The sequence below is a fragment of the Durio zibethinus genome, chromosome 19 (assembly GCF_047325235.1).
Source record: "Durio zibethinus cultivar Kanyao isolate XHJ-2024 chromosome 19, ASM4732523v1, whole genome shotgun sequence".
Classification (NCBI taxonomy): domain Eukaryota; kingdom Viridiplantae; phylum Streptophyta; class Magnoliopsida; order Malvales; family Malvaceae; genus Durio; species Durio zibethinus.
The window spans coordinates 8850840-8922928 of record NC_143180.1 but is presented as its reverse complement, the minus strand read 5'-3'; the positions used below and the strand labels follow the sequence as shown (position 1 = coordinate 8922928).

The 72089-nt window shown below is 29.5% G+C and overlaps 2 pseudogenes; both read right to left on the bottom strand.

Annotated features, from left to right (window-relative positions):
* Nucleotides 1-26975: 26975 nt before the first annotated feature.
* LOC111309574 (cytochrome P450 714B2-like) lies at nt 26976-34993 on the bottom strand (annotated as a pseudogene).
* An 890-nt stretch (nt 34994-35883) lies between these two features.
* Nucleotides 35884-37571, bottom strand: LOC111309891 (putative O-methyltransferase 3; annotated as a pseudogene).
* Nucleotides 37572-72089: the final 34518 nt, after the last annotated feature.

Below are 72089 nucleotides of genomic sequence, written 5' to 3'. Positions count from 1 at the left end.
CTATCGTAAAGGTTTTGTGTCCGTTCAATGGATTTCGAAACAAAAAGAAAGAAAAAGAAAAACAGAGTTGCCACCAATCTTTTTTGGCTAGATACGATTGGCCACCGATTAAAACATATCATTTTAATAAAATCTTAAAATTAATTAAAAAGATAATTTTAAAGTTTGCGAACCAATCTGAGTTTGGAAGTTGCCTACGCATAAGGAAGGATTAGCACCCCTACAGTGCTTGTTTAAAACGATACCAATTAATTACGTGTTATCCTTTGATTTTGATAAAAACAATCTTACTTTTGGTGTTTGAAAAATAACTTCCCTGACTTCCTTTGTTTATTGAAATTTTAGTGTTTTTCTTTTTTTAATATCTTTTATTATTTATTGTTTCATTTTTATTCAAGAAAAATAAATTAGAAACTTTTTTATTGAAATAATTCTTAAAATGTTCCAATACTTTAGTAACATTAGAAGAATTTTTTCTCACCTAGAGATTTCTTAAGTATTGTTTCTCGGAATACCTTAGAATCTTATTCTAGGAGGCTCGGATTTACTTTTCATAAAAACTATGTTGTGCATATAATGCTAAATGCTAATATGTTAATGCACACATTTTATTTTACTCTTTTAGAAATTTTATTGACTTTATTTATTGAATTATTATTTTTATTATTTTATTGAAGAAAAGAGAAAATTTTATCATATTGAAGATTTTTATAAATATTTCAATACAATGGTAATATTTTAAAAATCTTTTCACCTAGGGATTTCATAAAGCATCACTACTAAAAAAATTTTAAGAATCCCATCCTCGGATAATATTTTCTTTTTCCTATTTCTTATTTTTTTATTATTCTATTTTTAACAAATTAGTTAATTTTTATTTACTACTTTACAGTAAAAAAAGAAAAAAAATTATTGTATTGAAAACTTTTTATAAATACTCTAATACATTGGTAGCATTTAAAAAAAAAAAATCTTCTCACCTAAAGATTTCTTAGATATCATTACTCGGAGTACCTTTGAATCTCATTGTCAGATAAAAATTTTTTTTCTTACATTTTTACTAATTTTTACTATTTATATTAATTTATTATTGTTATTCTTTATTTTATTTTTTTTATTCTTGTTCATTAAAATTTTAATAAGTTTATATTAGCAATTATTTTAAATTAATTAAAATAAACTATTTTATACCTTCTACCATTTATTTTATTTTAATTTATATGAAAAGTTTATACAAAAATAAAATAAAAATAAGAGAAAAATCATAAATTAAATAATAGAAATATATAAAAAAATTTAATAGAAAAAATAAAAAGTTATAGTAAAAATACCTAAAATTCCCTTGGTCAACATTGGTCAAAGGTTCAAAGGCAGCTCAAATGGCTTGATCAACCAGCTCAAATGGCTTGATCAACCAGCTTAGACCTATAGTCAAATGTTTGATCAGCTTAGCTTGGATAGATGGCTTAGCTCTATTCCTGGCTCCACTTGGTGGCTTGGCCACCATTTTAATCAAAACGATGTCGTTTTGATTTCACTATAAATAGCCCTCAAAACACTTTACTCTTTTATTTTTCCTTATTTTCCTTCTTTCTTCTTTCTCTCTCCTTCCCAGTTTTTGATGATTCCTGATGCCCTCGACCACCACCGCTGATCCCCAATGTCGTCGTTGATCACTATCGAATGTGCCTAAAAAATTGTTTTCAACCCTTTGGACTCAACTCTAGCCTTTGTTTTATAAGAAACGGCCTCAGATAGCGTAGATCGAGGACCAAAGTTTTGATCAAAATGAAAAAAAAAATTTCTTTTGTGTTTTGGGCGCTATAGTCCCTGCTACCAGGGGTTGTGTTTTTTTTTTTTGTTGGGTTTGTGTTGTTTTTTGTTTTGGTTTTGGTTTTCTTGGCTTTTAACAGAGTTTTTTTTTATTTGGTAGCTTTTTTGTTTTTTAGCAAGTTTTTTTTATTTGTTTTGCAAGGGTTTTCTTTTTTTTTTTATTTTTTTTTGTAAGGTTGATCCCCTTTTTTTATTGGATTTTCAGAGCTCTATTTATAGAGTAAAAAGAAGATTAAAATAAAAAAAAATCAAAGATTTTGTGGGATTATGGCTACCAATTGTCGGTGGTTGTCAAGCTATAACTGACTATCAGGTGACTGGCAAAAAAGTTGCTAGAAAAGAAAAAAGAAAAAAAAAGAAAAAAAGAGAAAAAAAAATAAATACAAAATAGGTGTCTTTAGCTGCCCCTCTTTACTTATTTTTGAGAATCAGGAGTAAGGCAAAGACCAAAAGACAGCCATTTTATTCAAGCAAACACATACAAAAGACAAAACATTAAACACAGTTTTTCTCTCTTTTTTTTTTTTTAAATTTAAAAGATTCCTCTAAGTAGAGGCTCAACGAAAATAAATTAAATGATTGAAAAATAACTTCGAATATCACCACCAAAGAATAAATGATCTCAGATATCACGATCGAGAAAATGCGAATGACTTCGGATATTACCGCCAAAGAAAACTTGAATATCACCATTGAGAAAATGCAATTCAAGCTTTAACACTCCAGTATCACCATTGAAAATATGCAAATGATTTCGGATATCGTCATCGAAGGAAACTCGAATATCACAATCAAGAAAATGCAATTCAAGTTTTAACACTCGGATATCACCACTAAGAAGAGGCAAATAATTTCAGATATTGCCATCGAAAGAGACTCGAATATCATTATCAAGAAAATACAAATGATTTTTTTAACATTCGGATATCACCACTGAGAAAATGCAAATGATTTTTTTTTAACATTTGGATGTCACCACTAAGAAAATGCAAATATAGAGAAAGAATGTAAATTCAAACTTTAAACTCATATATCACCACTGAGTGATTTTGAAAATGTCTTGAATATCACCATCAAGAAAATGAAATTCATACTTTAATACTCAGATATCACTACCAAGAAAATGAAATTCATACTTCAATACTTGGATATCACCACCGAGAAATGCAAATGTAGAGAAGAATGCAAATTCAAACTTTAGACTCAAATATCACCAATGAGTGATTTTGAAAATGTTTTGAATATTTCCACCAAGAAAATGAAATTCATACTTTAATACCTGGATATCATCACCGAGAAAATGCAAATATAGAGAAAGAATACAAATTCAAACTTTAAGCTCGGATATCACCACAGAATACTTTGAATATAATTTATCATAATATTTTTCATGAGTGATGCCGATTTCACTGGGTTAACAACTTTTTTGCCAGTTAGATTAGGCTTACAGCTCTTATCTTATGCCATCTCATTGAAATTACTAAAAATTCTTGATCTTTTAAATATGTTTTTACTATTTTCTTTTCCTTTTTCTTCTTTGCAAAATTGACTAACACCACTATAATGCAAATGTCTTCTCTTAAAATGATGATGTGAATGTCTTTTCTTAAAATAATACACATAAAATGCAAATGTCTTTTCCAAAAATACCAATGCATACATTCCTATCAATGATGGACAAGCTAACGATGTAAATGCGAAGTCAAAAGATTTAAATGCTCAAAATTTTCTTTTCTTAAAAAAAACCAAGTTAAGATGTGCAACTACCCAAAAGTCTTCTTTTCTTAAGTTTTTAAAGTTTTTTTTCTTTCAATCCTAAATCTTTCATCTTATTTCAATTTCATATCCTTTTTTTGCTATTTATTTTTCATCAATTTGCTTTCTTTCTTCACAATTTGGATTTCTCAACTTTTCTTTCCATTTTTTCATCTTCAAATCAAACATGCATATGATTAACTCAAACTTAATGAAAGTGAAATGAAGAAAATAAGCTATTGAACTGTGGTGAAACTCAATTGATTAAACATACTTTTGTATTAAAAAGTGTTTCCCATAGTGCCATTTAGTTACTTTAAAGTTTTTTTTTTCAAAATTTTATTTTCCTTCCCTAAAAACATTTGATTTTAATTCTCACAAAAATTTGCCGTAGTCAACCTTTATTTGACTCTTAAGTCTCTATAAAAAATGGTGATCATTATTATTAACAAATATGTATAAACAAAATGGCAATTCCATCTTTTCAAATGGCTTGGATGATTAATTGTTATATTAAAGTTTGAATTATTAAAAAGGACCTCACAACTTGATATGAAAAATTGATTTTTTATCCAAGCTCAACAACAAATTCTTTTTGAAGGTTCTTTTGTGGTTAAATCAGATTTGACACCTTTTTTACTATCATAATGTGGTATTTTAATAAATGTCAAGATCAGCTATGGTAAATTCAAGATCATATAGGGAAATGCCAAGATTTTATATGATAACCCTTGCATATATCTCAATCATTGGTTGCAATGAGGTTTCATGTTGCAATCTCATTTTTGCTTTAGATTGCCCATTTTCGGGTTTTCACCTAGAGCTTCATTCTTTCATTTTTTCTACCATTTCATCATGCACTCAAGTAATCTTGTGAAAGAGAAAATTTTGCAAAGAAAATAGACATAAGTGAAGTTGATCATGAGGCTTCTACCAGGAACAAATTCTTCAGTTCAAGTATCCATGTTTAATCGAAATAGACTTTTCAAGGTATGTAACATAGGCCAGGATTTGAGGTTATAAAAAAATGGATAAATAGGACCAAAACATGTATTTGAAGGTGATTAGACAAAGGATCCTTTCACATCATGTGAAGGACTTTCTTTTGAGGCATTCATCCTTTTTATTTTTTCAGTCATAACATTCAATCCTCTCATTTTTCTTCCCTCTTTTTTATTTTTTTATTGCTTTCACTTTTGTTCTTCCCTGCAATTCCAACATTTACTGAAATATGTTCAAAACTTCAAAAACTCAATTTGTTTGACATTTGCTGCTACAACTTATGAAATTCTTCTTTTGTTGTTGAAGCATGACTTCATCAAATAGATCTTTCTTTCTATTTTTGCCCTAATGTAGAAGGTGATCTTTAATCAAGGTTCATTTAGAAAGAATTCACTAGGCTCAAAGGGGTAGCAAATGGATAATTTTTTTTATTTATGAAAGGATGAAGAAAGATGGCCATTTGTCATCTCAAGTCTGGTCACTTGTGTTGAAGAGTGATTCCTTAAAAAACTAAAATTTTGTTTTTATCACCTATTTTGTTATCATTTTTTATTTTTTTTCATTTTCTTTTTAGGATCGTTTGAATATCCAGAGTACATGATGTAACCATCAATATTTTTTCTTTTTATTTTTATTTTTTGTTTTCACAACTCATATGACAACCAATTTTTGTCCTACTCGGTAAGTCAACATGGTTTATGTGACAAGGAAAATCATGTTGAAAAGGGTTTATTTAGGTTTCGATTGTGCACATCATCACCAAATTGGATAGTGGTATGAAGTAGATAATTTTTGGGCAATCGTAAATCATTCTCTTCTGTTAATATGCCATTAGATAAAAAAAAAAGTGCATTTGTGTATTTATGGCTATCTAAATGACTTTTTGTTTGAAGCATAGTCCTGACACCTATCAACTCACCAACATCTAGATAAAACAAGCATCATATTTTTCTTATTTTCAAGGAACTCAGAAGGTTTTTCCCAATTGATCATTTTAGTGTTTGTTGCCTTGACAAGAGGCATTACAAAGTTCAAACTTGTATCTTATGGAGCATTAAGGTTTTTCAAGTATTTTGGGACATGAAAAGGACACAAGAATATTTTATTCAGATAGATACATAATAACGATCACCAAATTTTTTAAAACTTTTTATTATGAAAAGAAAAAAAATTTTGTTATTATTTTTTTAAAAAAAATTTGAGATAAAAAAAAAACACTATCTCAATAAGCATTCAGATGCAACTTTCATACAACTCATAAAGTTTGTATGCATATCTAATATAAAAGTGAAAAAGGAAACAAAAGGGGCACACTTTTTATTTTGAATCAATCCATCTCTTTGCAACACCAAACGAATCATCATTTTCCTAAAAAAGCCATAAAACTATTCTTTAACTCCCCATCTATCCATTGCATCCAAATCATTTGTATCAATGCTTTTAGCACCCTTGGTTCATTTCTTTTCCAATATATCAAGATAAAGAGTTTTCAGCGACATGATGATCGTTATTAGTTTCAAATTTTATTTTTTCAGCTTTAATAAGATCTTTAACCTTGTATTTATGTGTGGGATAGTTCTCTGTCGAGTGACCCTAATTTTCATAATGGTAATCAGATTTTACATTAGGTTTATACCATTTTAGGTAAGGGGGTTTGAAGGGGTTCAAGACGCATAGGTTACAAAAGTTAATTCTAGATAAATTGGGATAACAATTCCTTGTAAGATATGATAATAGGATCAAAAATGGTTTTTTCTTAGGTATTTCTTAAGGCCTTCAAACCATTGCTTAGATTGGGTCTCCATTCCGGTCTGATAGGTGTAGTATGATGGTTGTATGAACAAGTGGGTGTCCGAAAGGATGGTTGAAAATGAGGTGGATAAGCTAGCTGTTGTAGTGGCTGATATGACTGATATGGATGAGCAATAGATGTAACATTGTTTATGAAAAGGTAATAGGTATGGTACACTGGTGCGGGGTATAGCGTGAAACCTCTGAACTATTGCTCTATATAGTTCACTATTTGGGCTTTATTTTCTTTCCTTTTAGGAGCTCCACCTTTTTTTGCTTTGCTTATCTCTCATGCATCAAGCTTGCCATTTTTTATGGTATTTTTAACAATCTCACCTGATATCACCATAGTAAAATTGTTAGTTGCAATGCCTATAAATCTTTCATAATAAGGCACTTTTAGGGTGTTCACAAATAGGATAGTTATCCCTTTTTCAGTGAAGGGAGATTGTACTTATGTGACTTTATCTCTCTATCTCTATGCATACTCTTTAAAGCTTTTCGTTGCTTTCTTTTTTATGTTTTGTAGAGATAGACAATTTGGAGCTAATCCATGACATGTCGGTATTGTGTAAGGAATGCCTTTGTTATGAGCTTTTACCAAAAATGAATATGACTCTTGTCTAGTTAAACATACCATCCGGCTACAGAACCCATAAGGTTATCCTTAAATATGTGCATCAACAACTTCTCATCGCAAGTATGTGCTGCCATCTTACGACAATACATGGTGACATGGGTCATTGGATATTTTGTGCCATCATATTTTTCAAATTCTAAGACCTTAAATTTAGGTGGAATAACCACATTTGGGACCAAACAAAGCTCAACTACATCCATTGAACCATAAAAATCCATTCTTTCTATGGCCCTAAGTCTTTCTTTCAATAATTTTATCTTTTGCTGAGCACTGGTATCTTTTACTTTCTTAGGTGTCTTTATTCTTAGCTTTTCTCTCTTTTTGGGATAATCTAAGTTAGGAACCAAGATTGGCTCGAGTGGTTTTTTCATCATAATATGATAAACAAAATTTTGAAACTATCCTTGAACAGGTGTGGATGTCATTCTTGGCTAAAAATTGGAATATCCTCTAAGAATATTTGCACTCTAGTTTCTTGAGAAGGCTAGTTCAGTCGTGGCTTAAATCCTGTAGGGTATATAGGATCCATCATATCTGGCGATTGTTATTGAAAGCTGGGATTTTCTTCCTCCACTTTTGCTTTATCAAATTTTTGAACATGTCCATTATCTTATTAATATCCATTTTTAGTTCTTTTTTAGCCTTCTCTATCCTCTCAAATCGACTAGCCTATTCTTGTTCCATGATTCTTGTTTGAGCTCTGGTGTTGTATGAATGATGAGTAGGTTAAGTCAAAATTTTTGGTGGGCAAGCTATTCTTAAACCTTTATTACCATAAATTTTTAAAAATTACAATGTTATGTGTCGAAAAATTTTATTTTTCATTTTTTATGATTTTTTGAAAGAAAACAAAAATGGTGCACATGATGCATGAATGCAAGTGGGAGATATTTGCTCTTGGACAAATTTCAGCAATAGAAATTTCATTAATTTCATACAACTTTTGTTACATGAAATTTGTCATGCTATAAGAGGATGAGCAAATCTATAGTTCTATGGGATCCATGAGGAACTTATCGGAATAAAGATGTCCTCGAGCAAATACCTTGATGCAAGACTGTATGATATGATTTATGTAAAAAAAAAAAAAAAAGAGAACAAAATTGAGTTAGTGTGAGATGTGGTTTGAGATAAAAAAAAGTTTTTTTTTTGTTTTGAGATTTTTGTTTTTTGTTTTGTTGGTTTGTTTTGCTTTGTTTTGTATTCTTACATGTTTTGGACTTAAGTACTTTCTACACAAGGGTCGACAAAGCTCTACCTAAGGTTGGCTTCCTATAGCCTATTGCAAACTTGGTTTAGATTGACATATATCTAAAGGTTCCCAAATTATTCCTCACTGTCATCCATGTTGGACTGGTAAGGCACCCCATTGTCACCCATTACAGGCTACGAATGAAAGAAGTTTTAATTTGAGTGGAAGTATTTCACTTACCATTGCGAAGGTTATCACCTTACGATGGCAAAAGTACTTTACTTCATCCAATAAGGGATGAAGCTCAGGTATAGAGCTAATGCATGAAGTGCAACATGTCATCAGGTGTGCAAATGTTTCTTAATTTATTAAGAATAATATATATAGCAAAATAAAGAACAATAATAAAAAATACATGTGAAATTTTTTTTATTTTCAATTTATTTTTATTTTTTTATTTTTTTAAAAAGGAATCAAAATGTAGGAATTTAAAATTAAATACTGATTAATACTGTTTAAAGCAAAATTAAGGATAACACATAGTTAATTTTAGCTTGACTCTTGAAGAAATGGCATCCGCAGTAGAGTCTCCAAGTTGTCGTAACAGTTTTGTATCTGCTCGATGGATTTGGAAACAAAAGGAAAAAAAACGAAGTCGTCACTAATCTTTTTTGGTTTGGTGCCATTAGCCACCTATTAAAACATATCCTTTTAATAAAATCTTAAAATTAATTAAAATTTATTAAATAGATAATTTTAGGGTTTGCGAACCAATCGAGTCCAGGAGTCGATTATGCATGGGGAAGCATTAGCACTCCCACAGCACCCATTTAAAATGGTATCCATTAATTATGTGTTATCTATTGATTTTGATAAAAACAATCTTATTTTCGGTGTTTGAAAAATAACTTCCTTGACTTCCTTTGTTTATTGAAATTTTGGTTTTTTCTTTTTTTAATATCTTTTATTATTTATTGTTCCATTTTTATTCAAGAAAAGTAAATTAGAACCTTTTTATTGTAATAATTCTTAAAATGTTCAAATACATTGGTAACATTAGAATAACTCTTTCTTACCTAGAATTTCCTAAGCATCGCTACTCAGAATATCTTAGAATCTCATCTTGAGAGGCTCGAATTTATTTTTCGTAAAAATTATGTTGTGCATATAATGCAAAATGCTAATATGTTAATGCACACATTTTATTTTACTCCTTTAGAAATTTTATTGACTTTATTTATTGAATTATTGTTTTTATTGTTTTATTGAAGAAAAGAGAAAATTTTATCATGTTGAAGATTTTTATAAATATTCCAATATACTGATAATATTTAAAAGATCTCTTCACCTAGGGATTTCGTAAAGCATGACTACTCAGAAAATTTTAAGAATCCCATCCTTGGATAATATTTTCTTTTTTCCTATTTCTTTTTTTTTATTCTATTTTTAACAAATTAGTTAATTTTTATTTACTACTTTATAGCAAAGAAATAAAAAAATTTTATTGTATTAAAAACCTTTTATAAATACTCTAATACATTGGTAGCATTTGAAAAAAAACTTCTCATTTAAAGATTTCTTAAGTATCACTACTCACAATACCTTTAAATCTCATTGTCGGATAAAAATTCTTTTTTTTACATTTTTACTATTTATATTAATTTATTATTATTTTTCTTTATTTTATATATTTCTTTATTCTTGTTCATTAAAATTTTAATAAGTTTATGCTTAGCGATTATTTCAAAATTAATTAAAATAAACTATTTTATACCTTCTACCATTTATTTTATTTTATTTTATATGAAAATTTTATACAAAAATAAAATAAAAATAAGAAAAAAAATCGTAAATTAAATAATAAAAATATATAAAAATTTTTAAAAAAATTTTAAAAAAAGTTATAGTGAAAATACCTAAAATGCCCCCGATCAACATTAGTCAAAGGTGGCTTAAATGGCTCGATCAACCGGCTTAGACCTATAGTTAAAGGCTTGATCAGCTTGGCTTGGATATACAGCTTGACTTTGTTCCTAGCTCAACTTGGTGGCTTGACCACTATTTTAATTAAAACGACGTCATTTTGATTTCACTATAAATAGCCCCTAAAACACTTTACTCTTTCATTTTTCCTTTCTTTTCCTTCTCTCTTCCTTCTCTCTCCCTTCTCTTAGAATTCTTCTTCTCTCTGCTTCCTTAATTTTTGGCTGTTCTTATTACAACTAGCCGTTACCATCAGTCACCAATGCCGTCGTTGGTCGCTGTCGAGTGTGCCTGAAACATTTTAAAAAAATTTCTCAAAAATTGTTTTCAACCTTCTGAACTCAAAGCTAGCCTCCATTTTATAAGAAATGGCCTTGAATGGCATAAATCAAGGCCCAAAGTTTCGGTCATAATGAAAAAAAATTTCTTTTGTGTTTTTAACGCTAAGGTCCTTGCTACCAATTTTTTTTTTTTTGGGTTTGTGTTGTTTTTTGTTTTGGTTTTGGTTTTCTTGGCTTTTAATAGGGTTTTTTTTATTTGGCAGTTTTTTGTTTTAAAATGGTTTTTTTATTTTTCAACAAGTTTTTTTTTTGGTTTTTTTTTTGCAAGGGTTTTTTTTTGTAAGGTTGTTCCCCTTTCTGACTGGATTTTCATAGCTCTATTTATAGAGCAAAAAAAATATTAAAATATAAAAAAATCTATGATTTTGTGGGATTATGGTTGCCAGCTGCTGGTGGCTGTCAAGCGGTAGTCGTGATAGTCAAAAGGCTGGCAGAAAAGTTGCTAGAAAAGAAAGAAAAAAAAAGAAAAAAAAAGAGAAAAAATTAAATAATAATAATAAAAATAAATATAAAATGGGTGTTCAAAGTAAACTACCATTTCTTATCATAATAGATGATATTTGAAAAAGCAAACGTTATATATTATCATAATTTTAGACACCCATTTTAGTTCGAGATATTTTAATTTTTAAAATTCAGATTTGGATTTTCAAATGGATTATAATCTGACCCATTTGAGAGTTAATCATGATTGGACCTTTGTCTAAAAAATGTAGGGCCATGTTATTGATTCTTTAATTGGGTTTGGTTTAAAGCCCAATTTTTGTTTTATTTATTTTATATTCTCTTTTTCATTTTTATCTTTATTTTATTTTTTATTTTGTTAAAAATCTAAATAAGATAAGATAACACCAAAAAATCAAATAATCAAAATGTTAAAGAAGAAACGTGATTGAAAGAAAGTGCTTTTGAAATTTGGAGGAATTCAGATCAAGCCCTTTTCTTTTTGAAATCCCCTCTTCTTTTTAGGATGAAATTTAGGATTAAACATGATAGAGTTTTTATTTTTAAATTTTGAAATGTTGATTAGTTTTAATCTCTACTAATACCAATCTCTATATAGACCCATCACAATAATATAGCAAGATCGACAAATGAGGAAAACTGAGAGGTAATCAATAGTGATAAGAATAGGTGTGTTTGACAATTCTTAGTTTGCAATTTGAGAGATAAATCTTTGTTTTTGTTGGTTTGATTTTCAAAAGTCTAGTGTGTTATAGGAATCCAGAAAATTTAAAAGGTTCAATTTCATTTTAGGTGTTCTTAATGTGTTCTAGAGATTTTCCAGAAAAAATTAGAGATTTTCGATTTTTTTTTGCTAGTTTTATAATTTTCTACGAGCATTTTAGCAAAATTTAAAGATTTTGGCAAGCATTTGAATTTTTTGGTGACAAAAAATTCTAAAGAGAGAGATAAAGAGAAAATATGGGTGGAAAAAACAGAAAGAAAAAGGAAAAATGATGGAAAGAAAAAAAATCAACCTTTTTTTACCTATAAACACTTAATTTTTTCTAGGTTGATACAAATTTATTCAAATTTTCAGCTTAGTCTTCACATTTCGATTTAGGTGAAATTCAGCATTTTAATTGGATTTATTCGATTGAGCTCAATTGGGCTTTGTTTTGGGTTGACCATTTTCGCATGGGCTTTAGTCTAATTCAATTTCATTATTGGATCAATTTTGAATTAAAATTTGAATGGCTCAATTAAAAGGCCCAAAGTCTAATTATGAGTCCAAATTCAATTTTAAGGACTTATTTTATTTTATGAGGATTAACTAATTAAAATTAAAATTAAAAAAAGAAAGTTTGGCTACCATGGCTTAGCTTTCTTTTCTCCCAACTCCATAACCACCACTTTTAGCTTTGTATTTTTCCCCATGTATTACCCCTCTAACTTTAACACAAATGGTGAAAGACTTGACACCAAAACAACTCAACATTGTAGCATCCAAAAAGTTAGCACACTCTTCCCCAAAAATCATCCCTTAATCATCTTCACAGAGGTAACATTGGACATTTTAACTATGCAGCACCATGGCTACAACAAGGTGCTAAAAAATAATTTCCTAAACTCTAACTCTACCAAAATGTAATAGGTAAACTGACAGTCATTACCAATTCATCGTGATCATCACATTTACCACCATTAACAACACACCTTCATCCACTAAAAAAAACCAAAGCCAGGACCTCCACTTGAAAGCCACCCATTATTGACCCAACCCTATTTGCATTACTAAAACCACCATCGGTAAGCACCATTCTCCCCAAACAACCCTATTGTGAACTTCCTATGACAACAACCCATCACCAGCAATGCCACACAACTCGGCTTCAAGCCTAACCGAATTCTCACTGTTTTAACCACCATCGATAGCCCTTTATCGAACCCCTCGTTGCCTTCATCACCATCATAGACCTCCACCAAAAAACAACTAAACCCAACCTAAAAAAATCACATACACATCCATGTGGCCTCCCCAAGAACCAACTGTTAACACCACCCAAAAAAAAAAGAAAACCAACACATCCCATGGATGCAGGGAACATAACGCCAACACCAAATATATATATATATATATATATAAGAAAAACCAAATAGTAAAGGAACTCAAAATCCTAAAAGAAAGAGGTCAAGGTTCAGGGAGATTTTGTAGGATGTCTTTTGGGTTTGGTTTCATCTCAATTTAAGAAAGTGAAAAAAGTAAAGAACAGCTTCAATGTTTGGTGGCAGAATTGGCATTGATGGCAAGAAGGATATTTCAAGTTTTGTGATTTTTGTTAGGGTTTGAGGCTTGAAATTTAGAGGAAGAGAAAGCCAAAAAAAAATGAAAGGCATAGTAAAAAAACTAAATGCCAGTGGAATGACAAAAGTGGATGGTTTATCGCTTTGAAACCAAAACTTTAGTGTAGATCTAGGATGTCCCAAAAAGTTTTGAAGAAAACTAAGTTCCAAATGAAAAAAAAGAGAAGAACTTTGTGTGGCGAAAATTTAGAAAGAAGGAGGTGCTGGAATCTAGGGGTGTAATTGATCAAGTTCGAGCATGAGCTCAACTAAAAAATTGAGGCTCGAACTTGATTAAGTTTTATTTTTTTAGCTCGAGCTTGATTTGAGATGAAAATTGAACTGCTTGAGCTCACTTGATTAAGCTTGATTAACATGTAAAAATAAGCTCGATTCTTATATTCAAGAAAAGCTTGATTATTTATGCTCAAGTTCAAGCTCAAATTCAAGATATTTTATTAATTAAAATATATTAAAATATAAAAACTTGATTAGGCTCGTAAGTTACTTGAACCAGGTATAAGAATGCTTAAACTCAACTCGATCGATAAGTCGAGCTACTTGAGCTTGAGCTTGATTTGATAATAATTGAGCCAAATTCAAATTTTATTTTAATCGAAACAAAATAGCTTGCGAGTACTAATGTATCATTTATACCCTACTAGAATCTAGGTTTGATTTTTTAGAAGGGTGACGTTTATCTTGTTTAAGAAGAAGAAGAATTTTTTTTTTTAGGAAAGTTGTAGGAAGTGAATAAGAAAAAAAGGTTGGGATTTTATAGTTATTAACAAAAAAGATAGAATCAATTCGCGTCACTAAACTGACCTACCTAGGTTTAGTATGATCTGGTGTACTTCTGCCTTGACCCATCACAAACTTGGCCCATATTGCAACCTAATTCTTTGAATCATGCCATTTTGTCTTGGCTTTTTATCCAACTTGTGGTAAATTTTATTTTAGTTTTTTTTCTTCATTTATCCATTTATTTTTATGCATTTTAGTATTAAATAGATAAATTGTTTATGAATGATTGACGTTGTGGTTAAAAAAATAAGGGTTTTTATAAATGAATTACAATAATTTGGAATTAAAAATTTGTTTAAAAAAGAAAAAGGGATTTAAAAAAAAATTTGATAGTAAATACGAATTCTTGATGATGGAATTTCGGGAAGTTTAGGTAGTGATTTCTAGAATTGCCTAAATAAAAAATGTTTTTTAAAAATTAACAAAGTATTGAAATATTTAGAACTCTTTCAACATGAAAATTCTCTCTTTTTTTTCCTTTAATTTGAATAATTTTCTTATTCTTGTCATTAGTTATTAAATACCATTACAAACATAAGCCAATTTTATGCAATACATATATATGATTGTTTAAAAAGTATTTATTAGATGTTGAATAAGTTTCCTAAACATTTTTTGGTACAAAATTGTTGTTTACCTTTGTTGAAAACTCAGAACAAAATGTTTTGATAGGAATATAGCATTAAAATGTATTTGATGAAGAATGAGCAGTCTCACTAATACAACTATCATTTGTCCAAACATTTGATTTCTTTTTTTTTATTTGTTCTGAATCTATCCTAGGCTTTACTTAATTAATATCTTAGTCATTTTTGTTTTCAATCTTAACCTAGAAAGAAAGAGTTTATGATGTAGGGTGCATCCAAACTCTATTATTTTTGTTCCAGCTATTGGTATTTGACATGCCATTAGTAAACTTGATATATATACTTGTCACCTAATGGATTTTACTTAATAAAACTTAAAAGAGATTTTAATGTTGGTCTTGTTTTCTATAAGTTTTTACTTAGTTGGAAGGATGGAAAAAGAGGTGATACTTGTGGATTTTCACAAAGCTAGTCCCTTTAAACCTCCAAAACCCATGAAAACCCTAAACTCTAAAAACCAAGGTTGTAAACCTAAGAAGAAACCCAACAATACCCTAATCCCAAAAACTAATAAAAAGAAAAGTAATCAAAAACCAAAGCCCAAGTGTCTAGTTTTGTTATTTAAAGACACCAATAAGAATAATAGTTTTTTTAAAGGACCTATTAAGTTTAAAATTTTGCCAGCTGTGCCTTTGGTGAAAGCGAGTGGTTTGAATGTAAGGTACGGGGATGAATTGGAGTTGGAGAACAAAGTGACTGGAAAAGAAGGGAAGGGGAACAAGGATTTCGAAGTTAAAAATATGGAGGAGTGGAAGAGATTGGTGTAGAAAAAAAGGGAACTTTGGGAGAGATTGATGTAGCAATATACGAAAGATTATAAATTATCGAAAGAAAAGTCTGGGAATATGAAAATGCAAGCAAAAGTTGATTAAAAACCCTTTTTTGGCATGTATAGGGTTTACCTGTGCTTGTAAAGAATTGAATATGTAAGAAAAAACTTAGTGCTATTTAATGTATGATTTCTCTTAGTAAGGGCTAAATATGATTTTTGGAATAGTGATGCTGTATATGTCTTATTTGTTGCTTTTGCTTTTTTTTATCAAGTAAAAATTACATCTTTGGTATCATTAACTATATATTTCTCCGATTAAAGAATTTTGATGATAAAATTAAAGACTACAACTGCAATATATTTAAATTAGTTTAGGCTTTTATTTACGATTACTATAAAATCATTTTTTTGGCTATTGTGAGAATAAGGTATTGTGTGGTTGATGAGAGTAAAGGATTGCATCCTTTTAAAGCAGATGATACTAGCTTTAATTTTAAAGGAGAAGATTGGCAAAGAGCTTTACTACAATTGCAGCGAAAGGTGATGGGTAATAAACCAAAAAAGGAACAAAAGGTGAATTCAAAAAAGGTTGGCTTATTTCTTTGATAAATTGCTCATTCTCTCTTTCTCTCTTCTTATGTATTCATGTAAATAATGGAACATACCTTTAACTGTCACACAAACAATTTCATGTTGTCCAAATGTGTAGATACTGAAACCTCCGTTGTTCAATGTGTTATAATAAGGCTTGGCAATGATCATTTTTATCAAAATATTTCATTTAATCATGTTTGTACTTTTGAAGACAGTTTTTAAGTTTTGGCATTTATTAGATTTAATTTTCATTGTGTATTGAGCATAGCTGGATTTGTTTCTCCATATGATTGACATGATCTGTGCTTTTAGAAAGGGAAGTGCAAGTGGATAAGGAGTAATGAAGAATGGTAAAGTTAAAGGTCTTGTATGTCATTATAAACAAAATTTTGAATAATAAATTTTGATATATTTGATTTTGTTAATTTTAATTTTTTATTAAAATTGTCATTATAAACAAAATGTAATTATAATGACAATAACACATGAAATTATAATGTCAATAGCTATGTATGGAAAAAATAAATACTTTTAAAAGTTAAAACAAAATTTATCCCGGAACGACCGGTAAAATTCTAGTCATTTTATCAAAATACAAAATAAGATTATATCAAATTAGCTTGAGTTAAATTAGACTATTAAAAATTATAAAATTATCTTAATAATAATTTTTTAAATAAATAAATTTAATTATATGTGTAGCATGTGTGTTTGAAAACTAATATGCAACAATAACCGATAGTCATGCGATTTATTAGTAAAATATTAAATTTTTAATGCAAGAATTAAAATCTTGATGACTTACGAAAAAAACAAAATACCTCAAACCCTTCTACTAAGAGATCCACACCAAATTCAAGCTTAATAATTAAATTCATGATGAACTTATAAGATCTACATGATGGATTACATAAATGTTTCTAATATATGTGACATGGCTTTATACAATGTACAAAAGTTCCAATAGTGATATAATTCTATGTCATATAAAGTATTTATCAGACTGCCCCTACACTAGATTACATAATTTGGGCATAGCAACAATTTGAACTGTATTTATATAATTAAATTACACTATAATATCATAAAATAATCCTAAACTAAGCATACCATCTTGCATATCTAATGTTTGCAAGCAATTTGTAAGTGCGCTTCACACTTTAATTCATGCTTAAAGCGATTAAGAATTACCTTGATTTGATAAAGTTTTACCCTGACTGAGAGTCTCTGGATCTTGATCAATCATCGGATAGAGCTTCAATTGAACTGGAACTTTTAGAGGCAGACTTTTGATCAAATAAGGACTTTTCGGATGAATTTGGACCCATGGATCTTGGTCTCCTTGGTTCAGGCTTCCACAAGCTTGGGTCCATAATATTTCTTGGCTGAAATTCAAACTCTTTAGGATTCTTGAGGCTGGTGTAAAGACGAAATTTTGGACCTTAGTAACCTAGGAATTGCAATTGCTTTTGAAGGCCTAAAATCATTTTTGGGCTTTTGGAACTTTAGGCAAGTTGGAATTGATGGGATAACGATGCAATTAATGTATTTAGGAAAGCATTTAGGTTGCGTTTGGATTATGGAATCTAAAACTTTCCTTTTGTATTTGAAATATAATATTTCTATAGTGTTGAAAAGGAAAAGAAAAGTTGTCCAAAATTAGAAACTTTCCTCTTTTTGAGGTTTTTTAAAATTCTTGATGGAATGTATGTTGCCGTCAATAATTGATATTTATGATCAATTATACCCTTTTAAATCATATAAATTGTATCATAAATTAAGGCTTCATTTGACATGCACCAAAGCATTCGAAACCCAATGTTTGAAACCTGGCATTAGACATGGGAAATTTTCCATTTTTTACAAAATAGAAATTAAATCAATTATTTTAGTTTATTTTTAATTGACTTTTTTTTACAATAAATTAGTTTATTTTTATTTGATTTTTTTTACAATCAATATGATTTTATTTCATTAATAGTTAATATTTGAAATACTTTCGGTGTAAAATTTTAATTACACAAATAAGATTAAAAAGATGACACATGTCTTTAGGTTTATTTAAAAATATAAAAAAATCTAATTAAAAATGAAAAAGTAAAATGTGTCACTTTCTTAATTCTATTTCTATAATTAAAATTTTACACTAATAGTGTATCAAATACCAATCCATTAATAAAGTGATGAGAAACTTTGTAGGAGGGGACTTTGACAAGTAGAAAAGAAAGGTTATGGATCTTAATTTAATGACAATAATATCAAATCTTCTTTTTTTTAAAAAAAAGGTGAGTTCATTATTTGCACAATATTTAAATTCACAAAAATAACTTTTTTTGATGAATCTTTTGAATTGAAAAAAATAAATCAAATATTTGGATGCAAAATTTAGAGAAAGTTAATTTTTGTGTTTTTTTGTTATTTTTATAGATACAAATTTAATTACACAATCTGAAAGATATTTTTGTAAATAAAACAAAATTTAAAGGAATTCAAGAAATAATTAAACTTTCCAAATATAGAAATAAAGAAGTGCTTTAACCGAATTGACCCATTGCTTAAAATAATTATTATACTTACATTGATTTATAATAAATTTTAAGATGTTATTATTTGATAAATTAGTTTTAAATTTTATATAAGCAAAATACATTAACTGAAAGTGAGGGAAAGTGGGTATTGTTGGCTCTTCATCAACATAATGTAGCTAATACATGTTAAACTTATAATATAATAGATGGCTTTTGAGAAAGTAAATGTCGTCTATTATCATAATAGATGATATTTGAAAAATTAAACATCATCTATTATCATAATAAAAAGTATAAAATTTACATCTTATATTTATATAGGTTTAATCTCATGTATAGTTCCTAAACTATAGTAAAATATTTAGTATGATACTTGAACTTTAAAAATCTCAAATGTGTCATCTGAACTATGAATCTATTAACTGATTTGGTACTTAGACGATTGTTAGTTCATCACATGTCTTCATTTGAAGTTAGCTATGTTAGTGATAAGTATCAAATTAGTTAACAAATTCATAGTTCAAGTATTACATTAGAAATTTTTAAAATTCAAGTTTCACACTAACATTTTATTATAGTTTAAGGGTCATTCATGACATTAACCCAATTATATATATACTAGATTACGTTTGAGAAAATAAATGTCATCTATTATCATAATAAAAGACATTTAAAAAAGTAAATATTATCTTTTATCATAATAAATAACGTTTGAAAATGTAAACATCATCTATTATTATAATAGAAAGTATAAAATTTACTTGTTAAATCTATATATAATAGATGATGCTTGAGAAAGTAAACTATCATTTATTATCATAATATATGATATTTGAAAAAGTAAACGTTATATATTATTATAGTTTTAGACACCCATTTTAGTCCGAGATATTCTAATTTTTAAAATTCGGATTTGGATTTTCAAATGGATTATAATCTAACCCATTTGAGAGTTAAATCACAACTAGACCTTTGTCTAAACAATGTAGGGCTATGTTATTGATTCTTTAATTGGATTTGGTTTAAAGTCCAATTCTTGTTTTATTTCTTTTGTCTTCTCCTTTTCATTTTTATCTTTATTTTATTTTTTATTTTTTTATTTTTTTAAAAATCTAAATAAGATAAGATAACACCAAAAAATCAAATAATCAAAATGTTAAAGCAGAAACATGATCGAAAAAAAGTGCTTTTGAAATTTAGATGGATTCAGATCAAACCCTTTTTTTTCTTGAAATCCCCTCTTCTTTTTAAAATAAAATTTAGGATTAAACATGATAGAGTTTTTATTTTTAAATTTTGAAATGTAGATTAGTTTTAATCTCGACTGATACCAATCTCTATATAGACCCATCACAATCCATCACAATAATATAACAAGATAGACAAAGGTGGAAAACTGAGAGGTAATTAATAGTGATAAGAATATGTGTGTTTGGCAATACTTAGTTTGCAATTGGAGAGATAAGTTTTTATTTTTGTTGGTTTCATTTTCAAAAGTCTAGTGTGTTAAAAGAATCCAAAAAATTTAAAGGGTTCAATTTTATTTTAGGTGTTCTCAATGTGTTCTAGAGATTTGCTAGAAAAAATTGGAGGTTTTTGGTATTATTTTGGCTAGTTTTGTAGTTTTAGACAAACATTTCAGCAAATTTTGAAGATTTTGGTAGGCATTTGAATTTTTTAGTGGCAAAAAATTCTAAAGAGAGAGACAGAGAGAAAATATGGATGGAAGAGAGAGAAAGAAAAAGGAAAAATGATGGAAAGAAAAAATCAAGCTTTTATACTTGTAAACGCTTAATTTTTTTTTGGGTTGATTCGAATCTATTCAATTTTTATGCTTAGTCTTAACATTTCGATTTGGGCTAACTTTAGCATTTTAATTGGATTTATTCAATTGAGTTCGATTGAGCTTTGTTTCAGGTTGACCATTTTTGCATGGGCTTTAGTCTAATTCAATTTCATTATTGGATCAAATTTGAATTAAAATTTGAATGGCTCTAATTGTGAGTCCAAATTCAATTTTAAGGACCTATTTTATTTTATTAGGATTAATTAATTAAAATAAAAAATAAAAAAAGTTTGGCTACCATGGCTCAGTTTTCTCTTCTCCCAACTCCATAACCACCACTTTTAGCTTTGTATTTTTCCCCATATATTACCCCCTCTTATTTTAACACAATTGGTGAAAGACTTGACTCCAAAACAACTCAACATTGCAACATCTAAAAGTTGGCATACTCTTCCCTAAAAATCATCACTTTTTCTTCTTCCCAGAGGTAGCATTAGACATCTCAACTATGCAGCACCATGGCTACAACAAGGTGCTAAAAAACAATTTCCTAAACTATAACTCAACTAGAATGTAATGAGTGAACTAACAGTCATTACCAATTCACCATGATCATCAAATTTACCACCATTAACAACATACCTTCATCCATTAAAAAAAACCCTAGCCAGGACCCCCACTCGAAGGCCTTTTATTGCTGACCCAACCTTATTGGCATTAACAACCAAAAGCCTCCAATTAATCACATTTTTAGCCACTACACAAACCATCTTACCCAGTACTAAAACCACCATCAGCAAGCTCCATTCTCTTCAAACAAACCTATTATGAACTACCTATGACAACAACCAATCACCAACAATGCCACACAACTATGCCTTAAGTCTAACTGAACCCTCACTGCCTTAACCACCATCGATAGCCCCTCAACGAATCCCTCATTGCCTTTATCACCATCACAGACCTCCATAAAAAAACACCTAAACCTAGCCCCCAAAAAAAAAAAAACACATCCATTTGGCCTCTTCAAGAACCACCTATTGTCACCACAAAAAAAAAAAAAAAAACCAAGAAAACCAATATATCCACTAAATGTGGGGAACACAGCACCAACACCAAATATATATATAAGCAAATAGTAAAGGAACTAAAAAACCTAAAAATAAGAGGTTAAGGTTCAAGGAGATTTGTCTGATGTCTTTTGGGGTTTGGTTTCATCTCAATTCAAGAAAGTTAAAAGAGTAAATAATAGCTCTGGTGTTTGATGGCAGAAACAACGCAGGTGGCAGGAAGGATATTTCAAGTTTTGTGATTTTTGTTAGGGTTTGAGACTTGAAATTTAGAGAAAAAAGAAAGCCAAAAGAAAAGAAAGGGAATAACAAAAAACCTCAAAGCCAATGGAGCGACAGAAGTGGATGGTTTATAGCTTTGAAACAAAAAATTTTAGTGCAGATCTAAGATGTTCCAAAACGTTTTAAAGAAAACTAAGTTCAAAAATAGAAAAAAGAGTATAGCTTTTCTCGATGAAAATTTAGGGAAGAGAAGGTGCTGGAATCCAAAGGTATAATTAATCGGGTTCGAGTTGATACAGCATTAAGCTTGAGCTCGAGCTCAACTTGAAATTTGAGGCTTGAACTCGATCGAGTTTTATTTTTTTAGCTTAAGCTCGATTCGAGATAGAAATTAAGCTACTTGAGCTCACTTGATTAGACTCAATTAACATATAAAAATAAGCTCGATTCTTATATTAAAAAAAGCTCGATTATTTATGCTCGAGTTCAAGCTCGAATTTAAGAATTTTATTAATTAAAATAATTAAAATATGTTAAAATATAAAAACTTGATTAGACTCATAAGTTACTTGAACCAGGTATAAGAATGCTCAAACTTAGCTCGATCGATTAGTCGAGCTACTTGAGCTTGAGCTCGACTTGATAATAATCTAGCCAAATTCAAATTTTATTTGAATCAAAACGGAATACCTTACGAATACTAATTTATCATTTACACCTTACTGGAATTTGGGTTTGATTTTTTTAGAAAAGCGATGTTTAGCTTGTTTAAGAAGAGGAAGAATTATTTTTAAGGAGAGGTGTAGGAAATGAATGAAAAAATAAGGATGGGATTTTATAGTTATAAAAAAAAAGAAAAGAAGATAAAATCAAGTCGAGTCTTCGAACTGACCTACCCATGTTCAGTCTGACTCGGTCTACTTTTGCCTCAGCCTATCACAAACTTGGCCCATATTATAGCCAAACTGTTTGAATCATGCCATTTTGTCTTGGCATTTTAACCCAATTTGTGGTAAATTTTGTATTAGTTTATTTTCTTCATTTATCTATTTATTTTTATGCATTTTAGTATTAAATAGATGAAATTATTTATGAATGATTGAGGTTCTGATTAAAAAAAGTTGGGTTTTTATAAATGAATTACAATAATTTGGAATTAAAAAATTTTGTTTTAAAAAAAGGGACTTTTTAAAAAAATTGAAAGTAAATATGAATTCTTGATGATGGGATTTTGAGAAGTTCAGGTAGTGATTTTTAGAATTTCCTAAAAGAAAAATGGTTTTTAAAAATTAACTAAGTATTGAAATATTTAGAACTCTTTCAACATGAAAATTTTATTTTTCTTTCCCTTTAATTTGAATAATTTTCTTATTCTTGTCATTAGTTGTTAAACACCATCACAAACATAAGCCAATTTTATGCAATACATTTATATGATTGTTTGAAAATTATTTATTTGATGTTGAATAAATTTCCTAAACATTTTTTTATACAAAATTGTTGTTTTTCCTCTGCTAAAAACTCAGAATAAAATGTTTTGATAGAAATATAGCATTAAACTGTATTTTATTAAGAATGAACAGTCTCACTAATACAATCATCATGTCTCCAAACATTTGATTTTTTTTTTTTATCTTATTTGCTCTGAATCTCTCTTAAGCTATACTCAATTAATTTCTTAGTCATTTTTGTTTTTAATTTTAACTAAGAAAGAATGAGTTTATGATGTAGGGTGAGTCTAGACTCTATTATTTTTGTTCCAGCTACTGGTATTTGACATGCCTTTGGTAAACTTAATATATATACATGTCACCTTATGGATTTTACTTAATAAAACTTGAAACTGATTTTATTATTGGTCTAGCTTTCTCTAAGGATTTGCTTGGTTGGAAGGATGGAAGGAGGTGATACTTGTGGATTTTCACAAAACTAGTCCCCTTAAACCTCTAAAACCCACGAAAACCCTAAAATCTAAAAACTAAGGTTCTAAACCTGAGAAAAAACCCAACAATACCTTAATCCCCAAAACTTATAAAAAGAAAAACAATAAAAAACCAAAGCCGAAGCCTCTAGTTTCGTCACTTAAAGACACCAATAAGAATAATAGTATTTTTAGAGGACCTATTAAGTTTAAAATTTTGCCAGCTTTGCCTTTGGTGAAAGCAAGTGGTTTGAATGTATGGTATGATGATGAATTAGAGTTGGAGAACAAAATGATTGAAGAAGAAAGGAAGAGGAAGAAGGCTATAAAAGTTAGAAATGTGGAGGAGTGGAAGAGATTGGTGTAGGAAAAAAAAGAACTTTAAGAGAGATTGATGTGGCAATATAATAAAGATTATGAATTATCGAAACGAAAGTCTATGAATATGAAAATGCAAGCGAAAGTTGATTAAGAACCCTTTTTTCGGCATGTGTATGGTTTACTTATACTTGGAAAGAATTGAATTTGTAAGAAAAAACTTAGTGCTATTTAATGTATGATCTCTCTTAGTAAGGGCTAAATATGATATTTTTGGAATAGTGATGCTGTATACGTCTTATCTGTTGCTTTTGATTTTTTTATCAAGTAAAAGATACATCTTTGATATCATTAATTATATATTTCTATTATTAAAGAATCTTGATGATAAAATGAAAGACTGCAACTACAATATAGTGTTTTAAATTAGTTTAGGCTTCTATTTGCTGTTACTATAAAATCATTTTTTTGGCTATTATGAGAATAAAGTATTGTGTGGTTGATGAGAGTAAACGATTGCATCCTTTTAAAGCAAATGATACTAGCTTTTATTTTAAAGGAGAAGACTGGCAGAAAGCTCTATTGCAATTGTAGTGGAAGGTGATGGGTAACAAACCACAAAAGGAACAAGAGGTGAATTCAAAAAAGGTTGGCTTGTTTCTTTGATAAATTGCTCACTCTCTCTCTTTCTCTTTTCCTGTGTATGCATGTAAAAAATGGAACATACCTTTAACTGTCACACAAATAATTTCATGTTGTCCAAATGTGTAGATACTAAAACCTCATTTGTTCAATGTGTTATAATTAGGCTTGGCAACGACATTTTTACTAAAATATTTCATTCAATCATGTTTGTACTTTTGAAGATAGTTTTTAAGTTTTGGCATTTACTGGATTTAATTTTCATTATATATTAAGCATGGCTGGATCTGTTTTTCTACATGATTGACTTGATCTGTGCTTTTGGAAAAGGAAGCACAAGTGGATGAAAAGTAATGAAAAATGGTAGAGTCAAAGGTCTTGTATGTCACCAAATACCACTATGGCAACCAAGATCATAGCTTAGAGTTTATGCTAAGATTTTCTACTTCTACACAGGCAAAATACACCAAAAAACACATATACATAAAGGCAAGCATGCATACTAGGTAAACATGAATAATTCAAATTCACCTGCTTTTTATTAGCTATAAATACATGCCAATGTTGACTTGATGATTCTTGTTAGTGGGAACATGCCTAACATGAGCCGTATGGTGGTCTTGGAATAGGATTTGGTCACGAAAGCTTTGGATAGGTGAAAAATATTGCTCGATTTTTGCATTAGGCAATTGTTTTCAAAAGTACTCAATTGTTTTCATTTGTCATTTCTTTCTACATTAAGTAATTGTCATTTTTGCGTTAGGCAATTGTTTTCATTTGTATACTCAATTACAATTTGTTTTTGTATAGTCATCTTGGTTTAAAAAATTGTAATTATTGTTTGTGTTTTAAGAAAAATGAATTGTAATAAGTCTCAACAGTCCTAGTCAATTACAAATTCCAAATGTTTGACATGGGTTTGACCAAAGGGTATTTTGGTCATTTTAATTAAAAATTCTATTCTTTCAGGGATTTTATTTCTAAATGTAAGACTTTGACAGAACTTCAATAGATAAATAATTTAACCAATTTTGATGAATTTTGACAAGATTTACTTTAAAATCTTTATGGATCGAATGACTTAGTTCTGTTATCCCAAAAATGACCTGATTTTAACCAAATTTAATAAGTTTGATTAAGCTAATTTTTAGGTCGACCTTTGACTTTTTTCTTGAACTTTACTACTTTTCTTGTATCAACCTAAAAATCAATTTATTCAAAAATCATGGAATTTTCATAAAGCTTGAAAATCTTAAAAAAGATTCAGGTCACAATTTTCAAAGCATCATAATTGTTTATAATTTTTTTGAACAAAATTAGGTGTTTATAATAATTGGAATGCAATTTCTTGACAATTAAAATAAAAAAATTACAATCCCAACACAACTCTTTATTGTTTATTTTATTTAAAAAAAGAAAAAAAGATATTTTAAAAAAAAAGTGATGAAAATAGAAAATTTTTTTAATACTTGAATACCCGTAAATTTTGAACTTATTAGATTAGGTTATATAAAATAAAATATTTAATAAATATTAATCACTAATATAGGAATGTTGTGAATGATTTTAAGACTATAGGATCTATGTTATATTGCAAATATAATATAAGCTTATATATATATATCTATTTAAATAAAATTATTTAGTGTGATATAAATTATGTAATTTATTATAAATTTTTAATTGATGCTTGAATTAATTTTTTTTATGAAATAATTTTATTTTTAATATTATAATTTGAATGACAATTTCAATTTATTATTATGTTATTATGATTGAAAATATACGAGAACACAAACATTAATATATTTTAAGATTACCTGAAAATTAATATATGTTAAAATATAAATATTTAAAAGAAAACGAAAAATATATCAATTACACTTACAAGTAAGGATAGCGATTATATAGTTTTATGAATAATAAATTTTGATATATTTGATTTTGTTAATTTTAATTTTTTATTAAAATTATAATTATAAACAAATTGTAATTATAATGACAGTAACACATGTAATTATAATGACAGTAACTATGTATGGAAAAAATAAGTACTTTTAAAAGTTAAAACAAAATTTATCCCGTAATGACTGGTAAAATTCTAGTCATTTTATTAAAATACAAAATAAGATTATATCAAATTAGCTTGAATATAATTAGACTATTAAAAATTATAAAATTATCTTAATATAAAATTTTAAAATAAATATATTTAATTATATGTGTAGCATGCGTGTTTGAAAACTAATATGCAACAATTACCAATAGTCATGCGATTTATTAGTAAAATATTATAATTTTAATGCAAGAATTAAAATCTTGATGACTTACGAAAAAGACAAATGCCTCAAAACCTTCTAACTAAGAGATCCACACCAAATTCAGGCTCAATAATTAAATGCATAATTGGAGAATGTCTATATTTTGGTGAGAGCGAGAAGGTGAAGTTGGAGAGTATAAGAGCAAGAAGTATCTTGAGTTTCGCCATGGCAAAGTGCTGCGCCAAACATGAACGAGGTCCGGTGCCAAATGGAATGTACACATGAGGAAGCTGACATGCTCCGTCGATTCCTTTGATAAACCTTTCGGGATTGACATCACCCAAATACTAACTCCTTTTGGCACATGTATGCCCCCAAATTTCGTGTCTTGAACTGCCTACCGAGTCAGCCTGCATCCAAGAGGGTAAAGGCACAATGACTCATAGATCACCATTGTTAGCTGCCATATTTTTAAGTGATTATGAAAGTGTCAAACCAATTATAAAAGATAAAGCAGGATTACGCACATTTTGTCCATCAAAATAATCTTTTATTTAGGTGATACAAATAATAAAAAAAATCCCAGGATCATGGTCCTAAAACTGATATTTTTCACTATGTATATGTCCAAGAGTTTCGCTTACTGTTTTCATCTTGTGCAGCATATCGGAGCTTGGCAATTGGCCTCCAAAAATTTCAAGAACCTCAGCACGAACTTTGTCTTGCCACTCTGGATATTAGGCCAACAACATCAAGGTCCGACCTGCCGTCACGGTACCATTTTCATAGGCCGGAAAGCATATGTTCTTGCGGTTGTCAACAATAAAGTTGTCTATTGCATCTTGGCTTAAATTGCTGCTCTTAGCTCCTTCAACGATCATTTGTAATATGCTCTTCTCTGATACTGATTTTTCTTTCACTTCATTCAAGATTAATGCGTGGACTTCTTTCTCTAATCTCCACACTTCTCTGTTGCTCTTGGCTGAGAGTGATCTAAATTTTACAAATTCAATCATCTCAATCAGTTTACCTAGACTTTCAGTGGCTAGGAGAAAACAAAGAAAAGGGGTTGAACCTCAGTCCAGGTATCCCTTGCCAGATAACTTTCTGACATGCAATTTCTTGAAGTTCTCTGAGCTTTGAGATAATCTCTTTATAATTGCTTCCAAAACATGCTACCAAGATAACTTCTCCAGAGAAGTTTCTCAAATATTCATCAATCTTTATGTCAGCTACTCCACCTTCAGAGTCGATCTTATTATTCCATTCGTTTATTAGCGCGATTGCAGACTCTACCATTAGTTTCATCATAACCTACACACCATGGATTATTATATTTCAATGATAGGTTCAAGAACTACCAAGAAAACTGATATAAAACAGACGAAAGACGATAAAAATTTTTAATTATAGAATTTAAAATTGATTCCATGATGAACTCGGAGCTTAGTTCAGTAGGTTTATTTACCACTCTTAAAAGATGACATCTAATGGGTCTAGGGTTTAAATTTCATCACCTGCAACCCTTTCTTATTTCTAGACTGTGGCTTCTTTGTACCAAAAACAAATTGATTCCACGGTGTTTATTGGGGAAGATAAGCATTTAGGTTAAGAGATATGCAAAAACGGTTTCGACATTTGGAGCATTGCTCGACCTTGTCCATGTAGAATTCAGAAGCCAGGACTTTCCTTTGATGTGCCCAAACTGCACCATTTGCATGTAGAATTCCCTCGCCATACAGCGGATCAAGCCCCTTTTTTCCTGATAGGAAGGCCTTCCCAAGTCAAAAGAAGTGTATACAGTCATTTCTTTCACAACATCGGGGTGCTCATATGCAAAACCTGTATATTCCCCATGGAGAACATAAATGTTGGACCTGAAAAAATTGACATAAACATTTCAGAACCTTTAAAACTTTTTAAGCAGTCAGATTGAAATTGAAGGCTAAAATATAAAACTCATGCCATACTGTTCTTTCCATTTATCAAGGAATGGTAAAACAATAGCAGAACAATTATGGGTTATCGCTTGTTTACCTTCTTTTGCCAAATTTGAGTCGTTGGATCCTGTCTTCCCCATTTCCAACATATTTCCAATCAAGAATGATGAAGGAGGACCTCAAATCCATTGCTTTTGCAGCTTAGAACAGATCCTTTCAGGTCAATGATTTAAATAGCAGTCACGGTTATGTTTTCGGTTGTATCACATTTTCGGATATAACGAAGATAATTGCGGTCATCGAAGTCATAGTGGTGGTGAATGTTTTTTAATTTTGCACAATTTGTTATAAAATGTAATAATTATAATTGTAATCATAAAAAACTCTTATTTAATGATTTTTAAAATATTTATGATACTATATTTTTATTTTTTAAAAAAAATTATTCACAATTTTAGTTAGATTATAATAAAACATTCATATTTGGTTTAGCAACAAAATTTTTGCTTGAGCCAAGTTCATATTCAATATTAATTCTAGACAAATTAAGATATTAACAAAACATAATATGTTAAATACCAAGCATCTATATTTAATAACAAACATAAAAATATAATAATTTCAAATTCTATCAACTATAACTATTGATATATATTTCAAATTTTACCACATTGTAGAATGACAAGGAGGATCAAATTCTCTACTTTTACTTTGAGAGTCAAGTTAACTCCATCCCCATCCTTGTGGCCTTCATTCTTGATGCATTTGAGGTGGATGATATATTTGAGGATGATACATTTGTGGTGGGGGATACATCTAAGGTGGAGGATACATTTGTGGTGGATAATAACCATAAAAAGGTGGATAACTATGAGGAGGTTGAAAATTAGGTTGTTTCGGTGGATAGTAACATCCTTGAGTACTAGCAAATGATTCGCTATACTCAAAGTTACTAAAATTTAGTCTCCTACATGAAGATGAAGAACATGTAGAAATATCATAGTGATGCTTCTTGGTGTTCCCTTTTGATCGAGTTGTATGTGCACTTTGACCGCCACTAGATTCATAGATGGATTTACTTTGTATTCCACTATGTTAATGAAAAGTCCACCAATAGCAGCAAGCCCAAGTTCTTCAAGTGGGTTGTAAGGTCGATTTGCATCTATATTACCACCAAAATTTGCACCATCACCATCATCTGGACTTAAACTTCCACCATCATCACTTTAACTTGGTGTTGGACTTGAACATGAATGGGACACATGTCTTTCTTGAGATTGGCATGATTGTTAAACGTTAATTTCATTATCAGAATTATCTACAGGTAATCAATTAGAGTTTTGAACATCTAATAAAGGATTTTCTTTTTCTTCCAGCCATTCTGTTATTGGATCATCATCTTCAAAAATATGGTCAAGGCTAATAGGATTAAAACTATTATTTATCTCATCAACACTCATTCATTTTTGATGTCTCATCCTCAGCCTCATGTTGTAATAGATATATGCAAGTTTCTAAAGTTTTTCAAACTTTAATTTGTTCTTGCTTTGGTGTGAATATAGCTAAATGTGCTCCAGTTACATTCATAATTTGTTGTTGATGTTGTTTGACTAAGCACTTTGATTGCTAAGTTTTGTAATTCAAGAACGCAAGTGCCATATATCATCCATCACTTAGCTATATAAAATTATTTAAATTAAATTTGCATATGCTATTCAATTAAATAATATAAATAAATTATTATTATTTAATTTACTAATTACCTGAATTTATTTGTTTCAAGCTCTTTGTGCCTGTGGGTACCAAATGTTTCATGTTTGTCTCAAAATAATAGCAACTACATCAATTGAAAATGCAATAATAAATGACTAAATAAAAAATAATCCTATTTTTAATACATAAAATAAATGTCAAAGTTATAAAACAATATTAAATACTAACTTGATTCATCATTCTGATTTGAGTATTTATATAAGGTTCTAATCTTTCAATAACTGCTTTTGTACCATCTAATGTTTCTTTAAGTATATTTGTAGAATGCTCTACTCCAAATTGAAATTGAGGATTTAGATAGTAACCTAAACATAATTCATAATAATATTATATTAAAGTAATAAAAAATAAATATATAAGCAATTTAAGCATAAAAATTAAACATATTTTTTAAAATACAATCTATATTCTTGGTTTACTTACCAACTAAATGTAAGTCAGAATGTATGAAACTCCATCTATTATCAATAATCATTTCATATTCAACAAAATAACGAAAATTTTGCTGAATTACTTGTTTAGCTCTATCCATAGCCTCACAAATAAATCCCATTGTTGGTTTTTCATCACCATCCATAACGCACAACACTTTTACCAAAGGCTCATAAACTTTTATTATATTGCTTACTTTTTTCCAAAAATCTTTTCCCAAAATGATTTTTTTTTTCTTCATAAGCAGGCCCTAATTGTTGTTGTCCCCATTTTGATTCTTTAAATTCCTATATATTCATCAATAAATTTTTAAAGTAATATATTTTAAATTAATATTTTAAACAATGATATCATAAAAAGATGCTAGATTTAAATAGTTGTATTGAACATCTCTCTCAAACTTTGCTTTTGCCTCGTTATTGCTTCTAACTGTATGAAATGTGTGGTAAATCAAGTAAGAGCAAGACAAAGTATTTGCTTCCCTTGTGTATATTTTTTCATCAAATTAACAATCAAAAAGTGATTGTATATAAAACAAGTCACTTTTTTTGCATCATCCAAAACCCACATTTTTTTTCTTGCCAATATCCTCAAGACACAAGTCCAAACAATGAGCTGAATATGCTATCCAATACAAATATTGTCTCTTCTCTATTAGTCTTTTTCTTACAGCCTTAAGTGCTGCCTCATTTTCAATGACTATTTGAACAATGTATTTTTCCCCATTTTCTTCCATAGCTTCATCCAATAATCTATAGTAAAAGTTTGCATCTTTACTACGAACACTTGAGATATCTATAGATTTCCAAAAAATGGTTCCTTTACTACATAAACAAGGAAATTAATGATATGCATTTGATTCAAACTGTTGGTCCAACCATTGTACATCAAAGTGGCACCCAATTCATTCCAATGAGCTTTTAATCCATTAACCTATTCATGAATTTGTTGATATTCAGACTCTAAATACACATTTGAGACCTCATAAGGTGTTGGAAGTTTCACATGTTGGCCAATTTTTGGTACCATAGAAATCAAATATACAACCATGAAGTGTTTGCTAATTGAAAAGGAAGTTGATCATATATAAAAAATTTTGATACTGATTCACCCATCTTCCTTCTTAATGTATTTAAAAATGAATCACTTATATTTTATTACTTTGAACTTTTACTTCTAACTAATTTAGGTATAGCTCATCTTAATGAAAATTTAGACTCACTTAAAGTTGATTTTCCTATTCTTTCCTCAAAATATTCAGCAACTGAGTCATGAGAGCTTCGTCCCTCTTCATGTATGTTACCCCAACCACCAGTTCTTTGTTTGAATACTTATCTTCTATGCCACTCATGTTATCATTGGATACTATTTCGCATTGTTTGTCTAGTAGCGATGTCTTCATCAATAAAACCTTCATAGTCATAGTCTTTCTCTTTTAATTGTGATAAAAATTCATCCTTTCTCCTTTTGTTCTCAACTTTCTTTGATTTGTTTTCTTGAAGAAGTTCCATCATACTTTCTCTTACTATACCTATTAATAATATAGTTAAGAAAAAGAGAAAAATTAGTTGCATATGCTTATGTAATTTTATAATTTTTATTAAGAAATTAACAACAATATTTTCAAAGGAATTATAAAAACATAGCATACCAGTAACATTGGGGTATGGTGCAACATTGCGAGTTTTATGAGCAAATGTGTTTCTTGAAATGTGTTATTCCTCCTTTTACAACTTTACCACAAAGTTTGCATAAAACATTTCCTTTTATATTTGGCACAGGTGTTTCAAAATGCCAACCGATATCATCACTTGGCGAACTCTCTACTCTTTTACTCGAAAAACTCTTAACGTGATGGCATGCTTGCTATTTCGTATAAAAACAGAATAAAGTTATATTTAGAAATATTAATGTTACTTATTTCATCATTAAAAATTTAATCTACATTAAATTTTTTAATTTTTAGTTTTTAATCTTAAAAGTAATAGATTGTAAAATGCTAAATTCATTAAGTAGCTTAATCTTTTTGATACACTAATTGATGTAAATAATTTTTTATCACAAATTACTTTCAATATATTATATAATAAATAAAATCTTCAATAATTACACAAAAATAAAAAGAAATTAATAAGAATTAATTTAATAGCAAAAGAATTGACAACAATATAAATGCCAAAACAACAAAAAATTATTAAATTTCAAATATAAAATTATAAATTAATAAATAACAAAATAAAAAATCACATTTAATTTTAATTATTTTTCATCTAACTTATAAAAAAATTTATTTAAAATTTTCATCTAAAATCCCTATATATATCATATTAAATTATCAATCTCTTAATTTTTTTTCAATTATAAATTCTCAATCCCTCTAACCAAATTTTATCCAAAAATATTTTAAAAATTACAAAATTTTAAATTTATATTTTAATCAAATTAATTACAAAATTAATAAATGTGGTGGCATGCTTGTTATTTTGTATAAAAATAAAATAAACTTATATTTAAAAATATTAATGTAACTTATTCCATAATTAAAAATTAAATTTACGTTAAATTTTGTAATTTTTAATCTTAAGAGTAATAGATTGTAAAAAGCTAAATTTATTAAGTAACTTAATATTTTTGATACACTAATTGATGTAAAAATTTTTTTATCACAAATTACTTTCAATATATTATATAATAAATATAATATTCAATAATTACAAAAAAAATAAATTAATAAGAATTAATTTAATAGCAAAAAAATTGACAACAATATAAATATCAAAACAACAAAAATATTATTAAATTTGAAATATAAAATTATAAATTAATAAATAACAAAATCAAAATATAATATTTAATTTTAATTATTTTTCATCTAACTTATACAAAAAAATTTATTAAAATTTTTCATCTAAAATCTATATATATATCATATTAAATTATTAATATCTTAATTTTTTTAATTATAATCCCTCTAACTAAATTTTATCTAAAAATATTTTAAAAATTACAAATTTTTAAATTTATATTTTAATAAAATTAATTATAAAATTAAATAAAAACCACTCATCTACTCACCTCACCCCACTTCTATCTCAACAGCCCCCTCACCCATTCCATGATGCATACTCAAACACCCCTCAAATTTCCCCCAAAATTTCTCATGTTCTTCACGCTTCGCCTCGCCTTAACCCTTTAGTCCTCTCTTAAATCAACTCAACCAAGCTTATCAAGTCTTTTTATTCTCCTCCCCCCCCCCCCCTCCTTTTTTTTTTGCATCTCTTTCTCATGCATAACATCATCTCTCTCGCTCAGATTCTTACAATTACAAAGATCAATATTATTTTACAAAAATTTAAGAAGAAAACAGAAAATTTAATTTTTTTTCTTACCTTTTTTTATTTTGATTATTGATAAAGGATTTGAGGTTGATTTAAATTTATGTAATTGCATACCGATTAAATGGTTGATATTATTTTCTAAGTTTTTTTAGATTGATTTGGAAAGTTGAAACTGGGAATATGACGAATTATTTTTTCTTTTGGCTTTTTGTTTTTATTTTTGTTTTTGCAGTCTTAGTTGTTTTATTCTAATTTTGAGAATCTTCACAGATTATATTGAAAGTTTTTTTTTTTATTATTTTGTATTGATCACTGGTGATGGAAAAATAGGATAGCAGCAATAATGGACCGTTATTGCCGCCATTCCCTCTTATATCATTTTTAAGCAACCGTTACACATCGTTTTAAGTGATTAAATTTTTCAATCACTTTTTCTTTGATAGCGGTGACGGATGGTGGCGCGACCGTAATTTTGTGACCATTATTTCGTTATAATACCGCTATTTGAATCACTGTTTCAGGATTTAATACCAGTGAATCATACAGATGTATGAGCATGCCGATCAATCCAACTAACAGGATAGTTGATGTGATCTTCACGAGCATAAACACCAACTCCATGGCGTTTAACTCTGTTTCCTATGCTTTTCAATAATGGTTAATCATAGCTTTCATCTCTGTTTTCTTCTGCTTTTCTCTCTCTTTTTTTCTTTTTTTTTTAATTTTTCATCAAGATTGGTTCAGAACGCATACTATTTCTTACTTGTTTATTAAAAAAGAATACAGCTTTTCTTATTTGTAATTGAAAATTCTTTCTTCAGGTAGCTGATTATAATATCTATATGCAAATAGTCATCTGAATTAGTTAAGAACAAAAAGTATTAAAGTTATCGGGTTTTCTCTCTTTCCAAACAGCTCACCATCGATTTAGAATAATAGAGCGAAAAATGTCAAAGCACTCTGTCTAAGACTCGTTATCCACACGAAAGCTTAGCCTGGCTCCTCCTATTTCTTCTCCAGGTCTCCAGGGAAGCTTTCAATTCGTAAAATCATCATGTGCTTTAAAATATGTTCTTTATGTGACAAGAATTAAACAAGATGATTTTAAGTGCAATTTGGTGCGATAAAAAAAATTAATATGATTTAAAATTTTAACAAAAATCTTATATCAATTTAATAAAATAAAAAAAAACATATTTTATATTTAACATAGTGAATATAAATTGTGATATAATATTTGTATTTTATACATATTTTATATATAATAAACAAATATAAATATATGAATTTAGAGATATTTGAGAACCAATTCGCATAGCTATTTTATTTAAGTAAGAACAAATTGAAAGGGAATGCTAGTACTAGTAATTAGCAACATCAACGATTCCAAAATGAATTGAAACAATAAATCCGATTAAAGTGAAGTGATGTTTTTATTTCATAAAGGATCATAGGATTAAGACAATAGAAGTGGAGATACAAGTATATAATAAAAAAAAGCAACAACCCTATTAGGGATAAACCTCAATGAGAGATCTTAACCAAGTATAGAAGTAATTTTATAGTCACTAAAACCAGCAGCATAAAACAGCTTAGGCCATTCTTCCTCCTTCCTCTCTGTTCCATTGACTAACACCATCATCAGCATGTCGAAGAAGAACTGCGTTTCAATGGAGGCTCAATCATTCACTTTCTGATTCTCTATCAATACCATGTCTATTATAATCACCTTCCCTCTCACCTTGTCTTGGCTTGAAATTGCCTCTTTACATCGCTTTAGAATCGTCAAGCATTCTTCATCAGTCCAGTCGTGCAATATCCACCGTTTAATTATCATTAATAGCCTCATCAAAAGACAGTTCATTTCAAATTGACTTTTGAGCTAGTTATATACTTAATTTACAAAATTTCTATTTCACTCCTGGCACTATTAAAAAAATTATTGTATAAACAAATGTACACAAACTTGACCAAATAATTAATCTGTTAAGTACGAAATTTAAGCTACCAATTTTTGTTATATTGGCAGTGGAAGGATTCGAATCTGAACCGGCTTTAATATATCAAAGTAAAACACAAATAAATCATTGAGCTAAATGTATGATTGTCAACTACATATTTGAAGTGAATTAGTTATATTTGCACCCTAATCTTTGAACTAACGTATGCAATTGAATTAGAGCTTGAAACTTAGTCTGAATAGTTTATCTAATTTCTTAGGAGTTGAATTTCAGTAAGGATTCGATTCCCGATGCTTGCTATTTTCCTACCCTTTCTCCTCTAAGGTTCGATATCTTTGTATAGAAAAAATGTGTCCAATGGAATTTGTCGCAATTGGAGTTAATTTACTACAAGAAAAAATACCCTTGAAAAAGATAATGAGAATAAAGTTAGTAAAAACCTTTAGTAAAACTGCGTCGGAAGCTGGAACAGCGTCAAACATGTCTCCTCCAACATATTTCAAGTTTCCACGGCCTTCCAGACCAGCAACAACTTGAGGAAGATCAAACACAGTGCACTCCAAACGTGGAAATGCTTCAGCAATGGCCTTGGCTACGGTTCCTGTGCCACCTCCAACATCCACCAGGGATTTCAATCCCTTAAAAGCCCCCTTACACTTGTCAATCAGAACGCTAGTAACCAATCGAGCATCGCTAGCCATGGCCTCATTAAAAATATTGCAAAGCTTTGGGTCATTGCCACCATAGTCCCAAAATGTCTTCCCATGTGCGGTATCAAATGGGGTAGGATCATCATTTTGGAACCAGGTGCCTAGAAAATGCCAAGGCTTTGTTAAAATGGGATCCAACAAAGCTTTCAAAAACGGTGTTACACTCAAAGGATATCCCTTGAGCAGGAGGCGAGAAGCGTTGGTAAGAACATACCCATCTTCTTCGCCATTTTTGTCAAGCTTTTGATGTGCAAAGAAGCCTGAGTGAACTAGAATGCGTATGAGCCTGTACATGCTGCATGCTTTGGAAGTGTTGATCGTCGGCAGTGCAGCAACCAGCTCCGTAAGGGTCATGGGCTTGCCATGATTTTGAATGACATCGGGAATGCCTAAATCAATTGCACATTTTAGAGACATGGAGTTTATGAAGTTGAAAATGTGGTTCCATACGTGAGCTTGAGCTTGAAGCAGCTCGTTAACAAGCTCTCCATTCACATTGACCATATCCATCTTTTAGTCAAAGTGTTTGTAATTTGTAGCTATGACCCAGCACTGCAATAAAATATGCTATTTATAGAGAATAGAGTAGTGGATTGGGTTGTTAGTTTATGAATTAATCCATTAAATTAATGACTTAAAAACATGTGGCTGAATTAATTGATATTTCTAATAAATTAAACCTCTAGTAAAGAAAGGCGTGTTAAACAAACTTCCGACGTGATCTTTATGTTTCATTAAAAATATATTCATTAAAACAAAAATATGGAATCTTTAAAGGTCCTATATGGGACCGAACATTTTGGCTCTCGTAATTATATATATATACATATATATATTTTATTATGTTTTATTTTATACATAGAATTAAAAAAATTATTATGACGGCCAATATTTAGTTGAAAGTCTTTTTTTTATCAATTTATGTTAATAGTCTTTGTTTATTTTTTTTTTATCAATTTATAATAGTGATACCGACTTCTTAATTAATACAAAGTATACGTGGTTTTCTATAAAATATTGTGGGTTTATGATATAAAAATAATGTGAAAAATTAGTAATCGAAATTATTAGTTTGGTAGAACTTTATAAATAGACAAATAGAACTTTATAAATAGACAAATACACCATAACTTTAAAATTTTCTAAATTTTCATATAAATAATCAAATAAAAACTTTTAAATTATAATATGAGTATTAATTTTATTTTCACTCCTAGTCTTCATGTAAACTGTTTTAGTTTTGAAGTTCACAAATTTTATTTAAGAATTTATATGTTTTGCTATGATTTTATCTTTTATTATTAAAGTTTTTAATTTATTTACACTCTTAATGCATGATTCCTCATTAAAATAATAGAACTCGAATTTCTCTTTTCCAAAATCAAGAGTGTTTAGTATATTTATTAACAATATAAAAAAAATATGTAAATGATTTTATACAAAAAAGTCCTCACATTTTACAAACATTATTAAATTTAAAAACTATTTATTATATAATTTTTTTTATTTTTAGATAATATTCAATGAATTAAAGTTCACAAATGTAAAGAAGAGATAATTATTAATTGTGGAGCCATTGATTTATTTTGGAAGATATATCTAGAAAACATCCACATAACAAGTACATATAAAAATATATTTTAATATTCTCGGGGAATGATGTGTCCTTTAACTCTCACGTAGCTCCGCCACTATTCCTGGTTATACTTTGGATTTCTCCTTTTGCTAGAATAAAAATAAAATCCTGTGCATCTTTTATATGATGTTGTTGGTTATGATTTAGGAAGATCTTATTATTAAGATCACGACAGCTTTAATTTCAATTATTAAGTCAAAAAGCTCTCAATCAATCAATTAATCAACTACACAAGATATATCAATTTAATTTAGTTCATCCTAATTAGCCTACATCCACGAAGAAGAAAAAAAATTAAATAGTTGTAAAGAATTATAAACATACAATTATATCAATCAAAACACACAATCATTACACATAGACTCTTTTATTCTTCTCTAGTCCTATAGAGTACTTTTAATCCAAATAAATACATACCAATATGATTTACCATATTTATTGGACCTTCTTATTCTTATCTTGTTCACTCAAACATACACTTCCAACCCTCCTAATCTCTTCTAGTTCTATGGGATCTTTACTAATAAAACCCTACAACTCTTTTATATTTTCTTCCTATATCTAACTTTATAGAGACTTCACCTATTTATAAGTATATTAATTTGTCTATTACAAATTCATTTCCTTTTAAAATTCATTTTTTGCAATTTTTTTTATCCATCAAATAATATTTACCCAATCCTACCTCAAATAAATCTTTATCTAAATCTCTTATAGGATTTGAGTTATTGTTCCTAATACTTACTATGATCCAATTGTTAAGACATAAAAGGATTTTAACCTTGATATCTCTAATAAGAGTAGGAATATGTGATACAAAGAAGAAATTTTTGATAATTAGGTAAGTTAAAACTAAGCCTTTATAAGTGTGTAAAAAGTAAAGATAAAATATCGAAAGGCAATGATAAAATATTGAAAAACAAAGAAAAAGTACTTGAAAAATTAAGATAAATGTAATAGCATTTGATTGTAGTTCTTAAACTTATTTTATATTATTTTAACTCATATTTGTACAATCAAATTGAATCCTAATTATTTGGTGGCTAAAATTGCTACTATCATCTTCCTTGCTTTCACCATTAAAGAAAACAACCCACGAGCTACTCTCCACTCCATGCAACTGTCAGTTGAATTTTAGCTATAACCGTTTATGAATCTAATACCTTTAAGCCAAAATACTTTAGCTAAAAACTTATAATTATCCCAGATAAAGATTAAAATATCTATCATTTACTGAATTTTCTTTAGCATAATCCCACTTAGCAATGTGTTAGGATATTGAGAAATTAACTATATTGAATTTTTCTTAATCCTTGGATTATGGTCTTATCTGAATCAAATTATTGAATTATCTCAAAGCACTAATTACTTATAACTAACCAAGTTTGTCACTTTATTAGATTTTCTCTACTAAGGCCTAACTTAGTATTGTTGTTAAAAGTAGCTTTTGAGTTCAAAAGTTGCTTTTAACCCAACCTCAATGGTAAACAATAAAAAAAAATGACTTTTCAGTTTAAAATTTTGATTTTGCAACCCAATCCAAAAAACTACTTAAGAGGTTTTTTGCCTTGAAATAAGTACTTTTGGGGATAGAAAATCACTATTTTATCCTATATTTTTTAATATTTTAATTACTTGCAACACTTTTTGACAAGAATACTAAACACTTTAAATTTTTAACCACACTTTTCTTATCACGCTTTTTAAATCTAATTTCCAAACCCAAACTTTTTCCATCTACAACAGCAATACTAAATTAGCAATAAAACTAGCCATTATAGAATGCCTGTCACATTACTAAAAATTATGGATATCCATATATATATACATCCATATATATGTATATATTAATATGACAAATTCATTTATATGTTATTGTCTAATAGATTTTATCTATAATTGATCTAATCTAAAACTCATATTTAAAGAGTAACCGTGCAAAATGTAAATATATTAGTTGAAGGATTATATTACCTAGGAATTTATTTTATATTTTACATGTTTTATTGCAATCGTTACATATATTTAGGTATTTTAAATTATTTAGGTTATTTCATAATTTAGCATTTTGAGTTCCTTTCAAATATTAGGTTTTTTTTTTTTTTGGTTATTATTAGTATCTTGCAAGATTTTGGGTTTAATTATAAATACTTATGTTACTTTAGTTTTAATTAGGTTTTTAATATTAAATATTTGAGTTATTTTGGCATTGAGATTTCTCTTTATTAATTTCGTCTATTTTTTTCTTAAAAGTTTTGTTTCTCCCTCGATCAATTTCATTTGTTTCTTTCTAACTGCTTCAAGCAAGGTAGGTTAAGTGCGAAACACATTGGGTGTGTTGTGTAATCACAACATGCTTTTAAAGCTAAAGGTGAAGTTGTATAAAACAATTATAAGCGTATATTGCTATATGGAACTGAATGTTGGGCTATTAAAAAATAATATGAGAAGAAAATGAGTGTAACTAAAATGAGGATACTTAGATGGATGTGTAGTAAGACTAGAAGAGACAAAATTAAAAATAAAGAGATTCGAGAAAAATTAGAGATATTCCAAATTAAGAAAAAAAATGAGAGAGGGCCATTTGAGATAATTTAGACATGTAAAATGTAGGTATATCTGTGTACTTGTTAGGAGAATTGAATTTCTAGATTTAGGAAAAAGTAAAACTTCTAGAGGTAAACCATGAAAGACATAGATGCAAGTATTAAAAAATGATATGATTGTTAAGAAAGTAGATTAAACTATGGTTGTTGACAAAAATAAATGATGCAAGAAGATTTAAAACTATGATCTAACACGATTCCTTTTATTGGCCTTTAATACAGCAACTCTAACGCTATGAAATATAAGGCTTAATTTGTTGTTATTGTTATTATTGCTTTTATTTATTTATGAAATTTTCCTTTTATTTCGATATTTTACTTTTCTCTTTACTCATCAAAAATCACAAACTTTTTATTTTGAAGATCATTTTTAAGCTTTCATGGTATCACCTATGTCATAACATATAATCTATGGACCTACTATTAGATATAAATTAAAAGAGTCGCCACCAATCTTTTTTGTTTAGGTGTGATTAGCCTCCTGATCGAATCTATCTTATTTAAAAAAGAGTTCTAAGATTGACTTAATTATCTTTAAATAGTAGATCCTGATCTACAAAATCAGACTTTAAGTTCAGGAGTACAATTATACATGGGGAAGGCTATAGCATCCCCACAACACCCATCCAAAGGATGGTACCAATTTGATTTTAGATTATCCAATCTTTAATCATATTTGTAATTTATCAAATTATTTAATATTGAAAATTAGTCTTAAAATTGTCCCAATAGTTTGGTAGCAATTTAAAATAATTTTCTCAACTCAAGAGTATTCATAATGACTAGTGACCTACTTTGAAGAGGCTCTATTATCGGATTTATCAAGTTATTCATTTTGGAAAAATTAGAGAAGTCTCTTAATAGTTTGGTAGGACTTATTTGAAAGCAGATCTCTCAATAGTTTGGTGAGATTTTATAGTAAAAAGATTTATAAAAATTTTTGAGTACCTCATTAAGTCTCTCAATAGTTTAGTAGAACTTAATTTGAAACAATCCTCTAATAATTTAGAAGCTAAAAATTATCTTTTATTGATTTATGAAATTTCTCAATAGTTTGGTGGATTTCATAAACCTATTTGAAAAATTTTTTTATTCCTGTTTTTAATTTGTTTATTTGTTTTTCAAACTTATTAAAAAAGATTTTTTTTTCTTTTTCTTTTTTTTTCCTTTTTATTATTATTATTTTTTTACAAAACTTAGAATTTTATAAAATATTCAGTGAAAATAAATAAATAATAAAAATTAAAAAAATAAACTAAAAATAAAATAAATCAAAATCATAAAATAAAATGAAAATGGAAAAGAAAAACTTGTGATTGGAGTCGAGTCAAAGCACGAGTCAGCACATGGATTGATGGGTCAGCGCGTGATCCTGGGCTATCAAAATGCTATCATTTTGGGTCATTATATAAGCCAAGTTCCAGCATTTTTTCTCAAAAACCCTTTGCTCTCACTCTCTCTTGGCTCAATTCTCTTTAACTTCTCTCTAGAAACCTTAAGAACACCCATCGAAAACTTCAACTGAAACTTGAAAAACCTATCGATTTCTAGAAAAGTCATTGTCGTAACGTCTAGATCCGGGGATCTATCGCTAGACATTGACTTTTAGGGAGTCGCCACCAATCTTTTTTATCTAGGTGCGATTGGCCACCTAAGGAATCTGTCCTTTCAGGGAACACCTAAGCTTAAGGGTCTCTAAAAGAATAGGTTCAGGTCTACTAACCAGAACAGGGTTCGGGAGTTCGGTTACGTGTGAGGAAGGTTATAGCACCCTCACAACGCCCATCAAAAGATGGTACCAGCTTAAATTTGTGTTATCCAAAAGCTTTAAAATTTTACCAAGTAATTAGTTATTGGAAATTATTCTCAATTGACTCTAATACTTTTAGCAGAAAATTGAGAAAATTCCCTCACCTCAGGAGTATGCAAGAAAACTACTGTTTCACTTACAGAGGCTCCGTCGTCGGATTATTTAAAGAAAAAAACAAAATCAAAATTAAGATAGAAAGGAAGGAAAGAATGATTTTTTTTTGTAGGGAAAATTGATACTTTCAACTTTTCCCTAAAAATATTTTTTGGAAATTTCGATTTTCAAGGAAAATTGATACTTTCAACTTTTCCTCAAAAACCCTTTTTTTGGAAATTTATTTTTCTTTTAAGGAAAATTGATACTTTCAACTTTTCCCTAAAAATATTTTTTTTCGAAATTTATTTCTGAGGAAAATTGATACTTTCAACTTTTCCCCAAAAATATTTTTTTTTGAAATTTATTTCTGAGGAAAATTGATACTTTCAACTTTTCCCCAAAAATATTTTTTGAAAATTTATTTCTAAGGAAAATTGATACTTTCAACTTTTCCCTAAAAATATATTTTTTTTGGAATTTTTTATTTTTATTTAAAGAAAATAAAATAATAAAAAATAAATAAAAAGAATATTACATAAACCTAATCTAATAAATAAAAATTAAAATAAACAAAGAAATAAATAAAAGAAAAAATTCAAAGAAAGAAAAAAAAAACCTGGAGCGGCTCGGATCGCGGCTCGACTCGGCTCGGCTCAAGGCAGGAAAACGGCTCGGGGGGAGCGGCTTGGCGGCTTGGCTCGGCTCGGCTCGGCTCGGAGGGGGCTGGCACGCGCGGGTCAGAAAGCGGGTCGATGCCCGGGTCGGGTCGGGTTGCGGCAAAACGCGTGGATCCTCTAGGTTACTTAAGGCCAAAACGACGTCGTTTTGGGAGGGTATAAAAGGCACCTTCCTCCATTTTTCGGCAGAACGCTCCTCCTCCTCTCTCTCTCTTCTTCCTTTTTCTCTCCCTTCTCTCTAGAAACCGAAGAACACCGGTGCCGGATTCTGGAAATTTTCGCCGGAATCTGGAAATTTCACCGGAAGTTGGTCGAAAAGTCGCCGGTTTCTGGGATTCTTCGCCGGAAACTGGGCAGGTCGCCGGAAACTTCAATGTTGGCCGGAATTTTCGCCGGAAAATTCAAACTTCGCCGGAATTTTTGTCGGAATCTGGAAATTTCCCAGAAATTTCCAGAAAAAATTTTCGCCAAAAATTTCTAAAAAATTTTTCTCACTCTCAGAACACTCCTAAACTTTTTCTAACTTCCTATACGCCTCCTTTTCTCTCAAATCAGTAGCTTTACTTACTGTTTTCCCTCTTTTCATTCTGTTCCAGGGGGTGCCTTTTATAGGGATTGATCAGGAGTTCCTGATCAATCCCAATTCCTCATTGGACGGGAATTCAATCTTTGAATCCCACTGGACTCTTCTGATTGAATTCCCATTTCCAATGGGATTCTTCAGCCTTCAATCTCAGCCCTCCAAAATCAAAATCAAATAAAATAAAAAACTAGATAATTAGAGAAGATAAATCAGCAGATATTATAGGATAAATAATAATAAAAAAATATATCAGATATATAATTAGATAAGTAAAAATACAAAAATGAATAAAATAAAAAAGATAAAAATATATATATATATATACATAAATAATAAAATACACATAAATATTAACAAAAAATAAATAAATAAATATATACATATATTAATACATAATAATAATAATAAATAATACAATACATAAAATACAAAAGAAGAAGAAAAGAGAAAAAAAAATAAAAGATAAAATTGAATTGGGCTTACCCATTTGGGCCAGGCCCAATTGATTTGGGCCGGACCCAATTGGGTGTCTACAGCTGCCCCTCTTTGCACATTTTCTGTGAAACAGAAATTGCGCAAAGACGTAGACACCCAATCAAGACTCAACTCAACATTTTTTGGTTTTTTTGTTTTTTTTGTTTTCTTGTTTTTTTGGTTTTTTTGTTTTTTTGTTTTTTTTTGTTTTTTTACCAAAGCTCCTCTAAACAGAGGCACCACGACTTTTGAAAAGTAAATTGCTCCTCTAAACAGAGGTGCCACGACTTTGGAAAGTAAATTGCTCCTCTAAATAGAGGCAACGAACTTGAAAAAGTAAATTGCTCCTCTAAACAGAGGCAACAAACTTTGAAAAGGTAAATTGCTCCTAAATTGCTCCTCTAAACAGAGGCAACGAAACTTTGAAAAGTAAATTGCTCCTCTAAACAGAGGCACCACGACTTTGGAAAAGTAAATTGCTCCTCTAAACAGAGGCAACGAAACTTTGAAAAGTAAATTGCTCCTCTAAACAGAGGCACCACGACTTTGGAAAAGTAAATTGCTCCTCTAAACAGAGGCAACGAACTTTGAAAAGTAAATTGCTCCTCTAAACAGAGGCAACGAAACTTTGAAAAGTAAATTGCTCCTCTAAACAGAGGCACCACGACTTTGGAAAAGTAAATTGCTCCTCTAAACAGAGGCACCACGACTTTGAAAAGTAAATTGCTCCTCTAAACAGAGGCAACGAACTTTGAAAAAGTAAATTGCTCCTCTAAACAGAGGTACCACGACTTTGGAAAAGTAAATTGCTCCTCTAAACAGAGGCACCACGACTTTGAAAAGTAAATTGCTCCTCTAAACAGAGGCAACGAACTTTGAAAAAGTAAATTACTCCTCTAAACAGAGGCAACGAACTTTGAAAAGTAAATACTCCTAGACAATCATGTCCGAAGGAGTTGAAAGTTGTGTTTGAAGAGATTTCAGGAGATTATGCCCAAAGGTCTTATAAATCAACCCTGATACCAAGAGACATCCTATCTCAAGGATTAGGAACTTACCTGACAAGTTTCTTCTCAAACTTGTAAAGTCTTTTCATATCTGTCTTTTTCATGTGAGATGTTGGAACACCCCTGCTTCTTGAATTTGTACACTATACTTTCCTGAAAGTAGTGTATGTTATGCAAATGCATATGAATTTCAATGCATGCTATGCACATGTTGGCCAATTAATTCCTGTTCAATGTATGGTACTCAAGTTTCTCAAGCTTTTTTTTTTTTTTTTTTTTTTTTTTTTTGGCATCAAGCTCTTTGATTCCTCAAAGATCCAATGACATTGTTCTTCTAAGATCGAACCAGTGTAGCTCTCAATTGTCCTTTCCACTCACATTCTTTCCTTGTTCTATTTTTCAATACTTTGGAATAAACTTCATCAATCGATCATCCCTTGACCATCATTCAATGAATTTCTCAGCGCTAGCAAATTTCAAAACAAATTTCATCCACCATCACTGGGTCCTTGTCTCAGCATCAACCATTCCAAAACAGACTTTGTCTACTGATTGTCTTCATCATTCAATCATATCTTGCAAGTCATATCGATCAATTCATCACTTTTCAAGATTTGCCCCATCATCTCTTTTAGGTTTCTACCATTTCTTCATCATCTTAGATTTCTTTTCAAATGAATGTAAGATTCTTTTAAGCACATATTCATTCATTCATTATCATTTCAAATTTTGACAAATACAATGCAATCAAGCATTTTCTCAATTCATTCTAAGGGTGTAACAATAAGAGGACAGAAAGTGAATTATGGTAAAGATAATCAATGGAGATCTATTTTGGTAGAAAATAAATGGGAAAGGAAATAAATTGGATGTCATTGAGGTAAATGGTATGTCCAAATGATGAATATTCAGACAATTTTCAACATTAATCTAAGATTCTTTTTCAAAAACTCATTCATTTACTGTTGAAGTCATCTTGAGCTTGACGAACTCTGCCCCAGTCTTTGAGGGATCTTCAGATGTCTTTGATCTTTCTATTCATGTGAGCCATTTGACCTGGATCTTTTTTTTTTTTTTTTTGGTACCAAAATCACCCTTTCAGGTTTTCAATTTGGATCTCTTTTTTCATTTTTTCATTTTTTCTTTTTCTTTTTCTTTTTTTTTTTCATCATCTTTTTTTCTCATTCTTCACCTATTATTAACATCCTTCATACATCAAACTTTTAAGGTAATGTAGCATGATTCCATCGCTTCATCATGAGCATGCCTTCGCTCAACATATGATCATTCAAGTTGAGTATTCACACTTGATCCAAATGGACTTTTCAAGGTTGTAATGTAGGTCAAGGTGAAGGGTCATAAAAAAAATAGATATAATAGGCTCAAAACATGTATTAAAAAGGTTCAAGACTGAAGGATCATTTGATGCAGCTTGGCATTTTGCCCCACATCGTTTCGCTATTTTTTCTTTCCTCACACAAAGGATTCTCATTACTTTGCCCCAAGTCATGTGTGGCATTTATTTTTTTCTTTTGCTTTTCTTTCTCTTTTCATCTTTGAGACCTTTTATGGTTTTTTTTTTTTTTTTTTTTTTTCAAAAATTACCCTCCAGTGTAGAGGGTGATCCTTGGTTGGGGTTCTTCAGAAAAATGATAAGCTCAAAGGGGTAACAATAAATGGTTTTTCAAATGGTAAAAGAAAGATGGCCATTTTTCATCTCAATTGTGAATACCTTTCTTGAACATCATCTATTGAACAAAGCTCATGAACTTGTATAAAAGATTACACACCTTCAAGACATATCTATTTCACCTTCAGTAATAGCTTACTTTTTGCTCAAATCATCTCTTCACATTGACGTGGATGAGTTCTCAAAATTAAATCTCAGAATTATTGTTATTATTGTCTAAATATTCATCATCTGAAATTTAAGAATGGGGATGTGAAGTTATGGAAGGTAACAAAGCATGGAGTAATGGTCAAGTGAAAGAGAAAAATGTAATGAAATGCATTGACTTGCCTTTATTAAAATGATAACAAGTGAAGTCATATTGCAAAAAAATCTAACATTGTTTGAAAAAAAAAAAAAATCCCAAAATGACAAAAGAAACCTTCAACCAGCCTTATCTCCATTGATATCTTGCCCCTCAATTCATTGTGAATCTCCGGATCCTTTCTGTTCTTGACTTTCGCTCAGTACACTAACATTAGGTGCTGTTGCTTTTCCTTGATCAAAACTTACCATTCCATCATTGACCAACCGTTGCACCTTATATTTTAAAGTAGTGCAATTTTCAGTAGAATGGCCAGTAATTCCATAATGATAATCACAATGGGCTATAGGATCATACCACTTTGGATAGGGTGGTTTAAGCGGTTCCACATGGCTGGGGGCAATCAAGTGGCTATTATAAAGTTCTCGATATAACTCTGTATAAGTCATAGGGATCGGATCAAATACAGGTTTTTCTCGAGCAGTCCGTTGTTCTCGTGAGCCACTTGCTGGGTTAGTAGGACGAATTTGGGTTCTTACCGGAGCTTGAATATTAAGGCGGTAAGTGGATGAATAAGATGGTTGTGGAGCTAGCTGGTATGGGTAGGATGAGGCATTATTCACAGCGGGATAGTATGGAGAGTAGCCTTGGGATGGATAGGGTTGATAACCCCTGAATTGTTGTCTATCAAAGCTCACAGCTTGAGCTTCAGCTTCTTTCTTTTCTGATGCCTTCTTGGTTTCTCCTCCTTTTAATTTGCCATTTTTTATGGCACTCTCAATAATTTCTCCAGAGATCACCATGTCAGCAAAATTCTTTGTTGCATTCCCTATCATCTTCTAATAATATGGAGGTTTCAAAGTGCTGACAAACAGCACTGTGGTCTCTTTTTCTGTCAGAGGAGGTTGTACCTGTGAAGCTATATCTCTCCATCTCTGGGCGTACTCTTTAAAAGACTCGTTTGACTTTTTCTCCAGATTCTGTAAAGATAAACGATCAGGAGCCAAATCGATAATGTGTCGATATTGACTGATGAAGTCATGTGCCATATCACTCCAAGAGCGAATACGAGTCCTATCCAACTGAACATACCATCTAGCGGCAGAGCCAGTAAGACTGTCCTGGAAAATATGCATCAAGAGTTTTTCATCATGAGCATGAGCTGCCATCTTCCTGCAATACATGGTGATGTGGGTTTTGGGGCACTTGGTACCATCATATTTTTCAAATTTTGGTACTTTGAACTTATAGGGAATAACCACATCAGGGACTAGGCAGAGCCCAGCAGCATCTACTGACCCATAAAAGCTAAATCCTTCCACAGCCCTTAGCCTCTGCTCTAGCATACTAATCTTGAAACTTTTCTCAGCTTCTACTCTCATCTTTTCCTTCTCTTTTACATCATCTAGATCAGGAATTGGTTCTGCTGCTTTTTCAGTGAAGACAGGATTTATATAGCTATTATACTGCCCTGGGTTGAAAGCTGATGGCATTCCAGGATATGTTGGATATGCAAAATGTTGTGGTGGGACCTCTTGGGCAGACTGGGCTTGAGGTGGGCCAAAACCTGGAGGGTACAATGGGTCAGCCACTTCTTGCTGGCTTGTACTTCCTTCAACTCTTTTTCCTTTATTCATATTATTGAGAGCCTCCAGAATTTTGCTAAGTTCATTTTCAATCTTCTCCTGAGCTTTTTCTAGCTTTTCAAATCTATGAGAACTTTCCTCCTCCATTTGCCTTGCTCTGGATCTTGTGTTGTATGGATGAGCAAAGTTTTCGCTAGATGGAGCTATCCTCGGACCTTGAGTACCATACTTATGATTAGAAATGTTATGCTGTACCTTATGTATGATGCTTTGATACACAAATGAAATGTACATTTTTTGAATGAAATCTAGTATGAAATGAATGCAAATGATTGTGTTGAAACATGATCATGAAAATAATACAGATGCATACAATCAGACAAACAACATAGTTCCATGGATGAAATGAAAGTGATGCTGATGCATAGTGTTACATATGATAAAAATTATACACAAAGTTAAGCAATCAAAATGATTAGATAAACACCCTTTTTGTGTCCTAGTTTCAGGGCATATCTATCATCGGGTAGAAAGAGCTTTATCCTAGGTGTAGGCACTCTTAAGGTTCACTACATGTGGTTTTAAGGTCAGAGTCTAAAGGTCCTCAAATTGTTCCTTACATCCTTGTCCATCACAGACTAGTAAGGCACCCTAATCCTCACCCATTACAGGCTACAAGCGGAAAAGGTTCAATTTGAGTGAGAGTATTTCGCTAGCCACTGCGGAGGCATTAGACCTCACGAAAGCAATAGGTACTTTACTCCCTCCTAGAGGGACAGAGCTCGAGTGTAGAGCTCATGTTATGCACATGCACATGAATGACATAATTAACAAGGTAAATAAAACATGAATGAATAATACACATATATACAAAAAGGTTCAATTTTATTAGGCTTTTGGATAACACAAATTCATTTGCTGGCCTAACTCTCAAAGTCCCCAGTGGAGTCGCCAAGCTGTCGTAACGTCTAGATCCGGGGATCTATCGCTAGACATTGACTTTTAGGGAGTCGCCACCAATCTTTTTTATCTAGGTGCGATTGGCCACCTAAGGAATCTGTCCTTTCAGGGAACACCTAAGCTTAAGGGTCTCTAAAAGAATAGGTTTAGGTCTACTAACCAGAACAGGGTTCGGGAGTTCGGTTACGTGTGAAGAAGGTTATAGCACCCTGACAACGCCCATCAAAAGATGGTACCAGCTTAAATTTGTGTTATCCAAAAGCTTTAAAATTTTACCAAGTAATTAGTTATTGGAAATTATTCTCAATTGACTCTAATACTTTTAGCAGAAAATTGAGAAAATTCCCTCACCTCAGGAGTATGCAAGAAAACTACTGTTTCACTTACAGAGGCTCCGTCGTCGGATTATTTAAAGAAAAAAACAAAATCAAAATTAAGATAGAAAGGAAGGAAAGAATGATTTTTTTTTGTAGGGAAAATTGATACTTTCAACTTTTCCCTAAAAATATTTTTTGGAAATTTCGATTTTCAAGGAAAATTGATACTTTCAACTTTTCCTCAAAAACCCTTTTTTTGGAAATTTATTTTTCTTTTAAGGAAAATTGATACTTTCAACTTTTTCCCAAAAATATTTTTTGAAAATTTATTTCTAAGGAAAATTGATACTTTCAACTTTTCCCTAAAAATATATTTTTTTTGGAATTTTTTATTTTTATGTAAAGAAAATAAAATAATAAAAAATAAATAAAAAGAATATTACATAAACCTAATCTAATAAATAAAAATTAAAATAAACAAAGAAATAAATAAAAGAAAAAATTCAAAGAAAGAAAAAAAAAACCTGGAGCGGCTCGGATCGCGGCTCGACTCGGCTCGGCTCAAGGCAGGAAAACGGCTCGGGGGGAGCGGCTTGGCGGCTTGGCTCGGCTCGGCTCGGAGGGGGCTGGCACGCGCGGGTCAAAAAGCGGGTCGATGCCCGGGTCGGGTCGGGTTGCGGCAAAACGCGCGGATCCTCTAGGTTACTTAAGGCCAAAACGACGTCGTTTTGGGAGGGTATAAAAGGCACCTTCCTCCGTTTTTCGGCAGAACGCTCCTCCTCCTCTCTCTCTCTTCTTCCTTTTTCTCTCCCTTCTCTCTAGAAACCGAAGAACACCGGTGCCGGATTCTGGAAATTTTCGCCGGAATCTGGAAATTTCACCGGAAGTTGGTCGAAAAGTCGCCGGTTTCTGGGATTCTTCGCCGGAAACTGGGCAGGTCGCCGGAAACTTCAATGTTGGCCGGAATTTTCACCGGAAAATTCAAACTTCGCCGGAATTTTTGTCGAAATCTGGAAATTTCCCAGAAATTTCCAGAAAAAATTTTCGCCAAAAATTTCTAAAAAATTTTTCTCACTCCCAGAACACTCCTAAACTTTTTCTAACTTCCTATACGCCTCCTTTTCTCTCAAATCAGTAGCTTTACTTACTGTTTTCCCTCTTTTCATTCTGTTCCAGGGGGTGCCTTTTATAGGGATTGATCAGGAGTTCCTGATCAATCCCAATTCCTCATTGGACGGGAATTCAATCTTTGAATCCCACTGGACTCTTCTGATTGAATTCCCATTTCCAATGGGATTCTTCAGCCTTCAATCTCAGCCCTCCAAAATCAAAATCAAATAAAATAAAAAACTAGATAATTAGAGAAGATAAATCAGCAGATATTATAGGATAAATAATAATAAAAAAATATATCAGATATATAATTAGATAAGTAAAAATACAAAAATGAATAAAATAAAAAAGATAAAAAAATATATATATATATATACATAAATAATAAAATACACATAAATATTAACAAAAAATAAATAAATAAATATATACATATATTAATACATAATAATAATAATAAATAATACAATACATAAAATACAAAAGAAGAAGAAAAGAGAAAAAAAAATAAAAGATAAAATTGAATTGGGCTTACCCATTTGGGCCGGACCCAATTGGGTGTCTACAGTAATCAAAAAATTCAACAAAAAATTGAAAAACCCATTGATTTCTGGAAAAATTATCGAAATCACACCGAAAAATTCAACCTTTGCTTGAAAATTCAACCAAAAATTTAAAAAATTTATCCCAAACCCAGATTTTCCAAAAAAAATCTCAGATCACCCCAAATTTGCCCAAATTCCTCCAAAAACTCTCTAGAACCTGAATCTTACCTCTAAAAACCTAAATCTGAACCTAAAAACTTCAAATTAAACCCAAACAAAAATCAAAATCCAAAAAATTCTTTACTGTCGAAAATTTTCCAAAACACCAATTCTCTTAAAAAATCAACTATTTCCCCCAAAAATAAACTATTTCCCAAAAAATCAACTCCGTCTATTCCTTTGATCTTTAGTTCAATTTATAGGCATCCTTAGGGCAAATTTTTAAGAAACGGATAGAACCAATCCTAAGCTTGAATCCTAGGATTAGATTATGCCTAAACCTCAAATTAGATCTAGGTTCTTTGCTAATTTCTTGTATCAATTAAAAATCCCTTGATTTTAGTTCTGATTGACCTTTTGGTCAAATTCAATTCCAAGTTTTAGTTTTTTGGTTGTCGATTAGGAAAAAAAATAAATAAATAGAAATAATAATAATAATAAAAGTAATAATACTAATAAACATATAATACTATACTATAGTAATAAGCTATACTACAATAATAATAATAATAATATAAAATAGTACATTATAATAACAAATAATAATACTATTAAGAAATAATAGTAATAATAATGATGATGAAAATAGACCTCGAACACATATGGGTGTCTACAGCTACCCTTCTTTGCATATCTCTATTAGATAGGGATAATGTAAAGACATAGACACCCACTCTGTTCTAAGAATCAAATCAATAATTTGAAATGATCGAGATTGAGCCACAAGTTAGAAAAATTATCGAAATTAAAAAAGTTATAAAGGTGATCTAGACTGAGCCAAGATTGGATGACTAGGACAAAGTCACAAGTCTGAAAGATGAAGTGATCGGGACTGACTCGAAGTCGAAGATGAATGACCGAGATGAAATCGTGGGTCAAAAAAATAATCTGGACTAAACCGAGATTGAATGATCAGTACTAAACCATAAGTTAGGAAATGATCTAGACTGAGCCAATATAAGATAACTGGGATGAAATCGCGAGTTTAAAAGATGAAGCGACTAGGATTGAGTCAAGGTCGAAGATGAATGATCGAGACAAAATCATGAGTCAAGAGAATGATATGAACTAAGCCAAGATCGGATGACCTGGATGAAATCGCTAGTCTAAAAGATAAAATGACCAAGATCGAGTCGAGATCAAAGATGAATGACTAGGACGAAACTGTGAGTCAAAAAAATGATCTAGATTGAGCCGAGATCAAATAACCAAGACGAAACCACTAGTCTAAAAGATAAAGTGACCAAGACCAAGTCAAGGTCGAAGATGAATGATCGAGATGAAACTATAAGTCTAAAAGATAAAATGATCAGAATCGAGTTGAGGTAAAAAATAAATGATCGAGATGAAACCGCGAGTCAAAAAAATAATTTAGACTAAACCAAGATTGGATAATCAGGATAAAATCGTAAGTCTGAAAGATGAAGCAACCTAGATCGAGTCGAGATCAGAGATGAGTGATCGAGAAGAAATTGTATGTCCAAAAAATGATTTGGACTAAGCTAAGATTAAGTGAGTGATGATGATATTGCAACAGGATGCAAATGTAAACACAATGTATATAATGTTGATGTTATGAAATTTCAATTATGGTGTCAAGATTCTCAATACTCTACTAGTTCTTCTTAGTATCTCAGTATTAATAACTTTAGAATAAATTTCATCAGCTAATCCATGTCATTCTTCTCATCGGTCACAAATTACAAGTCATGTCAACCAATATTTCATTAAATTCGTCATTGTGTCACCTTGTTTGCCTTTTAAAATCATTTTCTTAAGTTTCTTTCACTCTTTCATCTTGGATTTTTTTCAACTGAATAGAAAATCTTTTACGAACATTGTCATTCATTTATTTATCATCATTCAAATTAATGACAGATATGATACATTTCTTTGATTCATTTAAGAAATGTTCATTTAGTGAAGGATAAGAAAATTTTATTACTAAAAGAATAAAAGGTAAGGTAAAAAACATTTCAAGTGTGAACAAAGGCAAAATGTTATGATTTATTCAAATAGGATATTAACATTCAGAAAATTTTGAATATTCAAACTTAGGATCATCTTTCAAAAACACATTCTATTAATGTTTCCAATCTTTGGGCTAATCATCATTCTCCTTCCTAGGATCTTTATATGAAGTTATTTTTCTCGTTTTTATTTTTACTTAAATCGCCCTTTTGGGTTTTCTGTTTAATTTTTCATTTTTCTTTTTTTTTTTCTTATCTTACTTTTTCTCTTTTTTTTTGTTGTAATTTTCTTCACCCTTTGTTTTTTTTTTTTTTTGCCCTTTTTTCTTTTTTTTTTTTTATCTATTAGTGACACTTTGATCAAAGCTTTAAATGATCCAGTAGCAAACTTGCCCTAACTTAATTTAAGATTCTTCAAATCAAGTATTCATGTTCGATCAAAATAGACTTTTAAGGGACATAACGTAGGCTAAGGTAAAGGGTGACAAAAAAAATTAATCAACAGGCCCAAACTGTATTTGAAGGGTAATCAAACCAAGGATCATTTCTTTATGTGGAGCACTTTGACATTTTACCCCAGCAAGTTTTTTTTCTTTTTTTTGTTTTTTTATTTTTCTTATTTTTTTGGTAGAGCACATTGGCATTTTGCCTCATCAAATTTCCTTCACTTTTTCATTTGTTATTTTTTCTTTTCATTTTCTTCATTTATTAAGAAAACTTGATCACAAAAGAGCTTTGTCCCTAAAGATAAACAGATTTTTAAAATTTTGCCTCCCAATGTGGGGTGATCCTTGGTTAGGGTTCCTTAAAAGAAATTTTCAACAAGCTCAAATAAGATAGCAAAGGATAATTTTACCTTTTTTATTTTTTTTGAAGGATAGAAGAAAGATGACTATTTCTCATTTCAAAAATGAATACTCTCAATGAAGAACTTTCATTGACTAAGAGCAGACAAAAATTATGTGTTACATCACTTTTGAAATTCTTCCCCAAGTTTGTTTTTTTATTTAGCAGTCTCGATGAATCAACAATTTCTATCTATCAATCAGATCATTAAATGATGTTTTCAAAATCAAATCTTAAACTATCATCATGATTGTCTGAACATTCATTATTTGGAATAAAAAAAATGATATGGGCAAAAGGTAAGAGAAAGTAAAAGTAAATAATAAGGATTCACAAAAAAGAAGAATATCATGAAAATGCATCAAACATGTCATTTTATTAAAATGATTAAAGATAAAATGAAATCTAAGTACGAAAAAAAATCCACATTATCAATAATTCTAAGGTGATGAGCAATTCAATCAACCTTCCCAAAATCATGCCCCTAGGTGATTAGGCAATGGGTTTCCACTAACATTAGATGCCATGTTTTCATGAGTATCAAAGTTTATCAACCTTTTTTTTATCAGACTTTGCACCATATGTTTCAAAAAGATACAATTTTTGATGGAATGGTCGATCACCTCAAAATAATAGTCATAGTGAGCAGTAGAATTATACCATTTGAGATAGGGAGGTTTAAGTTGTTTTGCAAGAATAAGGGAAATCAAGTGATTCTTGTAAAGCTCTTGGTATAGTTTGGTATAACTTATGGGGATAAGGTCAAATGTAGACTTTTCCCATTCCGTGATTCTTGTGTAGCACTCGTTGGAGTAGTGAGATGAATGGAGGACCAAAGAGGGAATGGATAAGAAGGTTGTGGAGTTGACTGGTAGAGTATAATAGAAACATGACTTACAAGAAAATAATATGTGTGATAGATTGGCTAATGGTAATTTATGGATTACTGCTTATCGAAACTCATAACTTGAGTCTCACTTTCATTTTTCTTAGACATCTTTTTAGAAATAGATTATTTTTTTCTAGTTTGCTACTTTTGATGGCATTTTTAATGATCTCCCCTGAAATCACCATGTCGATAAAATTCTTAGTTGTGTTTCTTATCATCTGCTCATAATAAGGTAACTTTAGAGTGCTTACAAATAGCACTATCATTTCTTTCTCTATTAAGAAAGGTTATACTTGAGCAGTGACATCTCGTCATCTTTGAGCATATTTTTTGAAAGATTTAGATGCTTTCTTCTCCATCTTTATAATGAAAGGCGATCAAAAGCCATGTCTATGATGTGGCGATATTGGTTAATGAAAGATTGAGTCAAATTTTTCCATGATCGTATGCGAGTCCTATCCAACTGAATATACTATCTTACCACAGACCCAGCCAAGCTATCTTGAAACACATGCATGAGTCATTTTTCATTACTGATGTGTGCTACCATTTTACGACAATACATCATGATGTGTGTAATGAAGCACTTAGTATCGTCATACTTCTCAAATTTTGGTACCTTGAATTTTAGAGGAATCATAACATCTAGAACCAGACAAAAGTTGACAGCATCCATGGATCCATAGAAACTAATGCCTTCTATAGCTTACAATCTTTTCTCAATCATGCCCATAGCTTGATTAGTGTTAGAGTCTTTCAGGGACACAGCCATCTATAACTGTACTTTTTCTTTAGTCTTATCCATTTTAAGAATTTGGATGGGCTCATCTGCTTTTTTAGCGAAGACAAGGGTTGGTATAGCTTTGAAATTTCCCTTGATTGTAATTTAAGAACGTAGTCTATTATTACTGAAAGCTTGAAATGGTTTAGGCCTGATGTAGAGCGAAACTCGAAAGATACAATGGCTCAATATCTTCATATGAGATGTCTTTTTCTACTATTTTCTCTCTATTTATATTTTCTAAAGCTTTAAGGATATTGCTTAGCTTCCCCTCAATTACTTCCTAGGTCTTTTCTAACCTCTTAAATCAGTCTGCATTGTCTCTTTCCATTTTTCTGGCTCTAGCCCGAGTATAGTACTAGTGTTGAGCTATCCTTAAACCTTGATTTCCCATGATGTGCAATGTTCGTGAAACTTTCAAATTATACATGAGAATGAGTACTAAAACAAAATACATGAATGCAATAAGGAAGATTTACCACATGGCAATTGTTATCAAAGAAAATCTTTATGAAATTAAAAGTTACTTTTAACCAAATCTAGCCTTACATCCATGAAAAGTCTAAAACTACTAGGAAAAAAAGCCCATGGCTTGTCGATACTAGCTTTGCACTTTGTTAAGGAGATCAACCAATTTCAGACTATGTGCTCCACTGATGGCACCCTTGCTTTCCATTTTTCAATCATTTCTACCATGTATTTGGCTTTGTAAATGGCCACTATGATTTGTTTAAGCAAAGCCTTCAACTGGTTATGCTTTTGCACATATGCTTCTTTCATTTACTAATATTTTTAGTCATGACTTCATTTGCACTGTGATTCCCCTAACTACTCCATTTAGCATCTTCAAAGACCATTGTATCATTTTCTTATAATTTTGCTTGCAGTTGTCCATTTGCTGGCAATAGTTGGGCCAATTCCTAATTAGTGGATGACCTTGTTGTATTAAGGTCAATGCATAAATTCCTCCATCCATCCTTTTCTTGCTCCAGTGTTTGGACTTCTATTTTTAGCCTTTTGTTTGCAAGTTTCAACTCTTCAAACTCTCTTTTTAGGCTAGTAGAGGATTTGCCTAGGCTTTCCATGGATATAACTAAGATTTTCCTTTTCAAAAATTATTTTGTGGTAAATATTCCTTATGATGAATCTAATAATATGAATGCATGATAAAAGAAAAAGGGTCAGTAGAAAAACATAAAATATATCAGCATATAGGGTTAGTAAAAAGTGTACAAAAAAGATAAAACATAAGCTAGCATAAGCAATGAAAAGAAGTAAATCGAAAAGAAAGAAAATAACCTCACATTTATTAGGCAAGGCCTGGATAATAAGAAATCATTTACTGGCTTGACTCTCGATGTCCTCATAAGAGTTGCCAAACTATCATAACGTATAGATCCATAGACTTATCGTTAGACATGAATAAAATGAATCGCCACCAATATTTTTTGTTTATGTGTGATTGGCCACTTGATTGAATATATCCTATTTAAAGAAGAGTCCTAAGATTGACTTAGGTATTTTTAAATAGTAGATCTTGATCTACGAAACTAGAGTTTAGTTTCGGGAGTACGATTATGCGTAAGAAAGATTATAGCACCCTCACAACGCCCATCCAAAGGATAGTACCAGTTTAATTTTAAATTATCAAAGCCTTAATCATATTTGTAATTTATCAAATTATTTAATATTAAACATTAGTCTTAAAATTGTCCCAATAATTTGGTATCAATTTAAGATAATTTTCTCACCTTAGGAGTATTCATAGAAACTAGTGTCTCACTCTGAAAAGGCTTCATCGTTAGATTTATTAAGGTATTCATTTTTAGAAAAATTAGTGAAGTTTTCCAATAGTTTGGTAGGACTTACTTTAAAGCAAAACTCACTAACTCTCAATAGTTTGGTGAGATTTTATTATAAAAATATTTGTAAAAATTTTTGAAAATCCCATTAAATCTCTCAATAATTTGGTAGGACATAATTTGAAGTAATTTTCTAATAGTTTATAAGATAAAAATTATCTTTTATTAATTTATGAAATTTCCCAATAGTTTAGTAGATTCCATAAACCTATTTGAAAAGATTTTTTTATTCTTTTTTTATTTTTTTTTGTTTTTCAAACTTATTAAAAAGTTGTTTTCTTTTTCTTTTTATTTCTTTTTATTATTTTTTTTTAAAAAATTAAAATTTTATAAAATATCCATTGAAAATAAACAAATAAATAAATAAAATAAATAAAATTATAAATAAAATAAAATATAAATAAAATAAAATAATAAAATGAAAATGGAAAAGAAAAACCTGCAATTCGAGTTAAGTCAGAGGGCGGATTCTGGGCTATCAAAATGCTGTCGTTTTGGATAGCTATATAAGCCAAGTTCTAGTGTTTTTTCTTAGAAACCCTGTGCTCTTTCTCTAGCCTCAATTCTCTCAAACTTTTCTTTAGAAACCCCAAGAACACTCACCGAAAAATTTAATTGAAAACTGAAAAATCCACCGACTTTTGGAAAAGTCATCAAAAAATTCAATTGGAAACTAAAAAACCCATTGGTTTCCTGAAAAGCTATTAGAATCCCACCGAAAAATTCAACCTTCACCTGAAAATTCCACCAAAAAATTTAAAATTTCATCCCAAACCTAGATTTTCCAACAAAAATCCCAAAATCCCCCAAATTTGCCCAGATTCCTCCATAACTCTTTGGAACCTTAATCCCACCTCTTAAAACCTAAATCCAAACCCAGAAACTTCAAATTGAACAAAAAAAAAATCAAAATCCTAGAAATTCTTTATTGCCAAAAATTTTTTAGAACATTAATTCTACCCAAAAATCAATTGTTTCTCCAAAAATCAACTTGTCTGTTTCTTTGATCTTTAGTTTAATTTATAGGCATCCTTAGAGCAAATTTTTAGAAAACGAGTAGAACCAATCCAAAACTTGAATCTTGGGATTGGATTATGTTTGAACCTCAAATTAGGTCTAGGTTCTTTGCTGATTTCTTAGATCAATTAAAAATCTCTTGATTTGGGTTTTGAATGACCCTTTGACCGAATTCAATTCCAAGTTTTAGTTTTTTGGTCGTTGGTTAGGAAAGAAAATAAATAAATAGAAATAATAATAATAATAAAAGTAATAATACTAATAAACTTATAATACTAATAAACTTATAATACTATACTATAGTAAAAGCTATACTACAATAATAATAATAATAATAATAATAATAACAATAATAATGATGAAAATCGATTCCAGATACAGATAGATATCTATAACCTAATTAAAGAAATTGCGTACATTTTTGTGAAAAAAGATGTCAATAGATAGGACATGAACATATAGAATATTCTCCATCCTTATCCCTAGTTTTTTTATATTATATACATTCTTGTACTTATACACAATGAGTATTTCAAATTCATTTCTATCCCCATCTCCATGGACAATTCCCATCCCATGAAATTTAAAAAAAAATAAAAAATAAAAAATAAAAAAAGTTTTTATTTTTTTTATTTTTATCTTGCACATTTAAATAACTTTTTTTATAAATATGTATTTTTTAAGAACAAATTATTAATTTTAATAAATCTAAAATAAATTTTATACTATTAAATATATGTAAATATATAAGATACAATTATAGGTATAGAACATATATTATATTATTCATCTTCATACTTATATCTAATAAAAAATTTAAAATCATACTCATTACTATTTTTATTCTTAAAATTTAATACCCATCTATGTTAAGATAAAAAAATAAAATTTTTCATCATGTTTAGATAAAATTAATATTCTTACTTATAAAACCACCTGTTTAATGTTACAAAATTATAATTTTGTCCTCATAATTTCACACTTGAAAAGAAATAGAGAGAGAGAGAGAAAACTTTTCACATGTTTCTCGAGGTCGACCGGGAAGATTCTTATCAATGGCGTCACATGTTTCTAAAGGCAGAAAACTTTTCCATGATTTTTAGATTAAAAAAAACAAAGAGAATTCAATAGGGAGTAGGGGTAAGTACTACACCTATCGTTGACATAAATGGTGTCGTTTTGTGTCTTATAAATGATTTCACTTAAACTATTACGAAGAATAGACAGCAATCAAACTGCATAAATGGTCCCTACTGCAATCGATTTTTTTTTTATCACCGGCGTAAGTCCTAGATGACTATTTGATGGAGAATCCTTCATGATCAGTTGGGCATTTTTTTTTTTTTAACTGGGAAAGCTAATTAATCTTCTCCTTTTTATTATTTTTATTTTATTTATTTATTTAAAATTATGAAATAATGTTATTAATTAAATATAATAAATAAATTTTATCATTATAAAATAAATCAATAAACAAATAATATATCATGAACTAAAATTAAATTTATTATATTATTATTATTTTAACTAAAATAGATATATGCATAATTACAAAAAATAAAAAATATGTTATTTGATATATTATTATTTTTTATTATTTAAAAAATTATTTATTATAAAAATAAGTTAATATTTTTAATTATTTATTAATTTCGTAAATGTTAAATAATTTAAAATTTTTATCATCTAATATCTTTAATAATTATTTTTTTTCTTCGTACTATAATTCATCTCATCGTCGTTATTGAATTTACATGTAAACAAATATTCTACTATCATTAATTTTAATTTTATCGTTATAATAATTAATTTTACTTATACCATAATTTTCTACTTAACGCCAATCTAAATAAAGCCTAAGTATTCATTTAGTATCATTTTGGGTTTTTATTGTTTGTTTTTTATTTTTTAAAAAAATTATTTTATTTTATTTTCAAAAAATATTAAATATATTTGGCAAGTATGTAATGAAAACAATATATATGGTTCATGTGAATTAGATTTATTCATGAGTTGAATAAGAAATTTTCAAATTAAATTTGAATTAGCTCAACTAAAACACCAATTTATTAAAAGTTATTTTTATTTAATTTAACTTTAAAATATTTAAAACTATTCAAATATCAACATAAATAAATTTAAATCTCTAATAATATTTTAAAAGTTGGATAATAACAACGCTAAATGGACGGAGGAATCAGTCTTTGCTAAATTTTGAAGGTATCAACCAGTAACGGCTCAGATCTAAATGTGTAATTTTGTCTTATAAATGATTTACCTTAAACTACAAAAATAGAGAAACTGGGGCTTCAATCTGCTTACTTTGTTTAAGCATTTTTACAAACGAAGTCAAAATTAAAAAGAAATGAAGAAGAGAAATTTTATGGAAAATCAAATATTAATTTTTTTTTAAGTTGCTAGAACCAATTAGTTTAAATCTCATATTTTTTAATTCCTTTTCCATAAAATCCTCATATACAATTGTTAATTTTTCTTTTCATAAAAGTTTATCATTTACAATATTATATTATAATTAATTAATTAATTAAAATTTGAAATAATGTAGAATCTATCAAAATATTATATAAAATTTATATTTATAAGTGACAACTCCTTACATATTTTTTTATTATTAAATAATTATAAAATTATAATAAATATAATTAGAGGTTGGATGTCTCCTATGTGGAAAACGTTTTGATTCCATTCGGCGTGTCGCACACTTCATGATTTATTACATCATACCACTTTTGATTTATGATTTAATATATCTTACAACTTTAGTTTGTTATGGAATAGGCGATTCGTTACTTAAACAGTAAATTGGAACTAAAATGTCAATACATTTGAGTCATAATTAATAAGCCAAAATGATTTTAGTTAACAAAGGAATTGACCAGAAATCCCAACAAATGGCTATTAAATTATCATTATGCCTCAACTTTACATGTGACAACCTGAATTAATCCACCAAACAAATACGATGTCATCTTTTTTTTTGTTTTTAGTTTTATTGTTATTCTATTGAAAGATCATTGACTTGTTTCGTTCAACTTGTTATTGCCCTAGTCTTCTCTTCCCCGTATGCCCTCAATTTTCCATTTTAACAACTCTTTGATTTGAGTAAAGAACTAAATAAGATCTTAAGAAACTAAATTTATGTGCATATACTATTATGTATTCAAGACATTTAGCAAAGAAATCAGCAATTAAAATTAGATCACTTAATGGTTTATGAGAAAATATTATAGGAAATAGTTATATTACATTAGTATATATCACTTTCATTCAAATTATATCATATCATCACATTATTAAAAATAAAAAACTATTTATTACGCGTCATGAGATAATTAAATGATAAATATTTATTTTAATACATTTATTAATAATTTTATAATAAATAATTAATTTTTTTAATAATGTGCCGACTTCAAAATTATGAGAAATAAGATTTAGTTTTTTGTTATTATATTTTTTTAATAATGTGATTATGTGTCATAATTTAAGTGAAAATAATATATGCCGACATGATGTAGCTGTTTCATACAATCCTTTCTCATAATTTAAGGACTTCTTTCCATCAAATATAAGAGCATTTAAAATTAAACTTTAATTGCATGCAATAAAAGATCAAAAAAATTTTTATTTCATTTTGAGTAAATTTTGAGGGATTATTTGGGTATTATTCTTTAAATCTAATATATACAACATCTAGGTGATGACAAACCTAAAAGATCTAAATGATGGATTGCATAAATGTTTCTAATCTATGTGACATGGCTTTATGCAATGTATAAAAGTTCCAATAGTGATATAATTCTACATGTCATATAAAATATTTATCAAACTGCCCCTACACTAGATTACATAGTTTGGGCATAGCAACTAACTGTATTTATAATGTCATATAATAATCCTAAACTAAGCATACTATCATGCATATCTAATGTCTGCAAGCAATTTGTAAGCGTGCTTCACACCTTAATTCATGCTTAAAGCGATTAAGAATTACCTTGATTGTTGATTACATTGATTTTGATAGAGTTTTGCCCTGACTGAGAGAGTCTCTGGATCTTGATCAATCATCGGATAGAGCTTCAATTGAATTGGAACTTTTTAAGGCAGACTTTCGATCAAATAAGGACTCTCCAGATGAATTTGGAACCACAGATCTTGGTCTCCTTGGTTTAGGCTTCCACGAGCTTGGGTCCTTAATATTTCTTTGGTTGAAATTTGAACTCCTCAGGATTCTATAGGCTGGTGTAAACACAAAATTTTGCACCTTAGTAACCTAGGAATTGCAATTGTTTTTGAAGGCCTAAAATCATTTTTGGGCTTTTGGAACTTTAGACTAGTTGGAATTGATGGGATAATGATGCAATTAATGTATTTAGGAAAGCATTTAGGTTGCGTTTGGATTATGGAATCTAAAACTTTCCTTTCGCATTTGAAATATAATATTTCTATAGTGTTGAAAAGGAAAAAAAAATTAGTCCAAAATTAGAAACTTTCCTTTTTTTGAGATTTTTTAAAATTCTTGATAGAATGCACGTTGCCGTTAATAATTGGCATTTATAATCCATTACACCCTTTAAAATCATATAAATTGTATCATAAATTAAGGCTTCATCTGACAAGCACAAAGGCATTCGAAATCCAATGTTGGACACCTAGCATTAGACATGGGAAAGTTTCTATTTTTTACAAAATAGAAAATAAATAAATTATTTTAGATTATTTTTAATTGACTTTTTTTACAATTAATTATTTTATTTTTAATTGACTTTTTTACAATCAATATGATTTTATTTCATTAATAGTTAATATTTAAAACACTGTTAGTATAAAATTTTAATTACACAAGGTTAAAAAGGTGACACATGTCTTTAGGTTTATTTAAAAATATAAAAAATTCTAATTAAAAATGAAAATAAAACATGTGTTACTTTCTTAATTTCGTTTTTATAATTAAAATTTTACTTTAACAATGTATCAAATACTAACTCATTAATAAAGTGATGAGAAACTTCGCAGGAGGGGACTTTGACAAGTAGAAAAGAAAGGTTATGGATCTTAATTTAATGACAATAATATCAAATCTTCTTTTTTTTTAAAAAAAAATGTGAATTCATTATTTTTACAATATTTAAATTAACAAAAATAACTTTTATTAATGAATCTTCTGAATTGAAAATAATAAATCAAATATTTGGATAAAAAATTTAGAGAAACTTAATTTTTGTGTTTTTTTATTATTTTTACAAATACAAATTTAAATACACAATCATAAAGATATTTTTGAAAATAAAACAAAATTTAAAAGAATTCAAGAGATAATTAATCTTTTTAAATATAGAAATAAAAGAGCACTTTAACCAAATTGACCCATTGCTTAAAATAATTATTATACTTTCATTGATTTATAATAAATTTGAAAATGTTATTATTTGATAAATTAGTTTTTAAATTTTATATAAGTAGAATGCATAGAGTGAAAGTGAGGGAAATAGGGTATTGTTGGCTCTTCATCAACATAATGTAGCTATTAAATGTTAAACTTATAATATAATAGATGGCTTTTGAGAAAGTAAATGTTGTCTATTATGATAATAGATGAGATTTTAAAAAATAAACATCATCTATTATCATAATAAAAAGTATAAAATTTACATGTTAAATTTATATGGGTTTAATATCATGTACAGTTCCTAAACTATAATGAAATATTCAAAATGATACTTGAACTTTAAAAATCTTTAATGTGTTACCTGAACTACGAATCTATTAACTAACTAATTTGGTATTTAGAGGGTTGTTAGTTTGTCACATGTCTTCATTTGAAATTAGCTATGTTAGTGATAAGTATCACATTAGTTAACAGATTCATAGTTCAAGTATTATATTAGAAATTTTTGAAATTCAAGTTTCACATTGACATTTCATTATAGTTTAAGGGTTATTCATGACATTAACCTAATTATATATATAATAGATTACATTTGAGAAAGTAAATGTCATTTATTATCATAATAGAAGACGTTTAAAAAAGTAAATATTATCTTTTACCATAAAAGATAACATTTGAAAAAGCAAACATCATCTATTATTATAATAGAAAGTATACAATTTACGTGTTAAATCTATATATAATTGATGATGCTTGTGAAAGTACACTATCATTTATTATCATAATACATGATATTTGATAAAGTAAACATTATATATTATCATAGTTTTAGACACCCATTTTAGTTTGAGATCTTCTAATTTTTAAAATTCGGATTTGGATTTTCAAATGGATTATAATCTAATCCATTTAAGAGTTAAATTACAACAAGACCTTTGTTTCAAAAATGTAGGGCCATGTTATTGATTTTTAATTGGATTTGGTTTAAAGCCTAATTCTTGTTCTATTTCTTTTGTCTTTTCCTTTTCCTTTTTATCTTTATTTTATTTTTATTTTGTTAAAATTCTTAATAAGATAGGATAACACCAAAAAATCAAATAATCAAAATGTTAAAGAAGAAGTGATTGAAAGAAAGTGCTTTTGAAATTTGGAGGAATTTAGATCAAGTTCTTTTCTTCTTGAAATCCCATTCTCTTTTAAAATTAAATTTAGGATTAAACATGATAGAGTTTTTATTTTTATATTTTGAAATGCAGATTAGTTTTAATCTCTATTGATACAATCTCTATGTAGAACCATCACAATAATATAGAAAGACAGACAAAAAAGGCAAATTGAAAGGTAATCACTAGTGATAAGAATAGGTGTGTTCGGTAATACTTAGTTTGCAATTGGAGAGATAAGTTTTTGTTTTCGTTGGTTTGATTTTCAAAAGTCTAGTGTGTTATAGGAATCTAGAAAATTTAAAAGGTTCAATTTCATTTTAGGTGTTCTAGAGATTTTCTAAAAACAATTAGAGGTTTTTCGGTTTTTTTTTTGGCTAGTTTTGTAATTTTCGACGAACATTTTAGCAAATTTTGAAGATTTTGGTAGGCACTAGAATTTTTTGGTGACAAAAAATTCTAAAGAGAGAGACAGAGAGAAAATATGGGTGGAAGAGAGAGAAAGAAAAAAGAAAAATGAGGGAAAGAAAAAATCAACCTTTTATACCTGTAAGCACTTAATTTTTTCTAGGTTGATTTGAATTTATTCAATTTTTAGGCTTAGTCTTAACATTTTGATTTAGGTAACTTAAGCATTTTAATTGGATTTATTCGATTGAGCTCAAGTGGGCTTTGTTTCAGGTTGACCATTTTTGCATGGGCTTTACTCTAATTCAATTTCATTATTGGATAAATTTTAAATTAAAATTTAAATTGCCCGATTAAAAAGCCCAAAGTCTAATTGTGAATCCAAATTCAATTTTAAAGACTTATTTTATTTTATTAGAATTAATTAACTAAAATTAAAAAATAAAAAAAAGTTTGGTTACCATGGCTCAGTTTCTCTTCTCCTAACTCCATAACCACCACTTTTAGCCTTGTATTTTTCCCCATGTATTGCCCCATTTGACTTTAACACAATTGGTGAAAGACTTGACACCAAAATAACTCAACATTGCAGCATTCAAAAAGTCAACATACTCTTCCCCCAATATCATCACTTTATCATCTTCCTAGAGGTAGCATTGGACATCTCAACTATGCAGCACCATGGCTACAACAAGGTGCTAAAAAGCAATTTCCTAATCTCTAACTCTACCAAATCGTAATGGGTGAACCGACAGTCATTACCAATTCATAGTGATCATTACATTTACCACCATTAACAACACACTTTCATCCACTAAAAAAAACCCCAGCCTAGACCTCTATTTAAAGGCCACCTATTGGCAACCCAACCCTATTGGCATTAACAACCAAAAGCTTCCAATTAATCTCATTTTCAGCCACTACATAAACCATCATACCCAGTACTGAAACCACCATAAGCAAGCTCCATTATCCCCAAACAACCCCATTGTGAACTACCCATGACAACAACCCTTCACCAGTAATGCCACACAACTATGCCTCAAGCCTAAACGAACCCTCACTGCCTTAACCACTATTGATAGCCTCTCACCATTCCCTCTCTACCTTCATCCCCATCACAGACCTCCACTGAAAAACACCTAAACCCAGCCCAAAAAAAAAAAAAAAAAACACATACACATCCATTTGGCTTCCTTAAGAACAACTCGTTGTTACCACCCAAAAAAAAAACCAAGAAAACCAACACATCCATTGGATGCAGAGAACACAACACCAACACCAACACCAAATATATATATATATATAAAGCAAACAGTAAAGGAACTCAAAATCCCAGAAATAAGAGGTTAAGGTTCAGGAAAATTTTGTAAGATGTCTTTTGGGCGTTGGTTTCATCTTAGTTTAAAAAAATGAAAAGAGTAAAGAATAGCTCCAGTGTTTGGTGGCAAAATTAGTGTAGGTGGCATGAAGGATATTTCAAGTTTTGTGATTTTTGTTAGGGTTTGAGGCATAAAATTTGGAGGAAGAGAAAGCCAAAAGAAAAAGAAAGGCATAGCAAAAAAACTGAAAGCCAGTAAAGTAGCAAAAGTGGATGGTTTATAGCTTTCACACCAAAACCTTTAGTGCAAATCTAGAATCTTTCAAAAAATTTTGAAGAAAAATAAGTTCAAAAATGGAAAAAAAGATGAGTACTTTTGTCTGATGAAAATTTAGAGAAGAGGACGTGTTGGAATCTAAGGGTGTAATCGATAGGTTTGAGCTGATATAGTATTAAGCTCGAGTCAAGCTTAACTTAAAATTTGAGGCTTAAACTTGATTGAGTTTTATTTTTTTAGCTTGAACTCGATTTGAGATAGAAATTGAACCATTTGAGCTCACTCAATTAGGCTTGATTAACATGTAAAAATAAGCTTGATTTTTGTATTTGATAAAAGTTCGATTATTTATGCTCGAGTTCGAGCCTGAATTTGAGATATTTTATTAATTAAAATAATTAAAATATAAAAACTTGATTAGGTTCGTGAGTTACTTGAACCAGTTATAAGAATACTTGAACTCAGCTCGATCGATAAGTCAAGCTACTTGACCTTGAGCTCGGCTCGATAATAATCGAGCTAAATTCAAATTTTATTTGAATTGAAACAAAATAGCTTACGAGTAGTAATGTATCATTTACACCCTATTGGAATCTAGGTTTGATATTTAGAAGGGCGATGTTTAGCTTGTTTAAGAAAAAGAAGAATTTCTTTTTTAAGAAAGGTGTAAGAAATGAATGACAAAAAAATGATGGGATTTTATAGTTATTAAAAAAAAAGATAGAATCGAGTCGAGTAACCGAACTGACCCACCCAGGTTCAGTCCAACCTAGTCTATTTCTGCCTTAGCCTATCACAAACTTAGCCCATATTGCAACCAAACTTTTTGAATCATGCCATTTTGTCTTGGCTTTTTGCCCAACTTGTGGTAAATTTTATTTTAGTTTTATTTCTTCATTTATCTATTTATTTTTATGTATTTTAGTATTAAACAAATGAAATTATTTGAGAATGATTGAGGTTGTGGTTAAAAAAAGGATAATTTTCATAAATGAATTACAATAATTTGGAATTAAAAAGTTTTGTTTTAAAAAAGAAAAAAAGATTTTTAAAAAAAAATTGAATATAAATATGAATTCTTTATGATGGTATTCTGGGAAGTTTGGTTAGTGATTTTTAGAACTACCTAAATGAAAAATGTTTTTTAAAAATTAACAAAGTATTGAAATATTTAGAATTCTTTCAACATGAAAATTCCCTTTTTTTTTTCCTTTAATTTGAATAATTTTCTTATTCTTGTCATTAGTTGTTAAATATCATCACAAACATAAGCCAATTTTACGCAATACATATATATATGATTGTTTGAAAATTATTTATTAGATGTTGAATAAGTTTTTTGAACATTTTTTGGTACAAAATTATTGTTTTTCCTCTGCTGAAAACTTAAAACAAAATTTTTTAATAGGAATATAGCATTAAATTGTATGTGATTAAGAATGAACAGTCTCACTAATACAACCATCATCTCCCTAAACATTTGATTTTTTTTTCCACTTGCTCTGAATCTATCCTAGGCTTTACTCAATTAATTTCTTAGTCATTTTTGTTTTTAATTTCAACTCAGAAAGAATGAGTTTATGATGTAGGGTGAGTCTAAACTCTATTATTTTTGTTCCAGCTATTGATATTTGACATGCCATTGGTAAACTCGATATATATACATGTCACCTTATGGATTTTACTTAATAAAACTTGAAAGAGATTTTAATATTGGTCTAGTTTTCTCTGAGGTTTTGCTTGGTTGGAACAATGAAAGGAAGTGATACTTGTGGATTTTCGCAAAGCTGGTCCCCTTAAACCTCCAAAACCCATGAAAACCCTAAACTCTAAAGACCAAGGTTTTGAACCTAAGAAAAAACCCAACAATACCCTAATCCCCAAATTTGATAAAAAGAGAAACAACCAAAAATTGAAGCCCAAGCCTCTAGTTTTGTCATTTAAATACACCGATCAGAATAATAGTTTTTTTAGGACCTATTAAGTTTAAAATTTTGCCAGTTTTACCTTTGGTGAAAATGAGTAGTTTGAATGCATGGTACAAGGATGAATTAGAGTTGGAGAACAAAGTGATTAGAGAATAAGAAAAAGGGAAGAAGGTTGTGAAAGTTAGAAATATAGAGGAGTGGAAAAGGTTGGTATGGAAAGAAAGGGAACTTTGGGAGAGATTGATGTGGCAATATATGAAAGATTATGAATTATCGAAAACAAAGTCTAGGAATATGAAAGTGCAAGCAAAAGTTGATTAAAAACCTTTTTTTTGCATGCGTATGGTTTACTTGTACTTGTAAAGAACTGAATATGTTAGAAAAAACTTAGTGTTATTTAATGTATGATCTCTCTTAGCAGGGGCTAAATATGATATTTTTGGAATAGTAATGCTATATACGTCTTATCTATTGCTTTTGCTTTTTTTATCAATTAAAAGATACATCTTTGATATCATTAATTATATATTTCTACTATTAATGATAAAATCAAAGATCGCAATAGTAATATGGTGTTTTAAATTAGTTTAGGCTACTATTTGCCGTTATTATAAAATCATTTTTTTGGCTATTATGAGAATAAGGTATTGTGTGGTTGATGAAAGTAGAGGATTGCATCCTTTTAAAGCAGATGATAATAGCTTTTATTTTAAAAGAGAATACTGGCAGAGAGCTCTATTACAATTGCAGTGAAAAGTGATGGGTAACAAACTACAAAAGGTGAATTCAAAAAAGGGTGGTTTGTTTATTTGATAAATTGCTCATTCTCTCTCTCTCTTTTTATATATGCATGCAAATAATGGAACATACCTTTAACTATCACACAAACAATTTCATGTTGTCCAAATGTGTAGATATTGAAACCTCATTTGTTTAATATGTTATAATTAGGCTTAGCAATGATCATTTTTACCAAAATATTTCATTCAATCATGTTTGTACTTTTGAAGATAGTTTTAAGCTTTGGCATTTACTGGATTTAATTTTCATTATGTATTGAGCATGGCTAGATCTATTTTTTCACATGATTGATTTGATATGTGCTTTTGGAAAGGTAAGCACAAATGGATAAAAAGTAATGAAGAATGGTAAAGTCAAAGGTCTTGTATGTCACCAAATACCACTATGGCAACTAAGATCATAGTTTAGAGTTTATGCTAAGACATTTTACTTCTACACAAATAAAATACACAAAAAACACATATACATAAAGACAAGCATGCATACTAGGCAAACATGAATAATTCAAATTCATCTATTGTGCATTGACTGTAAATACATTCCAATGTTGACTTAATGATTCTTGTTAGTGGGAATATGCCTAACATGAACCGTATGGTGGTATTGGAACATTTGGTCATGAATGCTTTGGATAGGTGGAAAATATTGCTCGATTTCTTCATTAGGCAATTGTTTTCAAAAGTACGCAATTGTTTTCATTTGTGATTTCTTTCTATATTAGGCAGTTGTTATTTTTGCATTAGGTAATTG